This window comes from Wyeomyia smithii, chromosome 3, assembly GCF_029784165.1.
Source record: "Wyeomyia smithii strain HCP4-BCI-WySm-NY-G18 chromosome 3, ASM2978416v1, whole genome shotgun sequence".
Lineage (NCBI taxonomy): Eukaryota > Metazoa > Arthropoda > Insecta > Diptera > Culicidae > Wyeomyia > Wyeomyia smithii.
In genome coordinates, this window is record NC_073696.1 from 85,139,196 (window position 1) to 85,195,380 (window position 56,185).

The 56,185-nt window shown below is 39.2% G+C and overlaps 5 protein-coding genes and 1 long non-coding RNA gene across 10 annotated transcripts; 3 read left to right on the forward strand and 3 right to left on the reverse strand.

Annotated features, from left to right (window-relative positions):
• Positions 1-224: 224 nt before the first annotated feature.
• LOC129727950 (DNA-directed RNA polymerase II subunit RPB1) lies at positions 225-7,322 on the reverse strand. Of its 2 annotated transcripts, none has more exons than XM_055686259.1 (5): positions 7,148-7,322; positions 6,851-7,076; positions 4,132-6,281; positions 720-4,072; positions 225-658 (listed from the first exon to the last, which is right to left on the reverse strand). In XM_055686259.1, the coding sequence occupies exons 2-4, from the start codon at positions 7,017-7,019 to the stop codon at positions 722-724; spliced, it is 5,670 nt and encodes a 1,889-aa protein (XP_055542234.1). In that variant the 5' UTR covers positions 7,020-7,076; positions 7,148-7,322; the 3' UTR covers positions 225-658; positions 720-721. The 2 variants fall into 2 exon arrangements, with proteins under 2 accessions (XP_055542234.1, XP_055542233.1); XM_055686258.1 differs by having other exon boundaries at positions 7,137-7,322.
• Positions 7,323-17,019: 9,697 nt separating this feature from the next.
• LOC129730182 (protein shuttle craft) lies at positions 17,020-20,974 on the forward strand. The gene is made up of 4 exons (XM_055689314.1): positions 17,020-17,157; positions 17,353-19,923; positions 20,235-20,583; positions 20,640-20,974. Exons 2-4 carry the CDS (start codon positions 17,486-17,488, stop codon positions 20,742-20,744), a joined length of 2,892 nt encoding a protein of 963 aa, XP_055545289.1. The 5' UTR covers positions 17,020-17,157; positions 17,353-17,485; the 3' UTR covers positions 20,745-20,974.
• Positions 20,975-21,373: 399 nt separating this feature from the next.
• On the reverse strand, positions 21,374-23,429 carry LOC129730183 (uncharacterized protein C19orf47). The gene is made up of 4 exons (XM_055689315.1): positions 23,215-23,429; positions 22,797-23,120; positions 22,353-22,735; positions 21,374-22,295 (listed from the first exon to the last, which is right to left on the reverse strand). Exons 1-4 carry the CDS (start codon positions 23,231-23,233, stop codon positions 21,582-21,584), a joined length of 1,440 nt encoding a protein of 479 aa, XP_055545290.1. The 5' UTR covers positions 23,234-23,429; the 3' UTR covers positions 21,374-21,581.
• A 4,861-nt stretch (positions 23,430-28,290) lies between these two features.
• Positions 28,291-30,706, forward strand: LOC129730990 (alkaline ceramidase). 3 transcript variants are annotated; one of them, XM_055690675.1, is made up of 5 exons: positions 28,291-28,442; positions 28,636-28,745; positions 29,341-29,597; positions 29,658-29,795; positions 29,931-30,706. In XM_055690675.1, the coding sequence occupies exons 2-5, from the start codon at positions 28,650-28,652 to the stop codon at positions 30,244-30,246; spliced, it is 807 nt and encodes a 268-aa protein (XP_055546650.1). In that variant the 5' UTR covers positions 28,291-28,442; positions 28,636-28,649; the 3' UTR covers positions 30,247-30,706. The 3 variants fall into 3 exon arrangements, with proteins under 3 accessions (XP_055546650.1, XP_055546649.1, XP_055546647.1); XM_055690674.1 differs by having other exon boundaries at positions 28,291-28,438; XM_055690672.1 differs by having other exon boundaries at positions 28,291-28,424.
• A 381-nt stretch (positions 30,707-31,087) lies between these two features.
• Positions 31,088-33,345, reverse strand: LOC129730991 (6-pyruvoyl tetrahydrobiopterin synthase). 2 transcript variants are annotated; one of them, XM_055690677.1, is made up of 5 exons: positions 33,047-33,345; positions 32,909-32,988; positions 32,618-32,763; positions 32,283-32,552; positions 31,088-32,222 (listed from the first exon to the last, which is right to left on the reverse strand). In XM_055690677.1, exons 1-4 carry the CDS (start codon positions 33,109-33,111, stop codon positions 32,322-32,324), a joined length of 522 nt encoding a protein of 173 aa, XP_055546652.1. In that variant the 5' UTR covers positions 33,112-33,345; the 3' UTR covers positions 31,088-32,222; positions 32,283-32,321. The 2 variants fall into 2 exon arrangements, with proteins under 2 accessions (XP_055546652.1, XP_055546651.1); XM_055690676.1 differs by having other exon boundaries at positions 31,088-32,552.
• A 441-nt stretch (positions 33,346-33,786) lies between these two features.
• On the forward strand, positions 33,787-34,391 carry LOC129730992 (uncharacterized). Its single transcript, XR_008728946.1, has 3 exons — positions 33,787-33,962; positions 34,064-34,192; positions 34,255-34,391. It is a non-coding gene; the product is annotated as an uncharacterized LOC129730992 (long non-coding RNA).
• The last annotated feature ends 21,794 nt before the right edge of the window (positions 34,392-56,185 follow it).

A 56,185-nucleotide genomic window follows, 5' to 3' on the forward strand; every position in this document is an offset into this window, starting at 1 on the left:
AGTTATCAGTATTCGGGAATCGTGGGTTATATACTCATTCAACAAAATATTCTTTATCAAAACAAAACGGGTTGCTTTTTTTTTGCTTACGTTTTTGTTTTAATTAGGTACATAATTTAAATCTAAACATTTGACATCCCAGCTTGAAAGATCTGACAGATAATGAAGTCCGACCTTATTGGGAGTGTGTGGAATTATTTCGGAATCATTCAATTCAAAACACGTTTTAAATAGTAAGATATTTATTTTATCAATCTACAATATTGAATAAAAATTATTTGATTTATGCAGTACGTGTGACACACTACACATGCGACACAGCTAAATTGTTCAATTGTAATCGGCAGAATAACCAAACTGCAGAATACACAATTACGAATGGAATAAACGGGTAGTTTCGACTGCAACAAAAAGATAAACAACAACCGAATATTTGATTTTTTTTTCGAAAATTCTTCGTGTTGTAAGCTGGTTACCGCCTAACATAAATATTCTATCCACTAAAATGTTTCACATTTCAATCGTTCATTCTGTTAGAACTGTCTATCGTTGAATCATCTTAAACATATAATCAAAGAAAAATTACGCAAAATGTGCTACCTCAGTTCAGTTTTTTCCATAATCCGGGCCACAATTTTTGGTTGAGCAACAGCGATGACTGCAAGACAATTGAATAGTTAGGATTGTGTTCTGCGGTTGGTGCTACAATTTAAACTCACCTTTAATCTTCAGGGCTTTCCTCGTAGGAAGGACTAGTCGGCGAATAAGTTGGACTAGCCGGGCTAGAGGGGCTATAACCCTGAGGTGTAGGCGAATAAGCCGGACTGGAGGGAGAATAGTGTGGCGAGGTTGGCGTGTACACCGGGCTGGTAGGTGAATATTTCTGGCTACCAGGGGAGTAAGACGACATGTTCGGAGAATAACGAGCGGTCGAGGGCGAGTACGTGGGCGAGCTAACCATGTAGTTACTACTGCTGCTTCCTGGCGAATGCTGAGGAGAACTTGGTGAGTAGCTGGGCGATGTTGGAGAGTATTTCGGACTCGTTGGTGAATATTGAGGGCTAGTGGGAGTGTATTGTGGACTGCCACCGTACGACGGTGAGGTTGGGGAGTAGCTTGGAGATGTCGGGGAATATTTTGGAGAAGATGGGGAATAACTTGGAGATGTTGGGGAATAGTGCGGAGAACTGGGTGAATAATTAGGACTGGTCGGCGAATAAGACGGTGTGGCTGGAGTATAATTGGGCGAAGTAGGAGAGTAGCTGGGTGATGTAGGGGAGTAGGACGGTGACGTAGGAGAATATGAAGTACTGGACGGCGAATAGGAAGGGCTGGTTGGAGAATAAGCTGGAGATGTTGGTGAATAGCTGGGCGACGTTGGTGAGTACGGGCTTGTAGGTGAATATGATGGTGACGTTGGAGAATAAGCTGGGCTTGACGGAGCGTAGGTTGCTGTTGGGGAGAACAGCGGCGATGTGGGAGAATAGCTTGGAGATGTAGGAGAATAATGCGTTGACGTTGGACTGTAGTTCGGGCTGGTTGGTGAGTATCGGGGACTTGTGGGAGAATAGTTCGGACTTGTCGGAGAATAACTTGGACTAGTTGGCGAATAGCACGGTGAAGCACCACCTGGCGAAGCAGCTGCGTAATTTGGGCTGCTCGGAGAATACGATGGAGATGCACTTGGTGATGATGGGAAGTATGGAGACATTGACGGTCCAGGGGAACTTGGAGATCCTGGCATTGGTGACCAAGAAGGAGACATTCCCGAAGCATCGCTCTGTGCTGATGGGGAGAAACTTGGACCACCTGGAGTCATGCCGCTAGGCGGACCCGACGGAGACCATCCTCCGTAACCAGGAGTTTGTGATTGCTGCCAAGGTGTCATTACAGGACTCATGCTTGGAGTAGCCCCAGGTCCGAAGAACATTCCGGTAGCACCCATTATTGAGGTATGCGGAATCTCCATACCTAGCTTACATTTTTCAGCATCCAGCAACAAATCGAAGCAACCTGTACCCATTCGAGGCAACTGTCCCATAATGATATTCTCCGAAACACCTCTCATTGGATCCACCTCAGCATGTACAGCTGCGTCGTTCAACACGTCGACAGTTTCTTCGAAGGAACATCTCATGAGAGCGCCGGTATCTTGTCTGTTGATACCGTGACGTGTGATGGCCATTAAGTGACCCTTTGCTGTCATTACGTCGCACAGTAAAGCCAAATGACGATAGTTTACATAAAGACCATAAAACTGCAGCACGTTATTCATTTCTTTCTCTACGGATTTTCGCACCGCTTCGATACCGAGTACTTGGAAAATTTCACAAATATCGTTACTAGCTGTTCTTACAGGATCTACATCTCGTTCGCTCAAGACTTTCATCATCGAGGTTCCGTCAGTTTCCAGCAACCACTCACCAATGGCTTTAAACTCTCCTTCCGGTGTTATCACAATCCTTCGCTTGGCGTCCGTTTGCGGTAAATGCATGTACACTTTACCAATAGCTTCGATACCCTGTAGAGTCATGTCCGAAAGCATATTGGCTTCAATACATCGCAAAAACATATCGTCTTCCATTTTGTCCATGTTTTCTTCTTCATTCTCCTGGAACTTATTGTCCTCATTGTTCATGATTCGAATTCGAAGCACCAATTTGTCGGCATTGTCATCATTGAAAATACAGTTAAGATCATCCCCAAAACCAGCATTAATTTTCTCCGCTATCTGTTCCATAGTCAGCTTCTTATCAGTCATCCTTTTGCGGTCCAGTTCGATACGCAACAACCAGGGCGAAATCCTAGTGGGGTCGAAATCCGGCATTTCGTAGTATACATTTACGAACTCTTGATCTTCAGCAATCACGGTTCTTTGAGGATCAGGATCATAGTAAATTGCAGTGTTGGCTGTCACCTTTCTGAGAGTTGTATGTTCCAACCGACAAAGTACGTTCTTAGCTTTCTCCGCATCACGAGCGGCACCACCAGTTAGGAAAACGGTTAGTGAAGGAGCTTTTGGCCTCTTGGAAATATTAATGATTTCCTTCAATCTTGGTACACCAAGTGTTACGTTTTTCGATGACACACCGGCAAAATGGAAAGTATTCAGTGTCATCTGCGTAGCCGGTTCACCAAGCGACTGGGCAGCTAAGGCTCCCACCATTTCACCTGGATTACATTGAGCCTGTTGGAATCGTGTCTCGATTTCTCCAATCAACCACTCGAACGCTTCGTTATTTAATCGAAACTCTTCCGCCACATATTTAGTACATAGCGTCGATCGAACCAAACATTGAAACAGCAACGTAGCGTTTTCGTTCGCTTGCTTAGACAGCCGATCCGTTCCAGCCACGATGACACACTTCTGCAGTAGCTCTCGCACACCTTGAATTACTTTCAAAGGTGACAAATCTGTCGGTGCTCGTTTGTTGATGTGGAAAATCTTTTGCACGTTCCAGATCATACGCTGTAAGTTACACGGCAATACTACTTTTGAATCTCCATTAGGGAAAATTTGCCGTAACGCTTCCCGGTCCCGCATTAACTGTTCGTATTCGGCTTCAATTTCTTGTATAACATCAGCCGACTCAGTCAATTCCTTGATCACTTCCTCGTTGAAAATTCTCCTGAGATTTCGCTCGTTCGATGGATCAAATCGGTACCGCTTTTCAAACACCTTATTTGACAGTTTTATCGTGGGTAAGTTCTGAAACTCGACCGTTTCTCCACAGAGCCCGTCTTCGCCGTAACGCAGCTGAATTAACTGCCCTACTGAATTACGCACCGTTCCGTCGTAGTGCACCATAACAGACTCCATAGCTTTGATCAGACGACGCTGAATGTATCCAGTTTCGGCAGTCTTCACAGCAGTATCGATAAGACCCTCACGACCTCCCATAGCATGGAAATAGAACTCGGTCGGAGTCAAACCAGCAAGATACGAATTTTCTACGAATCCTCTCGATTCAGGACCGTAATCGTCCTTGATGAAGTGCGGCAAGGTGCGTTTGCGGAATCCGAACGGGATACGCTTACCTTCAACGTTCTGCTGGCCCACACAGGCAATAACCTAAAAAAAACGTTACGAAATATTAGCATGCTATTCCAATGTGTTCATCAATTTCATACCTGAGAAATGTTAATGTTGGATCCTTTTGAACCAGATACCACCATAGCCTTAAGATTGTTGTATTCAGTGAGCGATTTTTTAGCAGAGCCACCAGTTTTATCACGAGCATCGTTAAGAATACGGTTGACCTGATTCTCGAAAGTCTGCCTTAGAGTGTTACCGGGTGTCGGTTCCAGTTCCATGTTGTGGGCTTTCTGAATAACACCAATGACATCTTCTTTGGCTTTCCTGATTGCGCGCTGGATTTCAGCGTAGGTCTGGGGATCAGCAATGGTGTCTCCGATACCGATGCTGTGCCCCTCGAGTAGCAGCCAGTTGTTAACCACCGTTTGAATATTACCGTAGAAGCGACCAGCAATTTCATGTCCCAGTTCGAGGAAAACGATATGCAGTAGAGAACCGGCAGAGGTTCCGAGAGTTTTCTTACACAGAATACCCATAATCAATTCGCCATGTTCGACCATAACCTTGGTGTCTCCCGGCGAAATCCATTTGTAAGGTCCGTCATCTTCCTCGTCGGGATGGGTTGAATGCGTTCGGATCATGTTCACGTTACCGGGGATGATAAGTGTAAAGATCTGTTTACCGGTCCAGAGAGGTTTCGGTTTAAGAATGCATGGTTGTGGCATTTTGCCGTCCCACGTAGGCAAAAACATGAGCAAGTTCATCATTTGTTCTTTCTCAAGAAAAACATCACGTTTGGTCATTTTTCGCACGGCAGTTAAAGTATCCTGCACAATACCCATAACGGGTTTGTTGGCTTGAGGGGTGATAATCTGCCTAGGAGTGATGTGAATGTTTTCAATTTCTGCTCGAGTCTCCATAGATTGTGGAACGTGCAAATTCATTTCGTCTCCGTCAAAATCAGCGTTATACGGAGAAGTACAGCTAAGGTTCATCCGAAAAGTTGACCATGGTAAGACTTTGACACGATGACCCATCATACTCATCTTATGCAATGTGGGTTGACGGTTGAAAATCACCAAATCATCATCACGAAGATGTCGTTCTACTTTGTAGCCGCATTGGAGATGTAAATCACTAGACTTCGGATGGAATCGAAGATCTATACGCTCACCGTTATCCCGTACGATATATTTTGCGCCTGGATATTGAGAATTACCGCGTCGAACCAATTCTTGCATGCGATCGATATTGAATGGAGTCACCAATTCTGGGAAAGTCATGTTCTGTGCAACTGAACGAGGAACGCCGACTTGATCGATACGCAGATTTGGATCCGGAGTAATAACAGTACGAGCCGAAAAGTCCACACGTTTTCCCATCAAATTACCACGAATACGTCCTTCTTTGCCCTTCAAGCGAGATTTCAGGGCCTTTAGTGGTTTTCCACTTTTTTGCATAGCCTTGGGCATTCCAGGCATATCGTTATCGACCAATGTTGCAACGTGGAACTGTAACATTTTTATATTCTCGGCAATTACATGGGCTGCTGCGCCGGTAGATTCGTTCTTCTTTAATTCATTGTTGGCTTTAATGATGTCTGAAAGTTTGTGGGTTAAATCGTCCTGATTCTTTGTTGCACCAAACATAACAACGGCAGGTCTAACTGCCAATGGTGGAACTGGAAGTACAGTAATGATCATCCAATCTGGACGAGCGAACTTTGGATCCATTCCCAGTACATAGCACTCTTCATCGGTAATATGTTTCAAAATTTCCCAAACTCGTTCCGCCGTGACAGCAATCTTTTTTTCCTGCGAATCCTCATTAACGTGCTTCCACTCGGCAATCACGTCCAATCCAGTTCGGCGCAGCGATGGCTGATAATGACCGCAACCACCATGACCTTGCTTTTTATTGGGATCTGGCGGAGCGCCGTCTTTTGTTATGTCCATGTCTTCTCCACCTTCACAAATCTTTTTACCTTTGCACAGATCGTATACATAGGCCAATCGTTTGCGTGGCTGCCCCTTGGATTTCATGACAATTTCCTTTATTTTCGGATTGCTCGGAGCAACCAGCATCTTAGAGCAGTAAAAGCATACGCAGCGCAAAATTTTTATAGTTTTAGTAATGAAACCGATATGAAATACCGGCTTAGCTAAATCTATGTGACCAAAATGGCCCGGGCATTCGGTCATATTGCCAGCACAAGTCTGACACCGAGATGTGCGCTCGATGACACCTGAAACGAGATTGCTGCTTAGTATAATACCTGATCAAACATTAACAAATTGTAAACTATTCCGTTACACAACTTTTAATTCATATGATGCCTAAACATAAAAATGATGCCTTACGGTTAACTTTTTAATCTGGGAATAGAAATAATAATATACGTATAATTTAATTAAAAAAATAACAGCATCATTTGATTTCGATCACAAAATCTGGGTAATGTAGAGCAATAATTTAATTCCTATTTCTGCAATTTCGTAAAATAAAAAGGACTTCTAGTGGTTCCTTTTTTCAAATCTTCATTTACGTTGTTTAAGATTGTCGTCTAGGTACCCCAATATGTTATATGCATCATGATAACAATTTTCATTCATTTTTTCATATTTTCAACACCTATACTAATACCACAGCGGGATTTTTCGAGGCATGTAGTATATGAAAAATGCTTCCGGGAGCATACAGGTGCACAAAGCAAAACAATATAGGACCAAGTGATTAATAGTTGTGTAAATTTAAGCAATCAAACCTTGTTACAAGGTGCACTACGACTACAATATTACGTAGTTGTGCACTTACCTTGACGGGGATCCATCAAGCCGCATAACTTCGGTCGACCACCCTCCATGGTTTCAGCATACTGAATGCCACCTTCCGTAACTGACATCCGTCGGATTTCATCCGGTGATAAAATGCCGAACTGCACCCTTTTCACCGTCCGAAGCGGTGCTTTCGAGTCTCCGTTCATGTCGACAACTTATTTTGCCTTCTCCAGGATAGTATGATTTTACCCTCGCTTGATGAGCTAAAGGAAAATTTCACTTTTTCAAACTAGCTTTTGTTACAATAACCATCACTTGCGAACCTTAAAAATACCTTCAATCGGTTTCCCACCGACCGGGGGTAAGTCCGGTGATACTTTTTGTTCGTTTTTCAACAAATTTCGCTTAGAAAAATTATTCGAATCACAGAACTAATAAACACGATGACAAAGCAGCAAGGCGTCCATTTGCAGAAAATGATGATGGCCGACTCGAGTACCGAACAGAAACTGCGCTGTATCAAGGACCGCGAATCGACTTTGCTTTGACATTTCTAAAAACGATCGAATAAGTCGACCAAGCCGAAGTTTGACGTTTTGAAGTCAAATCGCACGCTTGTAAAAAATAGCTCATAAGTTGCGTAAATGTTACTTGTATTACTCTAAACCCAAGGGGCTCTTGTGGCTGTCAAACTCCATAGAGTTCTCCAGCTGCGTTTGTATTAGTGCGATGTTTACGATTTATTTTTTGTTAGCTGTAAGAATTTTTTGTCACCTGTGAGAACTGTCATCTGAAAGAGAGCATAAAAAACTACCGAGTTTGATTCACACTCTCACAAATTTCAATATACAGTGTAAAGCGGGCCGTGTCGTAGTGTTTGTGTGTTTTCGCTTGGAGAACTCTATACATTTTTCATCTATCACTCATTGATTCTGGTACCCACTTTTTGGTTGGTTTGCCCTAAAACAACTGAAATAGAGTAAATGTCCCATAATTGTCAGTAGACTTATTCTCGAATTAATTTCCTTATAGATGAAAAAAAAAACAAAAACTCAACGTTTGTTTTCGGTACAAACTGCGCTTCCAATTAATAAGATGGTTTTCGTAAGCATTTGAAATGAAATATTGACACCGTGATGAATTCATGATTGGTAGGCAAATTTTTACGTTTATAGTCCCCTGCCTAAACCCTCTAAACACAGGATATGGGTATAAACACTATATATATATATAGACCTGCGGACTGAATCGCAGCGAGCCAAAATAACTGTGCCAAAATGAACATAACGAAAAATTTGTATCAAAACAAATAACAAGAATATAAAAAATCAGCGATTCCAGTGCTGCTGTCATTCACTACGCAGGTCTATATATATAGTGTCTATAGATATGGGTTGTCACTAGGTTCCAGATGGAGCGGGCAAAATCCAAAAATCAAGGCCCAAACACAATGGATACGTTAGCGTTGACAATAATTTGACAGAAAATGTATGGGCTAACTGTCAAATTGCGGCAAACGCAGCCGCAACGTACCCATTGTTTGAGCCTTCTCTTAAAATTCTGTAAAAGTAACAGCCCTATCTGATTGGTCGATTCATTACCTCTTTAAGTTACTGTTTTTAAATACCCGCATGATCAATAACCATGAAAACATGCTTAAATGTCTATTCGGGTTATCAGAGCCGGATTTACGATTGTGGGCGCCCGGGGCCCAGTTTACAGTGGGGGCCCCAAACACAGTGGGGACCCCAAAAACATTTATTTGTTAATGAAAAGTTACCAAAAATTTGCTAGAATTATTTCTTACGAGTTTTTTTTGCAGAGTACTCTGAACTTAACAATGCTAAGTTTGACAGCCTTTCATTCTTCATAGTCGTACGCAACATATTTTCAATCAGTTTCATCTTCGAAAAAGACCTTTCTCCAGTTGCGCTCGAGTTTATTAGGCTCGAACAAATCCTTAAATGAAATAATTTTTGCAAGGCACTAACGAGTTTTTATTTTTTTGTTCATGTAATCTTTTTTTGAGCTCCACTCATTTTGAATAAATGTAATAATAAATTCGGTTCTTGCTCACTGTTTACAGCCAGATCTAATTGTCGAATGATTTGGACCAGAGGTGCCAGATGTTTTCGAAAGATGTCTGCAACTGCTCGAAAACCGATTTTTTTTTTCTTGATATCTGAAAAAAAACCTACCACAATATGAAAAAAATGCGATCCACAGACAAAAATTTGCACACAATTTGAGAAAGACTGCTTATAAGGCTACGGTGGCAATAATCTACAGAAACTAGGAAAAAACTACACACATAAAAGCAAAGCCTTGGTGCTACATTCCGTATCGGAATTCGACCTTCTGGTTTACTATACACAGACTTCGCAGCCGACTGTTAAGTGTACAGGACAATTGCGGGGCTAGCGCTACGATCCTACTGACACTTACAGTCTCTCCCGAGCCAGGACTCGAACATACGACAACTGGCTTGTTAGGCCAGCATCGTACCTCGAGACCAGCTGGAAGATCAGAACTAGCAATGGGCGATCTTTGAAAAAAATCGATTCTCCTGCATCGATTAATCAAAATCAATAAAATCAATTTATAAAAAAAATCGAGCCTGAAAAATCGATTCAACAAAAAATCGATTTTTGTTCGGTATAAGCTCTTTACGACCTTTTTTGGCTATATTCATGGAGATTTTGTTTTGTTTGCGTTTTCTGGTTTATCAATCATGTTCAACGAGTTTTCGTATACAACATCTACTAACGATACGGCTTTTTTAGTTTATTGCCATCTTCTTTTACCGCGTGTACTCTTTTGGCGGTTTTTTTTTTTTCTACTAAAAGTTTTCGTTGTCGCTCATCCCATAGACCATTTCACGAGACGTTTGTGAACTTGATTCATGAACGAAATTTTGACAGAAAGTTTGGAACCGCTGACATAATGCACGTGGAAGCATCAAGAACATCAGCAGGATTCGTGACACCTGTCAGTTCGTGAAATGGTCTATTGTTTCGGATGCACTAAGAGCAATCCAAACCTGTATACAGTCAGGATTTTTTTATGCGGGGGATACGTACCTCATAAAAAAACCGCGGTAATTCGAAAATCCGCGTAAAAAAAAACGCGCTAATTAAAAAATCCGCGTAAAAACCGCGTTAATTCAAAAATCCGCGTAAAAAAAACACCTTTTTTTAAAATCCGCGCAAAGTAGTCCAGCAAGAAGGGCTTTAGAAAAAACTCGAGACGCTCTAGAACCAGTATTTAAAATTGTCCTCTTTGACGGTCATTCCGGGTCTTTCGGTGGGCGGAGGGTATTTTTTGGACTAAGTCTTTTACTAGATAAACACTTAAACGTTTCTGGTTCCAAACCCACGTTAATTCGGAAATTCGCGAAAATTTTATTGAATTAGCGCGGTACCGCGTAAAAAAAACCGCGTTAATTCAAAAATCCGTGTAAAAAAACACGTTAATTCAAAAAGCCGGGTTGAAGAAAACCGCGTCAATTCAAAATGCCGCGTAAAAAACCTCGTAAAAAATCCGCGTATAAAAAACCGCGTAAAAAAACCTGACTGTAGTTGGTTTGTTCAGTTATTCACGGATTTCCGTTTTTTATATATCATCCAAAAGAACACTCCGTTGGATTTTTAAGCAAAACGTGATTTTTTAACACTTTATATCAATTTCCTTCGGGTTTTAAATGAAAAATAAAAATTCGCTCTAGATCGCTACAATGACAGTTGGTAGATAGGCGAACTGTCATTGTAGCGGTTTCGAGCAGATTTCAAGCAGTTTTAAATCGTGATTTAAAAAGCGAAGGACAATGATAGATTTTTTTTGAATCACGTTTTACTTAGAAAATTCAGATCTTTCAGATGATATAAAAAACTGATATAGCTGAACAACCCAATTCAAAAAATCGGAACATCCACAGCACAAACTCAAATAAACAAAAATGACGAGCGCGACACCATGCAGAACAGAATACAGCACGGCATATACACGACCATTCAATTCAACTTTTGCAATATTTGAGTTCAACCCCGCTACTCATAGTTGAAAAATAAGCGCATATGCCTTTTATACTTAAATTAAAAAATTGGTGCTTGATAGTAAACACCCACAACGATAGTAAACAACGTCCCTACGGAAGCCAATTTTCAAAAAGTGCACTTGCAGAGGTAGCAAATATAAAATAATGTTGGCTAATATCCAAAGTGGTAAATTCAATATCCAATGCAATGCAAAATTTCAGCTAAATCGGAATTCAGGAGTATTTGGTCTAAATTTCACTTTCTCGACTTAAGAAGAAAAGCACAGTTTGTAATATTTTTTTTTTAAGTAGAATACTTCTCTCAGGAAGTTCGGCTACATAGGGATGTAAAATGAAAATCTAAAACCGAAAAAAGTGAAAAATATGTCCAATTTCAAATGCAAATAAATCAGTTAGTATCCGATGGATTTCCTTCGTTCTTGCAGCAATAGATTGGAAAATCTTCTAAGATTCTTCCCAAAATAAGATAATTGTAATTTTATTATTCACACTGTTGTATTTATGAAAATAGTCAAGCCTTGTCAAAACGAAAAGTTCGACCTCTGATTGGTCGTTATATGATTGCTTCCCAAGCACGGTCGACAGAATCATATACCTTGCAATTGAAAACATGCTATTTAGCCTATATAAGAGCCTGTTTCAGCCGAAGCCGCTCATAATAGTTCTAGACAGCAACAACAGCAGTCGTACTTCCTTAGCAGCAGCACTAGCCCTGTGGCTGGTCACCACGTCTCAGGAGCAGCGCGGTTTTTTTCAGCGTGTGTCGCTAGACTGCCATTATTCCCCCCGTGTTGGGGCAGCATGAAGATTGCCATCAGGAAATCCAATTTTGGCCATCAAAATGCCTTTTTCAAGGCAAATAAACAAGTCATTGAAAGTTAATAATTTTTGACAACGCAAGCAAGATTCTGTGTTGGATCCTATCAATTTAAATCTGTCGCACCCGTCCAATTTACTGAATGTGAAATAGCTTCCGCAGTGCATGTTGTCCGTGTATCTTAATTCCCGCACCGTTAGGGCAGCTCAAAGGTTGGGATCAGCAACCGATTTTGAACCGCAAAATGCCTTTTTCAAGGCAAATAAACAATTAATTGAAGGCTAATAATTTTCTGACATCAACACAAGCAGACATTTTGTGCGGGATGCAATCGAATTCTGTTGTAGTTGTTTAATTTTTACTTTATTGAGTTAACCCCCCCACTGTAGGGGCAGCGCAAAGGCTGCGATCAGCATAACCGACTTTGAATAACAAACTGCCCTGTTAGAACGCGTTCACAAAGACAGTTCGGCCTCTGCCATGGTGAACGCGAACACGAGCGATGGGGCGAGAAACTTGCCGTAGGTAAATAAACAACTCTCTTTACGGCTGTTCGGCATTCTGGATTTTGGCAATCAAAACTTCTGCTGGCTGTCTGATTTTCAGTGTGAAAACAGCATCAACTTTGTTGTCAGAGTGCCTGACTACGGTTTGGTAATATTGTTCGAGTTAAATGCAGCGTTGTTAAACTCGCTCGCAAAAAGCATGCGATACTCCAAGTGGCGTTCTCGCCGCTACCGAAATCTCACACTAGAGATACTCCTGTCGTACTGTTTCTCATTCTTTTTTCCTTTTTTCATTTCACACTACCGAGCGTTGATGCTTGCGAGTTTTCTCATAGGCCGACACGCACTCTCGCTCGCGTACTTTTCCACTCGCGTGTACCTCCCTTTCTCGCGAGCACAACCGTCAAGACGCATTATGACGATACGGAGTGACAAGGTACGACAAAGCGGAGTGGCGAAAAAAATATTTCGATGGGTAGGCAGGGATGCCACATATACAGATTTCTCAGTACTTATACAGATTTTTGCGTATTTTTTATACAGATATCTGTATATACAGATTACAGATTTTCTGGAAATAGTACAGAACTATACAGATTTTTTTTTTTTGATTTTCGTGGATCGCGAAACAAACTTTTCGATATAGTTGAAAATCGAAAAAGAACTCAAATGCTATTGAGCGTATTGGAGGTTTCATTATATTTATATGTTACGCATAAACGTGTGCATAATTGTGTTTTTATTTCAAGGGATATATCCAGTACATATGCAGATATTTATACAGATTGAAATACCACCAAGGTGATTTTCTGAGATTCGAAATACAGTTGAAATTGTGGCATCACTGCGAGTAGGTGGTCGAATATCATACACGTTCAAGCATGCGATTCTATATAGATTTATCACCCCACTTTCGCTCGTCGGTGCACGATGCAAAACTGCTTGGCATCAGTTTAGCGATGGACAAGCCGCATGCGTGAGTCGGTGAACGAAGCATTTTCGTTTTCGGGCACATTTTTTCAAGCACTCCTAGTCAAGTACTCTTTTTCGAGTACTCGCGTATTTGGCGTGAGTAAAAAAGCAAAAGAGAATTCGCGAGCGGCTGTATGCTGGCTGCTGCTCTGGCAAATGCATGGATAATAAAGAGTTTCTCGAAAGTGTGGGTGCGAACGACTGGAGAAGCGTAGCACACATCTCAGTCTCGAGCAGAAAGGAGTGAATATGTTTTGCTTCTCGCTCGTTTAGCAACGCTGGTTAAATGTTTACAAAATTTTACAATATTCCTCTTTCTCCCATTCAATAAAACAGGTAATACGATGCCTTCGTCATACACAAGTTCACCATAACTCCCGCTATCGGCGTAACACAGAGATGCAATCAGCGTCATATCCGATTTTAAATTCAACAACAAACTGGTTTTTTTAGGACAACCAAACAAATGAATTGAAGATTTAATATTTTCTCGTTCTGAGCTTTAACCAAAAGTTATTTATCTTAATTTGAATTCACATGTACATATACTCTGACTGTTGAAACTTGTTTGCGCCGCAAAGAGTTTGTTCTTTTCCTGTTCAGTGAGGTCGTATTTATATGTGCAAACTGAAATTGAGTAGTACTTCAACTTCATTTGCACAGAATTTTCAATACTGCTAATGAGCGGTCAACACTTATTTGCTAGGAAGAATGACTGACACGCAAGTAGCCGGGTTATCTTTCTTGTAAAAGTATTCTACTTCATTTTTACGGTCGTGGCTTTGCACACAACCCTCCTGTGATTTTTTTGTGTCAAATGTCTTATGCCTTGTTCAAACTATAGCAAATATCTCGTGATATCGCGTATCTTGAAACATACATACATCTAGTTTCCACGGAAAATTTGGAGTATGGATTTGAAATACAGATGTACGATATTACATCATGTGAAAGGGTTGTTAGAAATGTATAAAACGTCGAGGTCGGGTGCTATCCAAAAAATCGAAATTTTGCTAACTGTTCTTGAGGGCGAAATTTTGAACACTACTTTTAAATAAAACTGTCAAAGTTAATTTCCATTGCCACCCCAATGTACACCAATCAGTTAGTAATGATTGTATACAATATATGTCAAAATTTCGAGACGGTCTTGTGGTCTGGTAATTTATATTCAGTTCGAGGTGCAAACTTGTCTCGTCGTTCTTTTCTTCATATGAACCGGTTCTTAGGAAAGAGCGAAAGCGCCAAAATGGGCTGCGTGCACTATCCGCCATTACCGTTCGTGGAAAGCTGGATATGCTGGAACCTTATGGGGGTGGTGACATACTCATGAAAAAAGTTGTCATGGACGTGGACAATTGTTTGAACCAACAAAAACATTTGATATGCGTTTTCCTCGGTTTCATGTCTATTGAATTTTAGCCCATTCTTCAACTATGGTCATCCCGGTGAAAAATTGACACATTTTTCAGATCAGTGTCCGAATTCCGAGCACACACTTCTTCGGAGAGAAAAAAAAAATTCGTATACTATCAATGAAGAAATTTTCTTCTCTTCAAAGAAAAGTGTTCTCGGAATTCGGCCGCAGGTTACGTTAGCAATAATAAATTCAATCACTATTGTTTTCAATTCGTTTTGCACACATTTATTTTTCAGGCGGAAAAAAACGATCTTGTCATCCAAAGGATCGATTCAGTAGAAAATCGCGCGCAAAGAAATCGGTCCAAAAGATCGATGAATCGACTCGAAAAGATCGATTTTGCAAAAATCGGATCGATCTTGCCCAATGCTAATCAGAACTACATACATATGTACTGCCGGTAACTGCAAGTCAGTCCCATCTGTAATTTTGTCAATTTTGAGTTAGCATTGGATTTTGGCCTAGCTTTGGGTATATTTTCAGATGTAACGATAAAAAATAGTGGTTTGTTCAACAAAAGTGGAAATCAATACCAAGTCGAATTGTCTCATTATGCAAAGTAACCGCAAGTCAGTCCCAGAAGAAAAATAACCGAAAGTCTGTACCGATTTACAAAAAAAAACATGCATAATACAACAGTAAAATGGATGGGGAGTGAAGAAAAGAAGTTCGATATAACCGTTTAGATGAAAATAAGTTATCTAATAACAATTATCAATTATTGGGATTATTTTTTAGTTTGAATTGGCGATGAATTTATGTGGAGCAATTTTCTGCTAAAACGAATTCAAGTCAATTTTTTTTTCTTGGTTCGCTTCTTCGTGGATCTATCCGGAAAATCTTGAGTATCGAAAAAACTTCCATCAGAATCCCTGTTCCAAGAAATCTCCAAAGGTGATGCTCGAACCTCAAATGGATTTGGATCATCTTGACATTAGCTGTCGGATAAACCAACTGTATTCCCGGTTTCAGTTTCTTTATCCGAGTCCTCACCGGATAAGCTTTCATCGGTTCCGTACATCATGAGATTTTCCAATGTCGACATTTTTTAAACGGTTCGTGGACATACACTTCCTTACAGCGAAGGATTGACTTGACAGTTTTCCACGGCAACGAATAACAACACGTCAACACGCACTATAGTTTCAATATGGCAATGTGACTGACTTGCGGTTACTTTTCTCTTCGGTATAGAATGTAACTGCAAGTCAGTCACACTCAAGGTTTTTATCATAAAATCAATGATTTCAGTGGTTTTCACAACGTAATTAGTGCAGGCTAGTATGCAAACTATATTTTAGCATGAATATTGTCAAAATAAGTCATCTCAAATAAGTGATAACTGAGCGTAAATAAAATATCTTTCGAAGCTGTTTTCTCGATTTAACATTTTTACAGATGGGACTGACTTGCGGTTACCGGCAGTGTAGGTCAATAAAATCTGCACACGGACTCTGAAAATCTGTATTTTGCAACGCAAATCTGGTATCCCTGATTCGGACAAGTAAGCTTATTTTTGAAATCAACAGCAATGCATTTAAAAAACTTGTGGATAATTTGTCATTCTAAGAGAATCGAAGGTGAACTCTTATAGATGTAGTTGTGATATTGGCGCTCGCGAAAAATAACACTGAAGGAAAGTTTCAGATTGAAATGGTCTGTTAAAATTTTCTTGCTGTAAATTTAACTTTGATTGACTCATTTTTAATAGAGAAAAGAACTTTTTCTCCTTTTGTGGGGACCCCAAAACTGCGGGGGCGCGGGGCCCGGGCCCCCTGGGCCCTCTTTAAATCCGGCTCTGCGGGTTATAGTGTCGACAGTCTGGGTTTCGTTAAATCAAAGACTAATAGATGTGCCACTCGACGACGACGTCCGGAATTTTAACGATTAATTTTGTCTTAAAATTTTAACGATTAATTTTCTTTAGTAAACAGTAATGCCGCTGGTGTTGCTATGAGCAAACTTGCATATTCATTAGCAATGACAAAAACCGTCAGTAATGCCGCTGGTGTCGTAATAAACGATGACAAAAACTATGGTATTTTCGATGTTGCAACGTAAGTGCAGAGAATATTTCTGCAGGGAAGTCATTCAATGCATCTCCGCTGCGGAAGTCGCGTCTTACCTAGTTAACTGCCTACTGTCGAAAGAGGCCGAACTTTTGGGTCAATCTGTGTCGATGGTCTCCGAGCCAAGTCGATCCAAGCATAAGGTCACATTACGCAACGCAACGCGAGACCAGACAAACAATACATTGTTCTTACAACATAAAAAACGCATTAAAATTTACCTTTTAGTCGATTTAGTTTTGGGCAAATCTTTTAATATTGTCATATTTTTGTGTTATCCAAATTCCGCGTTATTTTTTCAACCCTGAATACGACTCGACATTAATCCCAGAATGAAACCCTGGTTCTAGCATACCAGTATTTTTATGGCGGCTTGACAACACGGATTGAGAAGCGTGATGGTCGCTGATCATCATCGGCTCGTGTTTCACTGGGAAACAATTTTCCAGCAGTAGTTTTCAGTTTTCTCGGTTTTCCAAGCGTAGTTCTTAGAATTTTGCGGTCAGGTAAATACACATTCATTCTACATTGCATCGAGCTTTAGAAAATTTCGAATTAAAAGTTTTAAGGTCATGAAAATCAAACATTTCGCAAGACGGTGGCAGAGCGCTACCTTTGAAGTGACAGATTTGCAATGTTACGAGACGATTGTTTGGCGAAGTATTTCGCGATTCAAGTAATAGATATCTTTTTTTTCTCAGGGTCGACAAACACCACTGCTGAAAGTGCGTCGGAAAACAAATTTAGAACCCCCTCGTGGGGCTAAAATATTGTTTTTCCCGGAGGGGCACCGGAAAGTGATTATCTAGAACGGATTGAGCTCCGCAATCCGGAATGGCAAGTGGTGGTGATGACGGACCATCGTCCTCCAACGCTGGTGGTAACAATAGCTTCGAGCAATTTATTTCGCAATTTACGGCTCGTGCATCGTTACAAGGGACATCTAATGGAACTGCATTGGATAATGGAGGAACGGCGAATGGAACCTATGTTCTTAAACCAACAGCAGCTGAGTTTTTCCCACGTTGGCAGCATAGACAGGAAGGGATAGGTCGTGATGATAGGGCTAATGAAAACAATTTGCAGAATGTAAGACCATCCGGAGCGATTCGCAAGCAATACGAAGGACGGCGGTGGAATAACAACCGGAAAAATCGCAACGGTGATCAAAATGGCTCTGGCAGAAACAACCGGGGGCATGTGTTTACTGACTGGGAGGAAGAGCAGAGATTTTCGGAAGAGCCTGACACTGGCTCACGTGAACCGCACAGGATACACTCGCAGCAGCCCCAATATCCTCATCAAACTCAATCAAATATGAGATGGAAAGAAAATACTGGAGGTGGTCGATTTCGTAATAACGGACGAGGCCAAAGAAATGAACAGGATCGTTTTAAGTATCAACAGTTCAATAGTTATAAAGACTCCGAAATACGACATGAACGAAAGCAGAACGGATATCAACGAAATCGCGTCCGCCAGGAGAAGTTGGAAGCGAAGATTATTTCCAAATGTTCGCAGAGGGAAAAGCTGATTCGAGAGCTGGATTCGTCTAAATTGGAGTGTTTAGTCTGTTGCGAGCTGGTTCGCCCGACGCAAAGTGTTTGGTCATGTCCGAATTGCTATCATATTCTACATCTTAATTGTACTACCAAGTGGGCGACAAGTTCAGAATCTGATGAAGGCTGGCGTTGTCCAGCTTGTCAAAATATGTCCAAAAAAATACCTCGAGAATATTTCTGCTTTTGTGGTAAGATTAAAAATCCTCAATACAATCGCAATGATGTGGCGCACTCTTGCGGAGAGGTGTGCGGTAGGGAAGAGCTTTGCGACCATGCTTGCACTTTGCTCTGTCACCCAGGACCTTGTCCTTCGTGCCAAGCGATGGTACAGCGTCGTTGTGGTTGTGGACGAGCTACGAAACCGATGCAATGCAGTCAAAAGGATGAATTTTATTGCGATGCAATCTGCGGTAACAAGTTGAACTGTACCATACACACATGCCAACGGAAATGCCACAAAGAAGAATGTGGAGATTGTGAGGAAACTTTGGAACATGAATGCTTCTGTAGTAAGTCAAAGAGAAAAGTTCCCTGTACTATAGATAATTTGGCAACAACCAGCTTCTGCTGCGATGCAATTTGCGATAGGCAATTAAGCTGTATGCAACACAAATGCTCTAAGCTATGTCACTTAGGTCCATGTGGTGAATGTGCTCTATCTCCTAATTTGATTACATCGTGTCCATGTGGTAAGCAAGCAATTGTCAAAGGCGAACGAGAATCATGCTTAGATCCTATTCCTGTATGCAAATCAGTATGTGGCAAGCAGCTAACCTGCGGTGGTTTTGGGTCTCGTCATATGTGTACTGCACGTTGCCATTTGGGAGAGTGCCCACCATGTAATAAATCGAGTGTTGTGAAATGCCGTTGTGGCCACATGGATCAGCAGATCAAATGTAAGCAATTGCAGGGTGATGTTAGATGCAAAAAACGATGCACAAAAATGCGAAGCTGCGCAAAGCACCGCTGCAATCAGGAATGCTGTATCGACTACGATCATATCTGTCCGAAAACTTGTTCTCAGATGCTTAGCTGTGGTCGTCACCGCTGCGACAAACAATGTCACAAGGGTTCTTGTCAAACCTGCCATCGAGTTTCTTTTGACGAACTGTCTTGCGAATGTGGTTCAAGCGTTATCTACCCACCAGTGCCTTGTGGAACAAAGAAGCCGGTCTGTGATAAGCCCTGCTCACGACGACATGCTTGTTCTCATCCCGCACTACACAACTGCCACTCGGATCCACAATGTCCACCATGTGTTGTTCTGACCACCCAGCATTGCTATGGGAAGCATGAGCAACGTAAAACTATACCATGCTACCAGGAGTCGTTCAGTTGTGGATTGGCGTGCGCCAAGCCACTGCCTTGTAATCGTCACAAATGTATCAAACCATGTCACGAAAACCAGTGCCTCAACGAAGGGGAAATCTGCCGTCAGCAATGTACTACCGTCCGATCAAGCTGTTCGCATCTCTGTAAGGCACCATGCCATGATGGTGACTGTCCGACAGATCTACCTTGCAAGGAAATGGTCGAAGTGACGTGCGAGTGCGGGAACCGGAAGCAGAACCGAACTTGTCACGATTTTAGTAAAGAGTATCGACGGATCACTTCAGCACAACTTGCTTCCTCGATCCAGGAGATGCAAAGGGGTGGATCGGTAGAACTCAGTGACATTTTGGGACCAGTAAAGACAAAAAATAATAAAACGTAAGTTTTTACTAAGTTCATAAATCAACTTCACAAATATTTCGATGTAGGACTACGTTTAATTTGCGTCTGACGAAACTCTTAACGTAAGGCTTTGGACTTTTAGAACCAAGCCAAAATCCTTCAGATCTTCTTTTTTGGAAATTTACGCGTCTTTTTAAGGATATTTGGATTTACACACCACGTTTCCTTGAAAATTTCATATTTTGAACAACAGATTTCTTAGAAGTAGATAATTATTCCTGCCAACCATAGTCCTTAATCACACGGTCGTATCTTGAACACTACCTTCTATTTTTTTCCTATTTTAGGTTAGAGTGTAACGATGAGTGTCGCACGTTGGAGCGTAATCGGCGACTTGCCATCGGTTTGCAGATTCGCAATCCTGATATTTCCTCGAAACTGCAGCCGAATTATCCGGATCTGCTGAAAGCTTACGCGAAAAAGGATCCCGCGACGGTTAAGATGATTCATGAAAAGCTCACTGAGCTCGTAAAGCTGGCAAAGGAGAGCAAAAAGTCCCGCAGTCACTCATTTCCTATAATGAATCGCGAAAAGCGCCAGGTGGTGCATGAAATGTGCCGCATGTTCGGCGTTGAGGCTGTTGCTTATGATGCGGAACCAAATCGAAACGTGGTTGCTACTGCAGATCGTTTTACGGTAAGATTGTTCTGCAAAAATGATGGTACTGCTGATCTAAGTTTTATTCATTTTAGTCGTGGTTACCTAGTATGAGCCTGCTGGAGGTCATTCAACGCGAAAGTGGTCAACGGCGTGTAATCGTGCCCAACCTGAACGCATGGGGAAGAACGGCCAAATGACAACCCAACGGATTATGTTATTTTCCTTTAGTTTTTTTGATCACTATATATTTGTCATAATTTTGTATTATTGTAGCAAAATTGCTTTCAATATCTGTAGAAATTTTCACGATTTTATTTCATATTTTTTCACTACATACCTGCAGGGAGAAAATGTCAATTGTATGAAGTATACTTTACGGTTCAACGATTTCAAACTCCAAATTTAATACATTAATATACACAGGTCATTCCGAGCTAACAGCGAAAAGAAAGAAATGTTTAATCGAAAAGCCTTTGTCAGTCTTGTTCTTGTCAGGGCTTCGATGCCATCTGTGGAATATTAAATACACCCAAGACACTAACAAGAAATGAATTTTTGCCTAGCCTAGCTCAGATGCGTTGGTAATTGTGCGGACTCGGTTTAAAATAACCAGTATGAACACATGATTTCAATCTGCTCACTTTACATGGTTTCGTGGAAAGTTTTGGTTTTGACTGAAGATTGGCTTTGAGAACAGTGCTTTTTCAACAAACTGTTGTCAAATTACGCAAACTACCGAATTGTAGTAAATACTTTTGAGCTCACATTTTAGAACATAAGCGAGATTATCTTGGTGTATGGTTCATAAGGCATTTTTACTGTACAGTTTTGTCATGAAACTCAATTTATTTTGTATAATCGGCAAATGATAAATGGTATAATACCTTTCTATTGGACAAGCCTTTTTTCTTAAATATACCATTCGAATCCGCTGTGACAAACACTTAATTTATATAGCAGTTCCTATAATATGAATGCATTATATTTTTGCCCAATTCGCAACTTGATCTACCTTATAAATGAAAATTTTTAGATTACTTCCTGTTGTAGCCAAGCCGGTCAAACACACTGCTTCCGGATTGGAAGTTTTTATTATTGTGATTTGAAGTCCTGCTCGAAGGGTACCCCGGACGAGGTCGTTTCACATATAAATTTGCCATTTTCGAATCAAGATCAAATGTCCTAGTGGATCGTTGCGTGTCATTCGATTCGTTACGATTTGATTGATTACTCCGTATTGGTGTATATTTTTCATGCGCACCTACTAACGTTAGTCGACTTCGAATAGGGGTTTCTTTCCGAAGCAACATTGCATCGGACTTCATCTTAGATCGAACTAGTGATGAGGGAGACAAGCTTGTTATGTTCCCTGCTGGAGATCGAAACGGTTTCATTGCAACCGTTTTCTTAGGTCCTCGCAGCACAGTTATTTGTTGTTTACGATTTGGCGAATTGCCAAGACGGGCTCTAACCGATACCTCTCGCTCATTAAAACGTAATCGTGGTCCGGTCTTAACAAAAGGTCGAATCGGTGGCCGAGGCGCAATTTCCAGAATTTCATCTTCCTCTGAGAACGAAACCGACTTTTGCGGCTCGTTTGTTTCCATCTGGTCCATATGAGAATACTGGTAGTTACGGTAAGACTTACGTGTATCCTCCTCATCTGAAACCGCCATAGCTTTAGCTGGAATTTTCTTGACCAACATAATTTTTTGCGTGCTAGATGTGATAGTTCTTTCCGAAAACATCTAAAATAAGAAAAAATTTTAGTAACCTAACGAAAAATTTAACAGACACGACTTTACCGGTTTAATCGGTGATTTTTTTAGGATTCCAGTGGGTCCATCAAGGATGCTTCGTTTATTTTTCATTCCAAGACGGGAAAATACGGACGAAGAAGGACTTTCCGCTCTTCTTGTTGTTACTTTAGAAGAAATTTTTGCAGGTGGCTGTTGATCATCGTTATCTTTGTTATCGTCCTCACCATCAGAGTTGTGTGAGAGACGTTTGAAAACTTTCGATCTGCTGCCTGTATCGATAATCGTTGATACTAATCCGGTTCTCTTCTCCAAAACTTCATTGGCAGATCGGTTGTATCCGGAGCTAGATCCTGCCTCTGGCAGCGTAATCTTGTGCTCAGAAAATATCTTCCTTGGTTTACTGGGAAGCGATACTGCAGAGCTCGGTCCTAGAATAAAATATTAGTTGCCTCTACACATTGCGTCTAATTCTTTATTGTCTATACTAACGGGAAATAACGGATTTCGGTGCAGAATTCTGTGTAGCCGAAATTGCAGCAACCGGCACAGAAGTGTTTCCGTTTTTGCCATCATGATCGAATTCTCCTGGCGATGCCAGTACACGTTCGCGGGCACTTTGCTCGTTAACAACTTTTGAGTGACGAAGAATTGCAATGATGTCACCCATTGTCGTGATTCCCATCTCGCGTAAATATTCTTTATTTAAATCCGTCAGCATATCCATCTGGATGCGGTTTTCCACAAAGATGTGTGCATATCCTGCTGCCGCTTGGGACGGGATTCCGGCATTGGTGAAAAATTTGACCCATGTTGCTGTTAAAAATGACCCAAAAAGGAAGTAAAGCGCATCAATCTATTGCTACACTATTTACATACGATTTGCTAAACTTTAAAACGGTGTATTTACCGGCACTAGCGGTTGGCATTTTGTTCTCAAACGCCTATTTCGAAACACGTAATTTATAACTATGCTTGGAATATTGACGACGGTAAAGTGGAAAATGTGAATACACTCAATAATGTTTTTAAAAACTTGGAACTTAATGGAGTTTGAAAATAATGTCTCACCGAAGTATAAAATGAGCATACATCGGTACTAACCAGCACCGTCAAATAGTGTGCTGCCAGGGTTGAGGGTATCGACCGTATCGACATTTTCTTTAGGTGTAAGTTACAAAGTACGTTCTGACGGAATCATATTAAAAAATCGACATGTTACAGCCAAGTGCATTCCACTTACATACTTCTGTGCTAATAGAAGAAACATTTCATATCTACGTGGACGAAACTTGCGTTTCAGTTCACCGCATAAAGTCAAGTGTCTTACACTTCGGTTTGCCATGTCATGCATACCAGAATCAATCATTCTACACACTTATATTAAATCACCGAATTCGTCTTTTTTTCACCGACTTTTCAACAGCTGAGCGCTCGGTAGAACGTTTGGTAATATAAACCACTACCGATCGATCAGTAACCAAATTTTTATTGCTTTCTGTCATTATTACCGACCTAATTTGCGAAAGTGGCAAATGCAATTAGTTGCCAAAACCACCGATCAAATCTGTAAAGCAGGTACTAGACGAAGCAAACATTTGCTATTTTTGGTACGAATTTTATTTACGCAAAATAAAATCCGTACCAAAAATAGCAAATGTTCGCTTCGTGTAATACCCGCTTAAGTTGTGTAAGACAATACCGACAAGATCTGTGATATTTGTTATTTGTTCACTTTTAATTATTTGAGTAAACCAGAAATATGATGTTACATTGTTTTGATAAAAAAAATAATATTTTTATTCAAATATTATTAAAAATTTTACCTATTAAAATAAAAAAAAAAAATCGAATTTGTCAGGGTTAAAATCGATTAACCTTCATGTCAGTTGTGCTCATAGTTTCAAAGCCGAAGATCTTCCGGATGTGTCCATAACCAAGGCGGTGTAAACTATTTACGTAACATGCAACAGATGCTCGGAAGAAGAGGCAAATTATGTGATGGTTTGATGCCTAAAAAATTTACAAATTTTGTTATTATATACTTACGAAAAATTTGTACTCTGCGATCATTTTTCAGCTGAAATTGTTGGAGAAAGTTCTCCATTTTTTCGTAGGAACTTCGATGTTCAAACGGAACCGAAAATGTGACTTGACAATCAGAACGAGAACAACGAATCGAAAAAAAAATGACAGCTCTATAGTTGGTCCAGTAGTTTTTTACCAGTATTCGGTAAAAATCTAATTTGCCGAACAGTTAAGTAGAAAATATAGCAGTATTCAGTAAAATCATTCGCTGAATACAGAAAATATGTAGAGTTATATCAATTTTACATACTACTCTGTATTTTCTCAAACTCACCGATCAAAATTGTAATAATAATTACCGAACATTTATTATCTGATTGAGTGTGTACACTCAGATTTCAGTGCTTACACTCGTCAAATGCAAAAACACGTGAAATACCGTGGATTCCATTAAAAATCGATATGGGTCGACATAATAGAATGATTAGGTTCGTTTATTGGCATTCATATGTAAAGAGCATTAGGGATTAGCGTGCGATTTATTTTCAGTGTAATAACTAGCAAAAGACCATTTTACGAGACGTTTCTGAACTCAATTCATGAATGGAATTTTGACAGAAAGCTCGGAACCGCTGACATAACGCACGTAAAAGCAGCATCAATATCAGCAGGATCCGTGACACCTGTCAGTTCGTAAAATGGTCTATAGATCATTGCACACGAAAAATAACCTCACTTTTCTGACACTTCCCACGGGCTTGTTTACAATGCGTTCCATTCACTTTTTATGCGATAGGAGTGAAAATGAATGATACGAGTACGAAAAAGATGGGAAAACTCTCCGTCTATGCGAATTCGTTACTGTGATCTTTTGGTTTATTTTGGAAACGCAATTTTTAACAAGACAGTTCTGAGCCGAATTCGAGCCGAAAATCTTACTATGTAAACAAACCCGTGACAACTGTCCGAGAGTCCCATTGACAGATGCTATGTTGAAAAGTGGCGGTGATATGCTATCTCGTTTACACACACATTGAGATGTCAGTTCTCGAAACATGGCGGGTAGAGATCCTCAGAGGGAGAGATAAGCGATGAAAAAAACCGCTGATTCGACAACTAGGTTTCACATATCAGAGGTGCCAGATCTCTTCACAGAGCGCAATGTTGACTAACTTTTTTATTCGGCTCGTATAACTGATGGTGACGGTGGAAGTCCTGGGGAGTAATAAAGTCAATCACAAAAACCGTGAAGGTGTTAAATTTTATGTTTATGTTCAATTTTATATACTTTCATCATTATTCTGTAGACCATACAAAGGGTTTGTGAACCACCAGTTAAAAATCACTGTGATGAAGCAACTTTCGAGCATTCTCAATTCATGTTTTAGCAATAGAACATGAAAAACGTGTAAAATGAATATATTCCTTTAATGAACCTTATTGCAATACCTTTCAATGTGTTACCTTTCTTGTTCGTTTGGCTCGAATTTTGACATGTTCGTTTGCCTCACAACACTCTCTTCGCATATCTCTCCCTCTGAGTATTGCTAATGGCGGGATGCCAGCTGTCTATATTCAGAGGGAGAGATATGCGAAGCGAAGAGAATGTTGAGAGCCAAACGAACATGTCAAAATCCGAGCCGAACGAACAAGAAAGGTAACAAATTGAAAGGTGTTCAAATCAGGTACAATAAAGGATGTATTCATTTTCACACGTTTTTATGTTTTATTGCTAAACAATAAATTGAGAATGTTCCAAAATTGCTTTATCACAGTGATTTTTAACTGGTGGTTCACAAACCCTTTGTATGGTCTACAGAATAATGATGAAAGTATATAAAATTGAACATAAACATAAAATTTAACACCTTCACGGTTTTTGTGATTGACTTTATTATTCCCCAGGACTTCCACCGTCACCATTAGTTATACGAGCCGAATAAAAAAGTTAGTCAACATTGCACAAACCCTTTTGTATGGTCAAAAAAAAATGCACTGTGCTTCCACAGACCGTTTTTATAAAAAAAAGCATCAAAGAATTTGAGTACACCATTCGGTTCGTTATGACGTCCAGAATCTCTCGTCAAAATTTCAAAATCATCGTACGGTACATTTTTGAGTAATGCTTTTTTGAAGGTCGTAACGTACAAAAAGTGAAATAAAAACGACTAAATACTTATTGTAAAGCACGTTTTTCAACCACCATTTTCTGATATATAAAAACCAGAAATCCGTGAGTAGCTAAAAAAACCCAGTTGTCAGTAACTTATGCCTTGTTCAGACTACGCCGGATATCACCTGATATCGCTGATATGATTTGACATTTGCTTTGGTAATTGAAGAGAGAAGAAAACAAAAACAGGTCAAAGCTAAAACAAGACAACAAGAGCAATGGGATTAGGATAGAGAAGTCAGCGAGTTGGCTCGCACCAACGCGAACTCTCATATGCAATTGTCAACATGTGCGGGTTGAAAATAGCAAAAATATTTCCTTCCTTTTTTCTCGCATACAACGCGAAGTTCGAAATTTGTAGGGTTGCGTCAAAAGTCTTTTGGCCGTGTTGCCAACTGCTTGAATTGTGGTTATTATTGGTTTTCGAACATGATATCCGCGATAGCATGTAGCCGAGGTGATATCCTTTGACAGTTCGATTGTATGGGATATCAGCTAATATGGATGGTGATATGGCCTCGATATCACGAATCGTCTGATATCAGGTGATATGCGGTGTAGTGTGTTCGGGGTATTATTCTTGAATGAATATCCTTATAGATGAAAAACAAGAACTCAACGTTTTTTTCGCCTACCAATCATCAATTCATCACGGTGTCAATATTTCATTTCAAAAGCTTACGAAAACCATCTTATTTATTGAAAGCGCACATTGTACCGAAAACAAACGACGTGTTCTTGTTTTTTCATCTATAAGGATATTTATTCGAGGATAAGTCTACTGACAATTATGGGGCATTTACTCTATTTCAGTTGTTTTAGGGCAAACCAACCAAGAAGTAAAACCCCAGAGTTAAAATTTGGCCAACGACAACTGAAAAGTTTCAGTCGAACAATCAACAGTTTTTTCATCATAGTTTTAACATTGCTGGTGTTCGATTGGAACGAGTTTTGACAGGTCGATTGGAGCTTTCAGTCACAGTCGGCCAAACTTTAACTCTAGGCCTTTACCAAAAAATGGGTACCAGAATCAATGATTGGTAGATGAGAAATGTATGGAGTTTGACAGCCACAAAAGCCTCTTGAGAAACAGTCGCTCTGACCCAAGTATGATGACAGTTCTACAAGGTATGCTACATTTTTGTCTATCCACGCACACAAACAAATCTCGTTATGAAAAATTTCGCGTTTTGTATGGAATTCAGAACATTTTTGGAAATGTCTCGTTTTATGTTGTTTTATATCTAATTTTTTTGGTTGGAGAGTGAATCTCCAGTTGAAACACACTAGAAATTGATATTAATTTAGATTTAGTGTGAAAAATTGCGACAATATGTCGAAATAAAATATATAAAAATGCTATATTTCTAATAAATGGAGCATAATTTTAGTCATTGTCATAGCTCATGACTTTTGTCACTGTATGAAACATAAGCGACTCTATTTAGAAGCGCTATTAGAGTACAAGAAAAAAACGAAAAGTGCAAAAAGGTTACCGGCAAATTGATGAAAAACAGCATATTTTACCTGAACCGCAGCATGTTTATGTATTCCCCACAAATAAAACATGTTCCAACATCATTTCCATAACTTTTCAGGAAAGTATGTTTTATAAGTTTAGTTTAAAATGCAAAATCATTTCAAATTTCATACAAAATAGGAAAAAGTTCATAACGATCACTAATACTAATGCATCGACGTGAATAGCATACCTTTTAGAACTGTTATCTATACTTGGCGCTCTGACAGTCCCTTGTATCGAATGTCGATAATGCATCAACAACCCTAGAACGTCATATTCAGAACGCGATTGATTGTGTATATTTTATAATCAAAATGTAAACTGCAAACACTTCGATTCATATTTTGTTTCTTGGTAGAAAATCAAAACTCTTCCAAATCTTAAGAACAAAAGGGAGGTAAGGTAAAACATGTAGGTACGATAATTACCATACCCGTATACTGGATGGGATGTTTGATCAATATCGGTTGACGCGCATCAACACGCAAAACAGTTGTTCGGTCGACATAAAAATGAATGACCTTTAGTGAATCAGATATTTCATAATCTTTGATACAATTCTGTAGCGTGAAACTACTGATTAAAACTGTTTTTTTTTCATGTTGTAGAATATACAGTTAGTATGACTTGGGAACATCTGGAGCGTGGAAGTTCACCAGTGGACTGGTGTGAAGGAAACTACTTAATTTCTGCGGATATTGCTGAGTTTGTCAATACAGTGAGTTGATCAATATTGCGACTAGAATTATTGAAATTCTACATTTCCTAATTTTTGTCTCAAAGTTGAATATGGCCTTTTGAATGTAATTAGGCGACCCGCATGAGAGTGAAATACTGCATGCACCATTACGTAACAAGCTTTTCTCTCGTTAGATTTCACAGTGCTTGAAACATATAATCAAGTCCTCCACACTACTATGATACTTGCTGTAATTAGAAAACGAGTCGAACAGCTGATGGGGGCTATGATTTTCATATACTTGTCAATTGGCTTATGTACACAATAAACTATATGAATGAAGCGTATTAGCACAGCGTGGCATTTACCATTCTCGGACGTTCGTTAACTTACACAATGTTTAGACAACCCGATATAATTGAGTGCAGCTTGCACAGATGCAAGTAAGGAAGGTAAATGTTTCCACGCTCATTATCACGTTGCACAGATTAGCTTGTATCGTATGTTAAAATGTATACTCTAGCACATACACAGAATCGTTGATCGTTTTTGTTACTAGCTTTAAAGGAACATCATAGATTAAGGCCGTACACAAAGTGAAGCATAAAATGGCAATGACCAACAACAATTCCAGGTCAGCAACATTCTTTTTCTTGTGGGGCCACCCTTTCTGATCTACTTGTTCAAAGACTATGGGAAATTGATACAGCCAGCAATCCATATGATTTGGATTCTACTAATAGTGGTTGGTTTAAGTTCCGCCTACTTTCACGCCACCCTGAGTTTGCTAGGTCAGCTGTTGGATGAACTGACTATTCTGTGGGTATTTATGGCAACATTGAGTCTTTTTTGTCCTCGTCGACATTTTCCACGTATTTTTAAATATTCCAGGTATTACTGATTTACCATGAAAAACTGAATAGTCTTTCAAAATGAGTATTTTGTTTGCAGGAAACGGTTTTGCATCTCGATGAGTGTTTTCTCTCTTACTGCCACTGCGCTTTCCGTGTGTTATCCCGCAATAAATGCTTTTGCCCTAATGCTGTTGGCTATACCTGCGACGTATTTGCTTTATAAAGAGCTCCAAATGTAAGTGCATTTTCCCAAATGGGTGGAATAGTGTTTGCTCCATTTTAGAATAAGTTATGTTACATCTTGATACAAACATGTTATCATCGCATGGACCGTACTAGTTTACCATTTTTAATCTGTAATCTCTTTTAGCGTCCAGGACAAGCGTGTATATCGATTGGGTGTACGCAATACTACCATCCTAATGATTGCGATAATCTGTTGGATAAACGACCGAATGTTTTGTGATGCGTGGAATCGGCTGAATTTCCCATATCTGCACGGTTTCTGGCATATTCTTATCTTTATTTCCGCGTATACGGCATGTGTTTTGTTTGCCTACTTTTTCGTCAGTGACGAAAGACCAGAGAGTAAACCGCAGTTAAAATATTGGCCGCGCAACAATTTTGAGCTAGGTGTGCCGTATGTTTCAGTTAATTGTTATAGGAAGATGAATGATAATATATAAACGCTCAAGTAGAATCGACGTGACGGAATAGTTTGAAAATTAGAGTATAAATTATGAGTACAAAAGCAGTGTCTGAACGAAGGTATCTGTGTCATAATGCCAAATAGAAGTGTCCAAATGTGGAACGTTCTGTGAGTCATTTTTAATGTTGGTTCAGAAGAAAGCAAGCACAAACGTTAAGATAATTGTACGTTTGTTTGCGATGTGATTAAAACAGTGATTATCAAAGATATTAATGTACCATTTAGCTTAGCTAAGTTTTTGGGTATCGATCTTTAACTTACATGCTCTGAGCAATCCCTAGCAGCATAGTAGCAGGGTAGGTGCTTTAAATTGGTAAATCCATGGTAAGTTTTGTTATTAAGAGCCAGTACAGTTGACTTCAAGGAAAGTCCTTTAAAATATTTATATTACATTGTGAGTTACTTTAGTGCTATGAAAGATTCTAGTGATTGTTGAAGATGATCAGTGATTTTTTTTTATCCGAATGCCCTTAATAATCGACTTGAGAATTTAAGGAAGCTTTCAACTGCTGCAGCTGGGCGGCTAAGTTAGTGTGATGTCATGAGATAGTCACGACATATAAAATTAGATATTTGAGCCTATAATCACAACCCTGGTATTTACATTTCCCAAGTTACACGATACTCAGGTAAAAAGACAGTCAATTTGTAGTACTTTTTTTGGAGAGGACATGTTTAACGGGCTATTTTTTGTTTGTTACAATAGTGACAATCATCACATTCATTCTACATTCCGTTTTTTTGCATATGCATCATTACTATTATGCTTGTACTGCATGTTAGAACATACGATGATTAATTGAATTGAATCTACCAAATTGTTCCTGATTGCAATATAGAATACAGGTGAATATTTTTTTTGTTCACACATTTATTTGACACGGCACAATACAAATTAATGTTTTACGGAGCAGGTGAATATTAGCGAGCCTTTTTATAACCGACTGTTCGAAAATAAATTGAAAGGAAGTTAACACGACATTAAGTATTATATTTATAATACTATTATTAATAAGTGATATACTGCCGGTAACCGCAAGTCAGTCCCATCTGTAAAAATGTTAAAACGAGAAAACAGCTTCGAAAGATATTCCATTCACGCTCAGTTATCACTTATTTAAGATGAATTATTTTGACAATATTCATGCTAAAATATAATTTGCATACTAGCCTGCACTAATTACGTTGTAAAAACCATTTTATGATAAAAACTTTGAGTGTGACTGACTTGCCGTTACATTCTACACCGAAGAGAAATGTATCCGCAAGTCAGTCACATTGCCATGTTGAAACCATAATGCGTGTTGACGTGTTGTTATTCGTTGCCGTGGAAAACTGTCAATCCTTCGCTGTTAGGAAGTGCATGTCCATGAGAACCTTTTAAGAAATGTCGACGTTGGAAAATCTCAAGATGTTCGGAGCCGATGAAAGCTTATCCGGTGAGGACTCGGATAAAGAAACAGAAGCCGGGACTGCAGTTGGTTCATCCGACAACGAATGTCAAGATGATCCAAATCCATTTGAGGTTCGAGCATCACCTTTGGAGATTTCTTGGAACGATTGCCTGGATTCTGATGGAAGTTTTTTCGATACTCAAGATTTTGCGGATAGATCCACGAAGAAGCGAACCAAGAAAAAAAGTTGACTTGAATTCGTATTAGCAGAAAATTGCTCCACATAAATTCATCACCAATTCAAACTAAAAAATAATCCCAATAATTGATAATTATTACTAGATAACTTATTTAAACGGTAAACGGTCGTATCGAACTCTTTTTTACTCCCCATTCATTTTACTGTTGTATTATGCATGTTCTTTTTTTGTAATTCGTGACTGACTTTCGGTTATTTTTCTTCTGGGACTGACTTGCGGTTACTTTGCCTAATGTGACAATTCGACTTGATATTGATTTCCACTTTTGTTGAACAAACCACTATTTTTTATCGGTGCATCTGAAAATATACTCAAAGCTAGGCCAAAATACGAGGCTAACTCAAAATTGACAAAATTACAGATGGGACTGACTTGCGGTTACGGGCAGTATACGCAACTCAACTGTCGGAATCTGATGACATATTGGAGGAACAAACATTTTCGCTAGTGGTGTTCAGACCGTTCTGGTGATGATGATAGTGATTTCTACCGTCACATTTCTGTCCTCTGTAGACAACCGAATTCTTATCCGTTTCATAAATTTTTACTTCGTATAACAGTTCCGGTTTCGGCATCACTAATCGCAAGCTGTCCCAGATAAAAACCGCTACATTTTCGGTGGTGCTGGGCTGTAAAAAAGTTTGTACATGCATGTATTTGTGAAAAACGGACAAAACAATCTCAATCATCTTACCAAATTTTTAAAGTATGGAACGTCTTTGTCCAAATTCAAATGATCGAGTTTCTTCATGATGGTTTGGTCCATGTACTGTTTCAAGTCAGTGATGTTCATAACCATGCCAGTTTTCGGCTCAACTGGCCCTCGTACAGTGACTTCCACTGCAACAAAAAAGCTTATTACTAAAAGTTCGTTAAGTTTCTGTAAGATTTAAAGCAAAACAATCATCTGAATTTTGCCAACATCAGAGGCCTACACCGGCACCTTATTTTTAAGCAGTTTGTGATATATTTATTTGATAAATACCCGTATAATTGTGACCGTGTCCATTTGGATTGTTGCATTTGCCGTAGACCTGTTTGTTCAGTTCTTCATTAAGAAACGGACTGTGAAGAGCAAATATGATAAAAACACGTACGAACAAACTAGCTTCTTGTTACTTACCTGTGTAAACGATGGCACGCACTAAAGCATTCCTTTCTTGTAAGCGAAATCAATGGAAGACTCATTTCAATAGTAAGTATACTAGTCTGAAAGGTTTGAAATTGTTTACTGCGTATTATCGTCTGCTCCGGTTATATCCAACTTGTTATCGGTTAAGTAATGCAATTAAACTTCGTGTTTTTTGATAACGTTTAAATAAAATATACTTAACGCAACAGATGCTCTGAAACGCTTGAAAGAGTAACAAACACAAACAAAACCTGTTGACCGATTCAGTCGATTCGATTCTTGTGAGAAAACTGGCGGGCAGAGATGCCAGATGTTTTTGAAAAATGTCTGCAACTGCTCGAAAAACCGGAAAAATCTGCTTGAAATCTGAAAATAATCTATCCGTAATTCGAAAAAATTTCGCTCGCGCAGGCAAAAGTCTGACAAAATCTGCACACATTTTGAGAAAATCTGCGCAAATATAAGGAGACTCTGACGAAAATCTGCAGGAACTATGAATAATCTGCAAATATCTGCAAAATAATAAAAATCTGCACACGGACTCTAAAAATCTGCGTTTCACAGACAAATCTGCACATCTGGTTTCCTTGCTGGCGGGTCGGTGATAAGCAGTGCTGCCAATTATTTATAAAAGTGTGGATACTTTGGGGGAGGTTAAAAAATCACGGATTCGTAATTCCTTGTTCAGACCATGATGAGTGGAACATGGTGTAACGGTTTGATCAAAATGTAGAAGCGCGGTGAGGTAGCATTTTTGCGCTGGAGGGATGGAGACGAAAGGTCGCTAAGTGACAGCTTGCAAATTTTCAAATAACATCAGTCTATTCGTTTTCGTTTTCGCTTTAAGTCGATAAAATACTAATGTTTGCTACAATAACCCGCATAATCAAAAACCATTGCTGAAGCGGTAAGGATTTTAACTTAATGAAGTATGGTAACTGTTCGTGATAATGTCTTTCATCAGTTATTACTGTACTAAACTGAATGATTTAAACTATTTACATTCAGTATCCCCAAATAGGATAGTCAGCACTGTTTGTCCACCACACCTTCAACGGTTGAAGTTCCATCGAAAAACGAAGAGATATCTTCCAGTAAACGCTGTAGTCGCAGGTGTTTGTCAAACTATAATGAAAGGTAATCAAATTGGTCACAAATCTTTCGGCTTTAGTATTTATACAATCCTTTTTTCTATCCAGTATCTCCGAGCAGAACGATGTTGAAGTCCACATTGCACGACGACAAATGCAAAACAGCGCCCCTCGCAGCCTGGAAGAATACAAATATGACCAGTCACAAAAAGAAAAGTGCAAGATGGCTGGCAAGTGATGATATCTGCAGCTGAAAAACAAAAACATGATTTTGCAAAAAATAAAGAAATCGCCACTAACAATCTTTATATTCAAAACAATATCACGACTATTCCACGAACGATTATCAGAATATAAATCATATAAATATACCATTCATGAAATGATACCTGAACAACTGTAAACTACTGCAAAATAACATATTTATACTATTTGAAGAATAGTTTGAGTACAAAATTTTGGATTATTAGTTTACCATATCGTGTATAATATCGAAAAAAATATGTTCGGGAAAATCGCTGTTTTTGAATGGTAACCATACCTAACGCCTAGTTCACCAAATGGTTATTTCTCAGTTTACTATGAACTAGATGGTCAAAACTGAAGCTGATATGGTATGTAAATGGTTATGTGACTGTTTTATAAATGGTTAAGATACTATACGGGAAACAATTAGTGTATGGTATTTGTTTATGCGGGAAGTGCTGTTTCCATTTTTTTGAGTTCGAGAAAGTAAAACGTAAGTATGTTTCAAGCTATTCACCATAATAAAGTTATTTTTTATTGCGGAAAAGTAACTTTCAATAGGAAAACCATCTATATTTTTTTCAGATAGTATATACGATCCTTGCCATCACAACACCCAGCTCACACAGCACAAGCACATCCAGGTTTCTGCTCACAGCAACTTTTAAGTACTAATGGCCAGTATGTGGACAAGACGTTACAGTGCAAGCAGCAGTAGTCCAATTCGATTTCGGTCAGCAGGAACCCACTCAATTTTTAACAGAAATCTGAAGAAATCAGGTCGTGCTAGTAAACATTAAGAATGCGAATGGACTGTGAACGGATAGAATTCTTTGTATAGATCTAATCAGTTAGATGTAAATAAAGAGTAAAGATTTTTTAGAAAGTGAATTCGATTTTGGTTTCTCAACTATTATTATATAACAAATAAAATATATTGGTCAGTTTAAAGAAGAAATTTATTAATCAGCATTCAGTTTTATTTCACGGGATGGATAGAAAAATTCAAAAGTGAACACGACATGGGTGTTTCTCGTTACAGGTTCCTAATTTCCATGTCGATAAATTTTTGAATTAAACCACTAGTGACTATTTGCATATCCATATCCTCTTCCTACTGATTCACTTCCTAACTAATTTTCCTCCACATATGGATCATTGCAGAGATTTTTCCAGTTTCCACCTCTCGCGAATTATATTTCACCGATTGTCTTAAATACGAAATACATTAAAAAACTATAATAACAAAGTTTGAATGGCCTAGTCAAATTCCAAATCTCGACAAATTCGCGTTTTAAATAAAATTTTCTGTTCCATTCACAACAGTTGAAAATTTTATTGTTATTAATAAACAAATCGATGCCATGTCAACTGATTTTTAAACATGGCTGACTGTGCCATACCGTTACACCATGTATCTATACATCATGGTTCAGACTACGCCGCATATCACCTGATATCGCCAGATGATATCGGGTATCGCTTTGGGTGTTCACACTAGAGTGAGCTGATATGATTCGTCATTTGCTTTGGTAATTAGAAAGAAAAAAAAAACAAAAACAGGTCAAAGCAAAAACAAAACAACAACAGCAATGCAATTAGGATAGAGCTAGCACAGAGAACAGATTAACAAGCAAACGATAAAAAGTGTGTAAAACAGTTTGTGTGCGCAAAAATATGCTCTCCGAATTACACCCCTCGTCATGCTGAGAGGTAAACTAAGATGTGATGTCGCTACCGTCGCCGTGGAATGAACGGCATAGCATCAATATTTTAACTTCAGTACCAAAGGGAGTGAAAAGTACATACACTGATGAACACGCAGGTTGTTAAGCGACGGTAGCAACATCACACTTTACTTTACCATTTATCATAACGAGGGGTTTTATTCTTTATAACTTATTCCGGATTCCTCTAGCTTTTCATGAAACGAATCTGTTATTGTTCATCATACCACAGATAACAGATATCCAATCTAGAACAAAAAACTTCACAAATCGTGTGTAAGATTTCAAATTCTTACTCGTTTGGAATGCTAACGACATCTTTCTGCAACTTGCGACTTTAACCACTTTAGTGATGGCAGCGCTGGATTATATTCAAAGCTGCCAGACGCATGAAAATTCTCACAAATAGTAGAGTCGCTGTTTTTGCAACGATATAAAATTGTTTTTGTGAGGTTTGTGTGTTTTTTTTTCATATTAACACTAAAACAAACAAATTTGTCGCAAATATAAACTGGGATTGAATAAAATTGTCGATTATGTACAAATTACGGCTGCTCAAAATTTCTACATTAAAAAACGGCAACGCTTCTTATTCCAATAATATCGATAAGAGCTGGAAAACTATCGATTTTATCGTATCATTGACCATTAAGTGTTCTTAGCGCCACCATCCGGGTTATTCGCGTTGAAAGAGATTTCGAAGGCTGTTCGCACCTACGTGAACTCTCATATGCAATTGTCAAAATGTGCGTGATGACAAAAGCAAAAATATTTCCTTCTTTTTCGCATGCAAAAACCAAACAAATATCAGCAACACCGCCAACGCGAATACTGCGTATTGCGACATGCTAAAAAACCGTTGCGTCTTTTTACACATGAAGCAAAATTAGCTTGGATGTCTGTTATCTGTGATCATATGTAGTGTGTATTTGGGCCTTTAGTAATATTGAATACATATTGGGAATATTTCGCAATATATCAATAGAGATAAGTGACTTTTCACCTACGCACACTAATGAACGTGTAAACTCATGTAAAGTTGCTTTTGTTTCCTCCAAACTGTAAATCATCGCATCTCGTTGCTCCGACTTTTTATCACTTTTTACCATTTTTGGTCGATAATGTTCAGTAGCTTCCCCCGATTCATGATCACGAATTAAAAATTCATTCAGAAACGAGTTTAGAGCTTATAAGTATTCAACTGAATATTTGTCCAGCTGCCAAAAACATAGCATAGCAAACAAAAAGGCGATTTGTAAATACTTTCCTCAACTAGGTGCACTAATACATTCGTACGTAAAAAGGTCTATAGTGCCTTGCCCCAAGCAGTAGTGTTATAAAAGTTTCGTAAAATTGTTGAACCAAACGCTGTTCATTCACTTGGTAAGCAGAAACAGTGTAAACAAAACATATCGATGGTTGCAGCACGGCCAACCATACCGACTAATAATAAAATTTAACAGTGCGCTAAATAAAATCGACCAACCAGAGAGAGGTTCTACTCTGACAGAACTTTGGGTGATTTTTGATTTCTCTTGTCACGTCCTGCCCTACACGCTCACTCTGGGCTACTCAGCGGCTGAGTTGAATTTTAGTCATTTTTTCAGTTGTTTGAAGACGTCAAAAAATGAATTAAATTGATCATGGCGGCAAATTTACTCAAAATTGGGTAACTGGTGCTTGCGTGTTGTTTTTGTTATTTTATTTTGCAATTAAAAGCAAACAGCAAACCAAGCAAACCGTCTGAAAAAAGAAGGAAATAGAAATGTTTGAAATCAGTTGTTATCGGTAGGCAATTCATAATTTGAAATAATTGACGGTCCCGGCGAACAAAGGTAAATTTCTTGAAATAAAATAAAAATTTTTAAAATAGTGAATTTTTAAAATAGTCAATAATGATAATTCTTCCGAAATTCCCTCATTGAAGCTTAAAGTACTCATTTTTGAGTCGAAAATGAGTAACTTTTACGTATCGCGCATCAGGTATAATATGGGTAATATTTACTCAATTTTTATAACATTCGGTGGTACTCAAAAATAAGTTAAACAACTTCTACTCAATTTTGAGTACATACGGTTTTAGCGAAACTGATTAGGTTTTGACTCAGTTTTGGGTAATCCAGAATGAGCGTGTAGGGATAGAGATGTCATATAGTTGGCTCGCACCTGGGAGGGAGAAACGAATACTACACTCAAAACAGAGAATACAGACATGCGTCGTTTTTTGATAGCGTGTAGCAGTCTTCTTGCTGTAACGCATGCATGACTCAAACGAAGTTTTTTGTATTTACCATCAGAAATACTGAATGTGCAAATTTGTCTGTAAAACATCAATTTTTCGAGTCTGCGTTTTTTTCAATTTGCCGTTGTATAAAATTTTCTTCAGGGTTTTGAATTTATATATATTTGCGCAGACTTTCTGAAAATGTGTATGAGAGCGTAACCTGTGAGGCAGGTTTTTCAGGGTTTCATGCAGTTTCAAAAATTTTACGATCCTACTTCTCACTATTTTGTGAAACGAGAATTAACATTCGGCCGTGATGAATTGTGTTCGAAATAGTAACCAAAGCCTTAAATCCAGAAAAAAACGCAAGTTTATGATTCGAAGTTCGCTAACATGATTATTACTTAAAGTCTACACACTACTTAATTTATCTCGGCAAACTTCCCAACAGCTGATCAAGCTCGGTGAAGTTTTCAACAAATGTCAGTAATATATTTCGACGAACATTCAGCAAATATATCGATTTACCGTAAACCAGCATGTATTGACATTTTGTTTGCCGAAGTACTTGAAAGTTCTGCCGAAAACTTGTAGAACATTATGCTGAATTTATCAGCTGTTGAGTTCTCGGCAATAAAATCTAAGTGTATATGAATTTTATTACTTGACGTAAAAATAAACCAAAATATTTTGTGAAACGACAATGAATACAAAAACTGTTTGCGATGAATATTTTTTTCAAACAACGCGATACCGTTCAGTTATAACAATACTCTTTATCTTTACAAAAACAACGTTTTTTTCATCTCGGTTCAAATTGACAGTCAGTGACAGCTCATTCTGGTTCATTTTGACACTCACACAGCTTCGTATACGTTCCTCCCTCCCAGGCTCGCACCAACGCGAACTCTCATATGCAATTGTCGAAATGTGTGCGATGAAAAAAGCAAAAATATTTCTATTCTTCTTCGAATAGACCTTCCTCTCTGCGCTAGTATTAGTGGTCGATTTCACTAAAACAAGTTCAATTTTGGTTGCAAATAATCAACACGCTGATAGTAACAAAAAATTTCCTCCTGCTCCGAGCTTTTATTCAAGTTGTAAGCCGATTTTTAGTTTTATTTCATCTGGTTTTCCACTAAAACAAAGTTTGTTAAAACAGGTAACACTAATGAACTAGGATTCATAAGTGCAATATTTTTCGGAATTGAATATCAGCTGATTTTTTGGTTGAAAACAAATCGATTTTATTAGGATACAGACTAAGCCTGTATTGGTGAGATCTGGCGTAGAAAGCTCTATTGCAATATTTGTAGGGTTGCGCCAAATGTCTTTTGGCCGTGTTGCCAACTGCTGCAAATCTAGTTTTTTATTGGTTTTCGAACATGATATCCGCGATATCATGTAGCTAGAGTGCCTGTAACTGTCAAAATTGGAATAAAAATTATCCGTCAGTGTCATTCCAATTGAGCAAACAACCTATTAAACACGTGTGGGGAAAAGAGACAGGTTGTTCAGTGTTACCAGTGTTACCAGCGTTACTTTGGATGACACGGTGCCACTCTAGTTATATATAGGCACTCTACATGTAGCCAAGGTGATATCCGATGACAGCTCGATTTTTTGGGATATCAGGTGATATGGCCTCGATGGCATGAATCGCCTGATATCAGGTTATATGCGGTGTAGTGTGGACGGGGAAAAAATGAATGGAAAACTGAAAAATGCTAGAAGTTTTTTTTATGTTTTAACAGCTTTTCCCATCAAAGAACATTATTAGAGTCGGACCAGGTAATAATAAAGCCCTAGAGTTAAAGTTTGGACGACTGTCCCTGAAAAGTTCCAATCGAATTGTCAAAACTCGTTCGAATCGAAAATAAGAATGTTTGACATGTCAAGGCTGTCTTAGTAGATGGGAAGTATTGTGTTTTAGCAATAGTAAAATGCGACAACTCTAGAGATGGAACTCGATTGTAACAAAAAAACATTAAATTCTAAATATAGTCACGATATTTTTTTTAATGGGTACAAAAATCATAACGCCATAGACCTCTATCTATTGTCTGTGGTCTTCTACTTTTGATGAATTTTTAATTTTGTTTTTCCTTACTGTTGACAACTAGATGAGGTGTCTCACTTGCCACTTGATCCACGAACTTATACACAGATCCCGGCAACTTTTAGTGCTTTTCGATTCTCTGACGCGAAATATAAATCATCGTGATTGAAGTGAAACTGCTAATAAAAATTCGGATTGATATTTTCAAAACGCCAAACTTAGCTACAAAGACGTGTCGTCTCTGTTATTAAAAAATCTTCTGGTAATTCACAAAACTCAAGCCATTTTCGGCGATGATTTTTATCGGTGGGGAACCGAAAAAAGCTTGTTTTTAAAATTTCCTGATGTTCGATTTGATCAAAATAGAAAACAGTACTTCATTTTTTCATTACTATATATTAGGGTTTGCAATCCCGGGAACGATTTCCCGAGAATAACTTTTTCCCGGGATTCCCGGATCCCGGGAACAGAAATATTGATTCCCGGGATCCCGGGATTCCCGAGCTCTTCAAAAAATTTTGCAAGATTCAATATAATTTCCCATACAATTTTGCAATAAAATTTATTATATTCTATCAAAACATGGAACTAACGTCGTTAAAGTGTACCCGAAAAACCTAAATTAATCCACCTAGCGGTCAGACTCAGCCTTTCTCATTCAAACTTATTATTTGTAAAATTAGATTCACATGAATGCTTAAATCCAAAAAGGTATATTCACTCTTTGGGTTCTAAAATATTGATGTTGTAATTAAAGTATAAAATATGAAATTTGACGTAATGTTAGTGCTTCAGAAATAGCGAAATATAAGAAATGACTCTTAATTTCGAACAATTTAATCACGAGCGATACCGGGAACGTTCAAATAGTACGATAGTACATTTAAATCATGTTGAGGCCATATATATTGATCAAAGCAGCTATAGTGTTGAATAGTCTTTGAATTTCTTTTCTTTACAAAACTTTTGAACAGTATATCAAATTTTTATGAAGTTTGTTATTTGTAAGTTTGAGAGATGACTCGTTTGTATGACACTAGTTATTTTCAAACAAGTCGTGTAATACTTAAGATAATAGACTTTCGTTGTTTTACAAATTAAAACATAACGGTTGCTTAAGTTTGATTACAATCAAATGAAAAGGGAAAGTATGGGGGAGCCAAACTTTGAAACCACGTGTTCAATCATAATTCATCAGTATATCCCTCGCTAGCCCGTTCATCTGATATCAATATTGTTCAGATCGGTTGTGTAGTTTCTAAGATAATGAAGTTTCGTGATTTTCACATTTCAATACATTACAGACGAAGTTACAGTCCGATTACAGCAAAATTCAATAGGGTGTTATGAGGCAGCTAGACCTTTCATTTGACACTAATTTTGTAGAAATCGGTTCAACCATCTCTGAGAAAAGTGAGTGAGTTTATGTAGTCTTCGGAATATGTTCCATTTCATAGCTGGATTTCACATTTTTAAACATAACAGGAAAAGTAATAATCCGTTCGCAAAAAAAATCATCAGGGTCTTATGGGGCAACAAGACTTTCCATATGACACTGATGAGATTAAACAGTCTCCAGAACACGTTTCTTTCCATAACTTCTGAACCATATGTTCAATCTTCATAAAATTCAAAAGTTGAGGGTTTTTAGGTAGCCCGTTCATTTGAAACCAATTTTGTTCAAATCGGTTGTGTAGTTTCTGAGATATTGATGTTTCGTGATTTTTACATTTTGATACATAGCCTCTAAACTAGAAATCAGATTACAATAAAATTCAATAGGGTCTTAAAGGGCAACTAGACCTTTCATTTGCAATTGATTTCATTGAAAACGATTCAGCCATCTCTGAGAAAATCGAGTGAGATTGGGAGAGCGTTACACACACACACATGCAGAAAATGCTCAGCTCATCGAACTGAGTTGAGTGGTATACGCAAGCTTAGGAGAATGACTGGAGAGCGACTGACGACTTTTCCCTCTCTTCACTCTAACAGCCTCATGCATGCGCTATTCGTGAGAGCTCACATACAGCTAGAGCTTAAACAAGGCAAAGAAACAGTGTTGTGTTGCGTACGACAGCTCATTCTTGCGCATGTATTTTGTTCGTTCGGACATGACAGCCTAGTTTGCTCATTTTGAGGATGTCCTGTTCCTGTTGACAGCCTGCTGATCGGCTGCGGCTGTCGTCGACTTGCATTTTTTCGTTTCTCCTTTTTCACAGGCCGGTGGCATATTGAATACAAAGCAAACCGTTTCCATTGTTGATATTATTTCCCACGTAAGAAAAAACGTGCTTCGCACCATCTCTCTATCATTCTTTCATCGGCCTCACTGTCATGATCATAATCACCTGACATCCCGCTCGGATTTGTGTTGAAGGATGTCGGAAGATTATAGGCTGTCATTTACGACAGCTTGGAAATACCAACACACATATGAAGATGAAAAATAACAGTCCGTATGAGGTTGCATGTGTACTGTCGTCAGTTGCTGTCGAACTGTTCACCCAACGTGTGGGGAGCAGTGAGAGCTGTGCAATACAATGAGAGCCGGATCAGTTGAAAATTTGCTGTCATTGTCTTGCAGTCATTTTCATAACACTGGGTATACGACATTCGGCCCTTTTGAGCTTTTTTATACCTTTAGTTTTTGCAGGGATTGCTATACCTTTCTAGGAGAAAGGCTAAAAGTGAAATAATAGAAATGACTTTTAATTTCAACTTCAATCCCGAGCAAGGCCGCAAACATTGAAATAGTACAATATTAAATTTAAATGATGTTGAGGCCACATATTTTGATCGTAGCTATAGTTTTAAACAGTCTGCGGGTTTCGTTTCTTTCTATAACTTTCAAACCACATGTTTAAACATTATGAAACTCATTGTTTAAGGGTTTGAAAGCCCATTTATTTGAATTCAACTATGTTCATAGCTTTTGAGATATAAGAGCGTTTTTCACATTCTGACGCAGCGCCAGAACTAAAAGTATGATTACAATGAAATTCAATAGCAACCTAAGCGGCAAATAGACCCTTAATTTGACACCAAGATAGAAAAAATCGGTCAGACCATCTCCGAGAAGAGTGAATGCGAAAGAAAGTTGCCCATACACACGTACACACCCACACACAAACACAAACACCTATGCATGCATATATGCAGAAAATGCTCGATTCGTCGAACTGAGTTGAGTAGTATATGACATTCGGCCATTTCAATCATTTTTCTACCTTTTAATTAGCCAGTGATCGTTAGGAGAAAGTCAATATATTTACTTTCATTATGTGATTTCACATTTTTATGAACAACGGACAAAGTTATAATCCGATTGCATTGAAATTCAATAGCAACCTATGGGGCAACTAGACCTTTCATTTGACACTAATTTTGTGAAAATCGGTTCAGCCATCACTGAGAAAAATGAGTGAGTTTAAACAACCTCAGGATAACTTTTCTTTACATAACTTTTAAACCATATGTTCAATCATAACGAAATTCAAAAGTTAAGGGTTCTGGGGACAGCCCAATCATTTGAAACCAATTTTATTGAAATCGGTTGTGCGGTTTCTGAGATATTGTTGTTTCGTGATTTTTACATTTTGATACATAACCTCTAAACTAAAAATCCGATTACAATGAAATTCAATAGCAACCTATGGCGCAACTAGACCTTTCATTTGCATTTAATTTTATGAAAATCGGTCCAGCCATCTCTGAGAAAAGTGAGTGAGAAAAAAAGCTGCACATACACACACACACACACACACATACATACATACATACATACAGAAAATGCTCAGTTCGTCGAAAGTAGTCGAGTGGTATATGACATTCGGCCATTGGGACCACTTTTATACCTTCGGTTTTTCCAGTGATTGCTATACCTTTCTAGGAGAAAGGCAAACAAATAACATTAACAAAACATTAAAAAAACCTTAAAAATTGCTGTAACTGTACATAGTTATACCATAATTTAACTATGTTTTTCATTGTAGATACATCAATTTTACATTAAATATCATTGTCCAGAACAATAAAAAACATCGTTTTTGCCATTTTTACAATGAAAAAGGGGGGTCGTTATGTATCTTAACAGCATTTTTTCAGGCATTTTTCCCATACATTTAGAAGTCACTGACAATGTTTTTCATGGTAAAATTCTTGTCGGTGGCAGTGTTGCCACATTTCCATCTGTACTGGAAGCAGAAAAATCTTTTTTATCTGTACTTTTTCCGGAAAAAATCTGTACCATAATCTGTACCACTGGTCCATAATTGTTATTTTGTAAATTTAAAAAAAAAACAACTTCAACGATGTTTGTTCATTATTTTCAGAAAACTATGACTACATTAACTCTTTTAATATTAATTCTGATCAACTAGCTCGATTGTCAATAAAAGTTTCGCACACTTAAGAATGGCTCTCGAGCTCGTTAATTAAACTCTGCCTATATTTCGGATATTTTGTGCCAACATTCTAGTTAAGTTGAACCGAGATTCACGAAATCATGTAATAGCTGCCATTTTAACCGAGTAGTGTCATTCTCGGCAGCAAATTACCGAGATTTGGCAGTAAATTCTAAGTGTGTGGAGTGCAAGATCGCATTTATTGTATTGTTGCAGAGTCTGTTAAAAAGTATTGTCTAATCTTTTCAACTATTTAAAAAATCTGTACTTATCTGTACTTTTTCTCGAATATCTGTAATCTGTGCGGTACAGAATCTGTACCGAAAAACCCGAGAAAATCTGTACATTTCCAGATAAATCTGTACAGTTGGCAACAGTGGTCGGTGGTAGATTCAACAACAAAAAACGTTGTTAAAACATGGTAATGACAACAATCGCTTACAAGCTTATACAGTAAAAATACCGTTACCGGTTCATAAAAAACAGAACCATAAAAAACACGGTATTTTTACTGTAAGCTTGTAAACGATTGTTGTCATTACCATGTTTTAACAACGTTTTTTGTTGTTGAATCTACCACCGACAATAATTTTACCATGAAAAACATTGTCAGTGACTTCTAAATGTATGGGAAAAATGCCTGAAAAAATGCTGTTAAGATACATAACGACCCCCCTTTTTCATTGTAAAAATGGCAAAAACGATGTTTTTTATTGTTCTGGACAATGATATTTAATGTAAAATTGATGTATCTACAATGAAAAACATAGTTAAATTATGGTATAACTATGTACAGTTACAGCAATTTTTAAGGTTTTTTTAATGTTGTGTTAATGTTATTTTTTTTCGGGTATAGCAGCTTTAAAAGGGGCATTATACGAAGTAAATATTTCTTTGAAATGACGGTCAATATTTATTTGCCGAGTAATATCAATTTATTTGCTTCGGTTATTTGTCGAAAATATTTGCTGTCTTATTCAGTAAACGAAAAATTAGGCAAATATTTGCTTCGTCCAATCTCATTCTTTGACAGTTAGTTCACTACTGAGCGAATAGTGATTTCTTTCTTTGCCATTGATAAAAATTAAATGGAATCGATTAAGAAAATTTGAAACCCGTGAATCAATGCGACCAGAATGAAATAATTTAATAATAACTCAGTTAGCGTAATTTGGGTCGTGGCCGCGATTTCACACGAAAAATCATCTTTGAGATTAATTACGTATACATTCAAATGCTCTGAAACTAACTTATTTAGAGTCATATTGAACAGATTATTAATTATTCTATCATTTCCATCCAGTTTGTCTCGGTCTTTCAAAGAAAACGACCGAGAGGCTAAATAACGTTCTAGTTGAACAATCAAAATTCTTACATGGAATCCTTCTCTCTAATCAATGGTGATACCAATTACAAAAGGGTTTGTTACGCCAGTGAAAACTAGATTGATTATGCAGTTTATTTTTAAAAAATAATTCGCATCGTGTAATGGCACAGTAAATATATTTGATAAAAATTAGCGAAGAGGCTCTGATATAAACTTGAATAAGTTTTGTTTTGTAATTCGTTTTCCATTCGAATTGATAATGAAATTGTAAACGATTTTCAGATACTTTTTATAATTCAACTTTTATTGAAATATCATTTTTGCTAAGAAATTTTTTTCATTCCCGGTTCCCGGGAATTCCCGGTAAATGAGATTTTTTATTCCCGTTTCCCGGGAAATCAATTTCCGGGAATATTGCAAAACCTACTATATATAGCGAAATAAATTGAAACAAAAAACCTAAATTAATCCACCTAGCGGTCAGACCCAGCCTTTTTTTTTTTCTTCATCTATAATTTATTTGACACGGCACAAATACAATTTAATGTTTAACGGCGCCAATTATATCTGGTAGCTTACTTTCTAAAGTATCTTAATAACTAAAAGCAAATTTTTTATCCTCGCTGCCGACTACGAGCTGAAACTAAATCTAACTTAAAGCTAGAATGTTTTGCATTAAAAGCACTGATTTGTTGTTTGATGGTTTTCCATCGCCATAGGTAAGCAGCATATTGAATATGTTCCGCTGCTGGGCCAAGATATTACGGACTGGCATATTGGGTTGTCTCCCTCGGGACCTGAGAGTATCGTGCGGGTCTAGTTGCTGTTTCCGGATCCGGGGTCTTAACGTGTTCTTGTCGTTTGGTTGGATGTAGGCGGAAGGGAATAGGATTAAACTGGGGCGTGGATGGATTTCAGGAAAACGTATATAAGGGACATGTAGGATAGGTCACGGCTCGCCAAGACATCACGAACAGGAACAGCCGACTGCCTACCTTCGGCCTGCAGGGAAGCTATTAATTTAGACCTGGCGTCACGGTGTACAGGGCATGACCAAACAACGTGCTCTATGTCGTGATAACCTTCACCACAGGCACAGACACCACTCTCTCCGAGCCCAACACGACGGAGATGCGCGTCAAATCTATAGTGATTGGACATAAGCCGGGACATCACGCAAATGAAATCCCGACCCACATCCAACCCCTTGAACCACGGGTTCGTCGATACTCTGGGGATTATGGAATGTGACCACCTTCCCAGTTCCCCCTTGGTCCAAGAATTTTGCCAACTGATGATCGTATTCTGACGTACAAATGCGAAAAATTCATTAAAGGCAATTGGTCTTTCATAAATATCACCGTTTGTTGCGCCCACCTTAGCCAAAGAGTCCGCTTTCTCATTGCCCGGTATCGAGCAGTGAGAAGGGACCCACGCTAAGGTAATCTGAAACGATTTTTCGGATAAAGCACTCAGATGTTCCCGTATTTTCCCCAGGAAATACGGAGAGTGCTTAACATCTTTCATCGATCGGAGAGCCTCAATGGAACTGAGACTGTCCGTAAAGATGAAAAAATGGTCCGTGGGCATTTTTTCGATAATCCCTAGGGTGTACTGAATTGCAGCCAATTCTGCGACGTAAACAGAAGCAGGATTATCAAGCTTATGGGAGACGGTTAAATTGTTATCGAAAATACCGAAGCCAGTGGACCCATCAAGAAGTGATCCGTCAGTGTAGAACATATTGTCGCAGTTGATGTTTCGATATTTATTGGAAAAAAATTTTGGGGATCTGCTGCACGCGTAAATGATCCGGGATTCCACGAGTTTCTTCTATCATGGATGTATCGAACAACACAGTAGAATCAGAAGTATTTGATAAGTCGACACGATTTGGAATATTCAAAGAAGGGTTAATATTTTGGGACATGTGATGGAAATACAATGTCATAAAACGGGTTTGAGAATTAAGTTCGATTAACCTTTCAAAATTTTCAATCACGGGACGGTTCAAGACCTCACATTTGATAAGGATACGAGAAGACAGGCTCCAAAAGCGGTTTTTCAATAGTAGTACTCCAGCTAAGACCTCCAAACTCATCGTATGGATCGATTGCATGCAACCTAAGGCGATACGCAAACAACGATATTGTATTCGCTCCAGTTTGATCAGATGTGTGTTTGCTGCGGAGCGGAAGCAGAAACACCCGTATTCAATAACAGACAATATCGTTGTTTGGTAAAGCCTTATAAGGTCTCCTGGATGGGCTCCCCACCATTGTCCGGTTATTGTACGAAGAAAATTCACTCTTTGTTGACATTTTTTCATCACATACCTCACGTGACAACCCTTTAGGTGCCTTTAGAGTCGAACCAGATACCAAGATATTTGTGTACCAAAACCTGAGAAATCGTTTTACCCATTAATTGTGTTTGAAGCTGAGCAGGTTCATGCTTCCTAGAAAAAACTACTATCTCAGTCTTCTCCGGAGAGAATTCGATACCTAGCTGTAAAGCCCAAGCAGACAAATTGTCCAAGGTATCTTGCAATGGTCCTTGCAAATCGGCAGCTTTGGCTCCTGTAACAGAGATTACACTGTCGTCTGCAAGTTGTCTTATCGTGCATGAATTTGCCAGACATTCGTCGATGTCATTTACATAAAAGTTGTAAAGAAGGGGGCTTAAACATGAGCCCTGGGGAAGACCCATGTAGCTAATGCGAAAAGTTGCCAATTCGCCGTGCGTAAAATGCATGTGCTTTTCGGACAACAAATTGTGCAAAAAATTGTTTAAAATTGGAGAAAATCCTTGTCGGTGAAGTTTACCCGAAAGAATGTCAATAGAAACGGAATCAAAAGCCCCCTTAATGTCCAAGAACGCAGACGCCATTTGTTCTTTGCGAGCATACGCCAGCTGAATATCTGTTGAAAGCAGCGCAAGACAATCATTCGTCCCTTTGGCACGGCGGAAGCCAAATTGAGTATCCGATAGTAGGCCATTTGATTCGACCCAATGGTCTAAACGACGGAGTATCATTTTTTCCATCAATTTCCGGATACAGGATAGCATTGCAATCGGCCTATAAGAGTTGTGATCAGAAGCTGGTTTCCCTGGTTTTTGGATGGCGATCACCTTCACTTGTCTCCAATCCTGCGGTACAATGCATTGCTCCAGGAACTTATTGAACAAGTTCAACAAGCGCCTCTTGGCATTGCCGGGTAGATTCTTCAACAAGTTGAATTTGATTCTATCTAACCCAGGCGCGTTATTGTTACAGGACAGGAGGGCAACTGAAAATTCTGCCATCGTAAAAGGTGATTCTATCGCGCCGTGGCCCGGAGACGCATCACGAACAATATTTTGCTCAGGAACAGAGTCCGGACATACTTTCCTGGCAAAATCAAATATCCACCTACTTGAAGACTCCTCGCTTTCGCTGATCGTTACGCGATTACGCATTCTTCGGGCTGTGTTCCAAAGAGTGCTCATCGATGTCTCCCTCGACGTCTCGTTCACGAACCGACGCCAATATCCGCGTTTCTTTGCTTTAGCCAAGCTTTTAAGCTTGGTATCAAGCTCCGAATACCGTAAATAGTCGCCAGGTATACCTCCCTTCTGGTAGGCCAAAAACACGTCGGATCTTTGCGTGTAGACATCGGAGCACTCTTGGTCCCACCACGGAGTGGGAGGCCGTTCTTTAATCGTTACGCCGGGATATTTCTTCGTTTGGGCTTGCAACGCGGCGTCGAGAATCAAGCCCGCGAGGAGGTTGTATTCTTCAAGTGGTGGTTGATGTTGAATCGAATCGACCGCTTTTGAAATCATTTCCTCGTATAACTTCCAATCGACATTCCGTGTGAGGTCATACGGAATGTCAACTGGTCGCATGCGAGTTGACCCGTTATTAATTGAAATAAGAATAGGCAAATGGTCGCTACCGTGAGGATCGAGGATTACCTTCCATGTGCAATCCAACCGTAGCGACTTCGAACATAAGGATAGATCCAAAGCGCTTGGGCGCGCTGGAGGTTTCGGGACACGTGTCATTTCGCCGTTGTTTAAAATAGTCATGTCGAAGTCATCGCAAAGGTTATAGATTAAAGAGGAGCGGTTATCATTGTAAGGGGAACCCCAAGCCACGCCATGAGAGTTGAAGTCTCCCAAAATCAAACGTGGCGAGGGAAGAAGTTCTATTAAATCAAAGAGCAGCCGTTGCCCAACCTGTGCTCTGGGAGGAATATATATTGAGGCAATACGAAGCTCTTTACCTTGTATTGTCATTTGACATGCGACAACTTCGATGCCTGGTATCGAGGGGAGGTTAATACGATAGAAAGAATAGCACTTTTTAATTCCTAAAAGTACACCTCCATATGGGGTGTCTCGATCAAGGCGAATAATATAAAAATCATGGAAGTTGAGATCAATATTTGAAGTAAGCCAAGTTTCACAAAGGGAAAATGCATCGCATTTGTTTTTATTTATCAAAACTTTAAACGAATCAATTTTTGGTAAAATACTTCTACAATTCCACTGTAAGACAGAGATAGAATCCTTCATATACGCAGTTGAATTAGGCATCAAAGGATACAATCGCTGCAAGGAGGGGCCATTGGGCAGTCAACTGCTTCAAAAATGATCTAACTGTTGGGAGAAATGCTGTAAGAAAAATTTTAATTGGATCGGGTACATTGAAAGTTTCAAAAATCCAGTCCACAATGTCAGAAAATTTCACTAATCCAGAGTTTGTTTCATCAACTGGATGTGCAAAAGGAACAATGGGGTTTTAGATGTTCCTGGCAGTGCTGGGAACTCCTTCTTGGACTGTAAATTTGCAAGCCCAGGAGGAGTTTGCTTCGGTTTTTCCGCAGCATTGTTTGGTTTGCTTATAACTTTCATTTCACTTTGAGAAATCTTAGGACCTTTTCTGGGAAGTTTAGAAAAGGAAATATTTTTCCTCTTTCTAGACTCCCCAGGATTGGCGTAAGATGTTCCCGCTGGTGAATCGTCAGGATCGGTTTCATCAGAGGACAACAGATCATAAGGGTTTGATGTAATGGGAGAAGTGGTAACGGTCTTCTTCAGCATCTCAGCGTAAGAACGCTTCGAACGCTCTTTGAGAGACCTCTTTATTTTATCCCTGCGCTGCATGTACACCGCACAAGTCGAGAGCTCATGCTGACTCTCCCCACAGTGAATGCATTTTTCATCATTTTTACTGCAGGAATCATCCGCATGATTCTCCCCACACTTGCCACAACGTGCCTTATTGCAGCAGTAGGCGGCGGTGTGGCCTAACTGCTTACAATTCAGGCAGTTCATGACGCGAGGCACATATAATCGCACAGGGAGACGAACCCGGTGGATCGAGACGTGGCTTGGTAGCGCTGACCCGGCGAACGTAACTCGAAACGAGTCTGACGGGGTGTACACTGTTTTGCCACCGATGATCGATGCTGACCGCAATTGCTTGCAGTCGAGCACCTTTACATCGGGACAGGTTTTGTTTTTAAAGCACCCTTTGGCACTTGCCAGTATACACTCGACGGACAGACTCGAATCGGTTATGACACCGTCGATCTCCACGTCTCGTGCGGGTATGTAAACGCGATACTCGCGTGTGAAGAGCTCAGAGCAAGCTATATCGTTGGCCTCTTCCAGGTTACTGACCACGACACGGAGCTTGTTAGGCCGGACCTTGGAAATTTCGGTCACGCCCTTGTACTCCTTCGTCAGGTCTTTAGAAATCTGCAAGAGGTTCAACTGTTTCGATTTCGGTCCCGCCTTTGGCCGAAAATAGACAGCATAGCTGCCCTGGGCTCCGTCTGGGTAAAGCCTGGGGCGAGGGGGGACTGAAGAATGAACAGGGGAGGGGGTAACAGAAGGGTCAGGGTCAAAGGGGTTCGGGGATGGTGGCGCGGGAGGCGAGGGATCTACATCCATCCCGCTAAGTCTAGCGCACTAGCGCCGACAAGAGCACGTACCTTTTTACTTCTCCCTTCCAGTAAGGTTGGTTGTCCGATCGTTCGAAGTTGCAGCCGTTACAGCCAGCAGCACCAATACAGCAGCACCAAACAGCCACCAGCAGCGAGCCAGGTGTGAGATCACTCCACACAGCGATACAACTCACTGTCAACTGATGGCTTCTTCTTTTTCCTCTTTTGTGTCTCGTCCACTGCTGTAGCACAATTCAGCCAGCAGCCAAATCGGCTTACGCACCAGCTGGTAGTCACGATGCGAAACAGTTGCACAAAGGCGCGACCTTGAACCCGGATTTATTTCACTCGACCAGGCAAACAATGCCAACACTTGTTCACACGTCTTTTGTTTTATATTCTATCCGAGCGATCACCGATCACACGTCCGATACTGATGCGTGTTCGGCACAGAATGAGACCCAGCCTTTCTCATTCAAACTTTTATTTGTAAAAATAGATTTACATGAACGCTTCATTCCAATAAATGTATATTCACTCTTCAGGTTCTAAAATATTGATGTTGTAATCCATGCATATCAAAATGCAGTCCGGTCTGTCTGTCTGTCTGATCCATATAGGCTCGAAAAGCAACGAACCGATCGACGTTAAAATTTGTATGTAGGGGTTTTTGGTGCCGATAAAGGTTCTTATGATAGTTTGAGATTCCTCCTTCTTTTGGAAGCAAGGGATCCTTTACAAATGAAACATAAATTTCTGCACAACTCAAGAACAAACCAAGCAAATGAAACCGAATCTGGCATGTGGATGTTTTAAAGGGTAACAAATATGTCAATAATAATTGGACGCCCCTCCCTTTTCTGGAAGGGAAAGATGCACAGAAGCTGAAAATTGATAACAGACACAATCTTGAATTTTAAGATGGTGACTTCCAGTGTCTGGCAAACAGCCGGAAATGGCCAAATACCATTCAATATGAATGTTTTTGGAACCAGAATCACGCCCAGATGACTGAAATTGATTTCACAGGCAATTTTGAAGTCCAAAATGACGACTTTCGGTTTCTGAAAAACAGCCCAAAGTGACCAAATACCACCCAATATGAGTATCTCCGGAGTCAGAATGTAGCAAGAAGCTAAAAATTCTCCTCAAACACCTTTATGAATTGTAGGATGGCAACTTCTGGTTTCTGGCAAACAGCCAAAAATGGCCGATTTCCATCTAACTCTAACTGAGTATCTCCGGATCTAGAATGATACACAGCAGCTGAAATCGACCACAGACCCCATTTTGGATTTTAAGTTGGCGACTTCCGGTTCCTGGGAAACAGCCGAAAATGATCGAATAACACCCAATATGGGTGTTTCTTCAACAAAAATGACGCTAAGAGGCCAGAAATTATCTTTAATATCATTTTGAAATCCAAGATGGCGATTTCCGGTTTATGGAAAACAGCCTAAAATAACCAAATACCATCCAATATGAGTATCTCTGGAACCAGAATGATGCAATCAGCTAACAATTGACCTCAGGCACCATTTTGAATTGCTAAATGGCAACTTCTAGGAAACAGTCGAAAATGACCGAATAATACTCAATATGAAAATTTCCGTAATCGAGATGATGCATAGAAACCAAACATTGACTCTGGACACCATTTTGAATTTAAAGTCGACCACTTTTAGTTTCTGGAAAACAATCAAAATATCGACTCGATCGGGTATCGAACTCGATATCACAACCGTGTGGGAGAGCTAGCCGACCGACATCGCTAAAGGCCCAAATACACACACGGCGCAATGACACCTTCTCCATACAAAATAGAAGGTGTGATCGCTATCCCGCCTTTTTTTTTTGTATGGAGAAGGCGTAATTACGCCGTGTGTGTATTTGGGCCTTAACCACAGAGCCACGGGGACCATATATACACATTTTTTTTTTATTTATATGGGGGGGGGGAAATGATCGATTTTCCAGAACCAAGTTTTTTTGGTTCTTTCAGGGCCCCAAACAACCCTAAACTTACCGGAAGTCTATTGGTTTTGTCTCCGCTTGGCGCATTGCATTTCAAATTTGTATGAAAATTTATATGGGAAAACCTACTTTTTTGCATTTACCTTTCTAGAGAACTCAATAATACTCGAATAATGCATGAGCATGAGCATGATTGACCGCCCGCGGTTGCTACTCCGTTATTGCCAGATCAGCAGTAATTACACAGAGAACCAATAGATGATGCTTGGGACCAACATGCATCCTCATTGTGTAAAAACTGGTGACCTTAATATGTTTATCAGGCAATACCAGCGCCGGCCGCATCCGAATGCAGGTCAAAGAAGGAGTTTGTATTGGAAAATGTTGACGTGATACTCGCTTTATGGAAGCCGAGAACACCTCTGCACTTCCACGAGAAATCACTGGGATGTTGGAGAAAGGGCAAGGTATACAGCAGGGTTCGTTTTGGTGAACGATGCGCTGATTTCGAGCGTCGGGTTCTTTACAACAAGTGTCGCGCCATTGAGTTCATTACATCCGCCGCGATATTCATAATGCGATTCGAACTTATTCAGTTTGAAAATGTAACACAGCAACAATAAATCGTACGCAAGGATACTGGATCTTTGACCGAATCGAGACAACTTCAAATGATCGGATATCTCCTCGTAAGGTGATCCTCTTTATACCGAAAGCTATTGCGCGTTGTTGATCTATCTGAAGATAGGCCTCTTGAAATGTATAAACGCGGAGTCTCTCTAGGTTCGGTCAACCGGATATTTTCTATATAACAGATCGACTAACGACGTCTCTCGTATTCACTTCGTCTGCTCTAAAAAAACGATCCCGCGAAAAACACACTTGAAAAACGGAATATAAAAATGATGCGCGCTTATTACGGAAACGAACCATGAGTATCTTTCTTGCCAAACACCGCGATCCTCTGCGTACGACGCGCGTGAAGTAGCCTTTACCACTTGTAGCAACCAGCTATTTGTCAATCTCGAGTACACGTTGGCCGCGATTCTTTGGGAGGTATACATCGCGTTTTCGTTAGTCACGATATTTATCGACCGAACGAAATCTTCGGTGAGACATGAACAAGCATCTGGGTAAACTCCGTGAAATCACTTAATTTCGAAAACGTTCATATGAGCAAAACTCTCCCGAACCGGAAACGCGGTTTACACCGAAGCATTACGCACGACCGCTATTTTTCCTTCTACCGACGCAGACGCTCGGGGATACGACATTTCGATGTGAATGTTACCTATCTAATAGAAAAATTGGCAAAGTTTCATGCATACAAAGCCTTAATAATTTAAAAACGAAGTTATCCATATTGACCAATATATAGTCTCAAGTTTATTAACAAAATGCCGAACCAGTCATAATTGGAACGTATTATATAAAACATCTGCCAAAAAGCTATAAAAATCGAAAAAGTGAAGCATAAGATTTTGGCTATCATTACTGCACCATAGTCCGACAATGACATTGGTAAATAGTGTGCAGTTTATAGAAAACCCTGCTTTTTAAATTTCAGTTCCAGGTCTATTTTCGTACAAGAATAAAGATCTTTCGTGATCTTTCCCATATTTTCCATTACATTATAGAAAAGTTATTGGTACACATCTTTAACATCTTTAACATCGACAACCGCCTCCCATCGATAACACCGCTAAAGTCCTAGTGTCAACGACAACCATTGATATGTCGCAGGTGGCACAAAGCATGTGAACCACCTCCCGCACCTGAAAATCATCATATAGGAAAATTATCAACTGCTTCACCAACATACTATTTTCATAGGTGATTTTAAGGAAACGAAGCAAAAATACTATTTGAATTGTATATATAAAAACCCATACGAAGCGGTATAATGTAGAATTAAAACGATGAATCCGCGCGCAGTTATTTTTCCATAAAAAAGGTTACTTATCTTGCGTAGCATACGAGCTATTCTCACCATTCCTTCCACTCAAATCCTGAAGCCCTACTAGTTTTTTTTTATTGTCAACGTTTTTGTTGATGTACGGCGTACAAAATGCGGGCACCGAGTCACAAAATGTGCTAGGCCGACCAAGAATTCAAATATTTGTCTATTACTAATCCAGAA

Bases quoted from the DNA above. Each gene is read 5' to 3' on its own strand.
- LOC129727950 (XM_055686259.1), bottom strand. From the start codon at position 7,019: ATGAACGGAGACTCGAAAGCACCGCTTCGGACGGTGAAAAGGGTGCAG. The intron at 6,282-6,850 runs GTAAGTGCACAA...ATCTCGTTTCAG, and splicing joins CTTGATGGATCCCCGTCAAG to GTGTCATCGAGCGCACATCT. The intron at 4,073-4,131 runs GTATGAAATTGA...CGTTTTTTTTAG, and splicing joins CCAACATTAACATTTCTCAG to GTTATTGCCTGTGTGGGCCA.
- LOC129730182 (XM_055689314.1), top strand. From the start codon at position 17,486: ATGGCAAGTGGTGGTGATGACGGACCATCGTCCTCCAACGCTGGTGGT. The intron at 19,924-20,234 runs GTAAGTTTTTAC...TTCCTATTTTAG, and splicing joins AAGACAAAAAATAATAAAAC to GTTAGAGTGTAACGATGAGT. The intron at 20,584-20,639 runs GTAAGATTGTTC...TATTCATTTTAG, and splicing joins CTACTGCAGATCGTTTTACG to TCGTGGTTACCTAGTATGAG.
- LOC129730183 (XM_055689315.1), bottom strand. The intron at 22,736-22,796 runs GTTAGTATAGAC...ATTTTATTCTAG, and splicing joins ACCGAAATCCGTTATTTCCC to GACCGAGCTCTGCAGTATCG. The intron at 22,296-22,352 runs GTAAAGTCGTGT...TTCTTATTTTAG, and splicing joins AAAAATCACCGATTAAACCG to ATGTTTTCGGAAAGAACTAT.
- LOC129730991 (XM_055690677.1), bottom strand. From the start codon at position 33,111: ATGAGTCTTCCATTGATTTCGCTTACAAGAAAGGAATGCTTTAGTGCG. The intron at 32,764-32,908 runs GTATTTATCAAA...TTTTTGTTGCAG, and splicing joins ACACGGTCACAATTATACGG to TGGAAGTCACTGTACGAGGG. The intron at 32,553-32,617 runs GTAAGATGATTG...ACTTTTTTACAG, and splicing joins TTCCATACTTTAAAAATTTG to CCCAGCACCACCGAAAATGT.
- LOC129730990 (XM_055690675.1), top strand. From the start codon at position 28,650: ATGACTTGGGAACATCTGGAGCGTGGAAGTTCACCAGTGGACTGGTGT. The intron at 29,598-29,657 runs GTATTACTGATT...TTTTGTTTGCAG, and splicing joins CGTATTTTTAAATATTCCAG to GAAACGGTTTTGCATCTCGA. The intron at 29,796-29,930 runs GTAAGTGCATTT...AATCTCTTTTAG, and splicing joins CTTTATAAAGAGCTCCAAAT to CGTCCAGGACAAGCGTGTAT.